This window comes from Ursus arctos, unplaced genomic scaffold (assembly GCF_023065955.2).
Source record: "Ursus arctos isolate Adak ecotype North America unplaced genomic scaffold, UrsArc2.0 scaffold_1, whole genome shotgun sequence".
Taxonomy (NCBI): domain Eukaryota; kingdom Metazoa; phylum Chordata; class Mammalia; order Carnivora; family Ursidae; genus Ursus; species Ursus arctos.
In genome coordinates this window covers 61,780,037-61,852,125 of record NW_026622763.1, presented here as the reverse complement: position 1 = coordinate 61,852,125, position 72,089 = coordinate 61,780,037, and the positions used below count along the sequence as shown (strand labels likewise).

At 35.6% G+C, this 72,089-nt stretch overlaps 2 pseudogenes; one reads left to right on the top strand and one right to left on the bottom strand.

The window, feature by feature from the left end:
* The first annotated feature begins 18,557 nt into the window (after positions 1-18,557).
* On the top strand, positions 18,558-48,095 carry LOC113248166 (GTP-binding nuclear protein Ran-like; annotated as a pseudogene).
* Positions 48,096-52,910: 4,815 nt separating this feature from the next.
* LOC113248902 (60S ribosomal protein L12-like) lies at positions 52,911-53,486 on the bottom strand (annotated as a pseudogene).
* Between the last annotated feature and the right edge of the window lie 18,603 nt (positions 53,487-72,089).

The following is a 72,089-nucleotide window of genomic DNA, read 5'->3' as shown; positions in this document are numbered from 1 at the left end:
ACAAAAATACCAGTAACTAAATAATCATAAACCAAAACTGGTGTGTGGGGGGAAGGCAGTAGCCATACTGGAAAATAAATGTTATATACAGAACAAAGCCCAGAAACAGAAATTAAAAGGCACTTGATTTAGTTTGCCTTTATCATATTCTTCCTATTACAATTACATAACTATTCCACCAGATGGCGCAATAAAAATAAACCCCTACTTCTCCATTACATTTTTTACTACCGTACCATTTACACTTTCAAATATACATTTGCAAAATGGAGCTCTGATTGGTCCATGACCAATTTCAATTTGCTTTTTTGTTTGTTTCTTTACTTGTTTTTTTTTTTTTAATTTGTTTAGGCGTTGTGAGTAATACTTTGATGCTCAGTGGTTTTCTCTCTAAAACATTCATGAAGTATCATTACATTACAGTAAAGGTTCACGGGTTACTTCAAACAAAAGCATGAGTTTAATTTTTGACAAGGGATTGTATTCTGCATTATAGGTAAATATATATTACTCTAAACATAAAATACACCTAGTAGAATGCAAAATCTCTTTGTGTCACTGTCATTAATTTATCTTTCCTTTGATATTAATATAGGAATATATACTTTAATAGCACATTAATGTACCTATCAGAAACAGTGTTTATCATATACCATTACATATAGTCCTCCTTTTATCTGTAATATATAAAAACCTATATATTAATTACAAAGTGACTATTTTATAAAAACTGCATTTGCTTTGTAGAAGTTTTTGAACTGGACCACATTATGTAGTAGGTCTCCTTTGTAACTTAAATACAATTGATACTTTTCAGTTAACTGAAATATAGCAGAGTCATATTTACTTGTTAAAATGAGATACATCTCTTTTTGGTTTGTGATTTAAAAATATTTGTAGTATATTATACTTTTTCATAAGGATTATATATTTTTTAAAACAAAAAAAAGGAAAATGGAGAAAAGAGTTATACAAAATTCCATCTGCCTACAAATACTCTTACTGTTAATTTCTAATTCATAGTGAAAGTATTGGTTTTCATTTCTGAATCCTCAACATGACTATAGCCATCATATTTTAAAGCAATGTCCTGCCATTGCCTCGTATTATTTAGAAATTCCTTTAACATGACCAATTTTTATGATTCTTTCAAATTTAAGGTACTAAGATCAGTAAGTTCTACATTGGTTTATATTGCATTTTGATTTCTTATAATAGCAGCAAAAGATAGTAAGAGTCTCTCAGAGGTTAAGGGAGGCCCAGAGCACTTGTAATTTTTAAGTTTCTATGATGTTATTTGTAGATAACATCCAAAGCATAAATTTAGATTCCTTCATAAATATCAGGCCAATCTGTAGCCCTCCACTCACAAATGGAGCAAATGTGTTGTAAGCCTTTGTCCTCAGTTTTCAACTTGCCTGCCTGTACTTGATATTCTGTGTGGTTTCACTGACTGCGGTTAGGGACACATTCAGTGGCCATGCAACAAATTGTATCCCAACTAACTTTATGGTCTTAATTCTACCTTCTCAGCCACTTTATTTTAAGCAACTGAGCAAAACAGGCCTGAACTGAGTAGAAATTGTAAGGTGAAACAATTGAAAAGGTTCACATAGACAAGCATGATACAATGTACAGCCATCCCTCATTTTATTGTGCTGTACTTTGTCAGGGCTTCACAGATGCTGTGTTTTTTTTTCCGGACTGAAGGTTTGTGGCAACCCTGTGGTGAGCAAGTCTATTGGTGCCATTTTTCCAAGAGCATCTGCATTTCCTCACTTTGTGTTATCTGTGTCACATCTTGGTAATACAAGATTTCAAAATTTTTCATTACTACTATATTATGGAAAATTATGAAATAATTTTCATTATTTCTATGTTATATCTGTGATCAGTGATCTCTGGTGTTACTATTGCCACTGCTTTGGGGCACCACAAACCGTGCCCAGATAACAGTGGACTTAATTGATAAATGTTGTATGTGTTGTGACTGCTTCTCTGACTGGCTATTCCCCCATCTCTCTCTCCCTCTCCCCAGGCTTCCTTATTCCCTGAGACACAACGATATTGAAATTAGGCCAATTAATAACCCTACAGTGTCCTGTAAGCGATCTAGGGGAAGCTAGAAATTATTAAGCTTAGTGAAGAAAGCATACCACAAGCTGAGATAGGCTGCAAACTAGGCCTCCCATGCCCAACAACCGACTTGTGGATGCAAAGGAAGAGTTCTTTAAAAAAAAAATTAAAAGTGCTCTCTGGTGAATACTTAAGTGATAAGAAAGCAAAACAGTCTTACCACTGATACAGAGAAAGCTGTAGTGGTCTGGATAGAAGATCAAACCAGCCACAACATTCCCTTGAGCCAAAACCAATCCAGAGCAAGACCCTAACTGTCTTCAATTCTAGGAAGGTTGGGCAAGAAGGCAGAAGAAAAGTTTGAAGCTAGCAGAGGTTGGTTCATGAGATTTAAGGAAAGAAGCTGTCTCTGTAACACAGAAGTGCAAGATGAGGCAGCAAGGGTCGATGCAGAAGCTGCAGCAAATTACCCAGAAGATCTAGCTAAGATCCTTAATGAAGATGGCTACACTAAATAACATATTTTCAATGTAGTGTTATATTGGAAGGAGTTGTCATCTAGGACTTTCATAGCTAGAGAGGAGAAGTCAGTGTCTAGCTTCAAAACTTCGAAGGACAGGCCGACTCTTTTGTTAGGGGTTAATGCAGCCGGTGATTTTAAATTAAAGCCAATGTTCATTTATCATTCTGAAAATCCTAGGGCTCTTAAGAATTATGCTAAATCTACTCTGCCCACGCTCTCTAAATGGAACAACAAAGGCTGCATGACAGCACATCTCTTTACAACACGACTACGTATTTTAAGCCCACTGTTGAGATCTGCTCAGAAAAAAGATTCCTTTCAAAATATTACTGCTTGTTGACAATGTACCTTGTCATCCAGGAGCTCTGATGGAGATGTACAATGAGATTAATGTTGTTTCCATGCCTGCTAACTCAGCATCCATTCTGCAGCCCATGGATCAAGGTGTCATTTTGACCTTCAAGTCTTATTATTTAAGAAATACATTTTGTGAGGCCATTTTGAGGGGCTATCGTGATGCCTCTGATGGATCTGGGCAAAGTAAATTAAAAACCTCCTGGAAAGAATTCACCATTCTAGATGCCATTAAGAACATTCATGATTTATGGGAAGAGGTCAAAATGTCTACATTAACAGGAGTTTGGAAGAAGCTGATCCCAACCCTCATGAATGACTTTGACAGGTTCAAGACTTTACTGGAGGAAGTAACTGCAGATGTGTTGGGAACAGCAAGAGAACTAGAATTAGAAGTGGAGCCTGAGGATATGACTGAATTGCTACAATCTCATGACAAATCTGGAAGAGATGAGGGCTTTCTTCTTTTTTATGAGCGAAGGGAGTGCCTTCTTGAGATGGAATCTACTCCTGGTGAAGATGATGTGAAGATTGTTGAAATGACAACAAAGGATTTAGATAGGATATTACATAAATTTATTTGATAAAGCAGCAGCAGGGGTTGAGAAGAGTAACTCCGATTTTGAAAGAAGTTCTTCTATGAGTAAAATGCTATCAAACAGCATTTCATGCTACAGAGAAATTGTTTGTGAAAGGAAGAGTCAACCTATGCAGCAAACTTCATTATTTTCTTATTTTAAGAAATCACCACAACTAACCCAACCTTCAGCAACCACCACCCTGATCAGTCAGCAACCACCAATATCGAAGCAAGACCCTCCACCAGCAAAAAAATAATTAGGACTCGCTGAAAGCTCAGATGATCATTACCACTTTTTTAGCAATAAAATATTTTTAATTAATGTATATACATTGTTGTTTAGACATAATGCCATTACATACTTACTAGACTACTGTATAGTGTAAAGATAACTTTTATTTGTATTGAGAAACCAAAAAATTCATTTGACTCACTTTATTATGGTGGTCTGGAACCAAATCCACAACACCTCCGAGGTATGCCTGTATATGTAATAAGAATATACTTATACTTCAATTATATATATTATATATATTATATATATAATATAATTAATAATTATATATAATATATATATTCTTCAATTATATATGTATATATTATATATGTATAATATACATACTTCAACAATAGACATTTTTAAAATAATAGTAATTATCCCATAAGAGAAAACAGATTCCATCAAAGGTAAAGAACATGATTCTTCTCTGCTACCAAACTTTATTTCACTTTGTATTATTTTCAAGACATCTAAAGCCATGCTTGTGTGTATGCATCCAAGATAAGTGTGTACTGTCATATATATGAATCAGCTCTATGTCACCAACAAATACAAAATGTATGTCTATCAACCACTGTCAATTTATCCATACAATAGGGTAAAACACAGGCCAAGAGTGTAAAATCAAAACTGCAAGATCGATAAACTATTTTGTTACTTTGTTAAATAGCTCTTGATATCCCACAAAGGGTAACACAAGTATCAAGAAAAGAGATATAAAATAAAGTGTGACTTTTAGCATACCTCATTGTCACTACTGGAAAACAAATAAAGGATGGATTAGAAGAATGGTACCACCCAGAAAATGTACTTTTTTTGTGTCTTTATTTTTTCCTAAGCTACGTAAGTGCTTGGAGTAGACAAAATTCTATATTCGCAGGATAATGAAACAAGATTATCTTGCCATAAACACACCTCCAAAATGCTATGTTTGATATTTATTTTTATTGAACTTACTTTTATCAGGTTTGTATAAGAATAGGTATTTATACATGATTGCTGCCAAAAATTGGTACAACATAGAATATAAGGAAAGAGAAAGTAAAAAAATATATATACCTAATGCATGTAACCCTGTCATCTGTTTTCTTCAAAACCTTTTTATACATTTACATAACTTCAGTTATTTTTAATACAAACTATAAGTTATACACACACACACATATATTATTTTGAGCTATTTTTCGTACCTTACAGGTAGTAACAACAGTAACTTCATATTCTTACATACCATAGAGATGAATAATACTAAAAGTTACATGTAAGTTGTGAATGTATATGTATACGTACCTTAATTTCATATATATTTCACATATATACCCACGCATCTATGAGATGTACATATATATGCAGACATGAAATGCACATGTGGTATAGATACAGATATTTCCAGGCTTTTAAAATGATGAATATTTAGGTTATATGCAGATTATTGTTATAATAAATAGTGAAATTAATATTCTTATAAAAATATTTTTGTAAATAACTGTTTTGTACTTACAAAAATACCTAAAAGATGCCATACTAAAAAATTGCTGAAACACACAGTACAATGCTAATTACTCATAGTATGTGTTTTTTACAGTGTTTTCATAACTTAAAGTTATCTTCTAAGAGACTACACTCTGAGGGTAATTCCTTCCCTGCACACGGCGTATGAGGCTTGGATTTTATAAGCCACACAACAGGTGGGAGGCCATTTTCCTGGGACAGTCTGTGTAATCCTTCTTCCTTAATAACAGGCTTATTATATCTAATTGAATGATACATGCACTTAACTGTGACATCTCTGTCATGGCCATGGTTACAAATTTGATTTGTCCATTTATATCTTGTTGGGAAAGAGAACAGGTTCTTATTGAATGTATGTAAATACCTACATTTCCATCAAAAGTAAAGTAACTCAACAAAAGCACTTTGTATATTTGCCTTAGCCTCAGTTCTCCCAAAAAAGTAAAGCTGAGACACAAACCTATGTCTATATCTACAATGTTAAGCTGTGTACAGATGGGCCTCAATGTTTAACTTAGTTTTGTTAAGAACATTGTATATTCAGAGATCAATTTTTTCTAAACACTTTCATCATTTGTAAATTGTCTTTGATTTATAGCTTATTCTGTATATGCATATTAGATATCCACATATAACTAGGTGAATAATTTAAACTGTTTAAGATATGTTAATATACAAGGCAATGCCTACACTACTACTGGGAATTAATCATATTAAATGTCTAACATTTTGCTTAATACGTAGACAAAATTGTGTCCATTATTTTGCTATGACTGAACCTAGTACACTTTCTTTTTTTTTTAATAATAATTTTTTCTTATGTTATGTTAGTCACCATACAGTACATCCCTAGTTTTTGGTGTAATGTTCCATAATTCATTACGTGCATATAACACCCAGTGCACCATGCAATACGTGCCCTCCTTAATACCCATCACCGGCCTATCCCAATCCCCCACTCCCCTCCCCTCTGAAGCCCTCAGTTTGTATCCCAGAGTCCATAGGCTCTCATGGTTCATTCCCTCTTCTGTTTACCCCCCCACCCATTCTTCCCTTCCTTCTCCTACCGATCTTCCTATTTCTTATGTTCCATAAATGAGTGAAACCATATGATAATTGTCTTTCTCTGCTTGACTTATTTCATTAGCCATCAGGGAAATTCAAAGCAAAACCACATTGAGATACCACCTTACGCCAGTTAGAATGGCAAAAATTGACAAGGCAGGAAACAACAAATGTTGGAGAGGATGGGGAGAAAGGGGATCCCTCTTGCACTGTTGGTGGGAATGCCAGTTGGTTCAGCCACTCTGGAAAACAGTGTGGAGGTCCCTTAGAAATTTAAAAATTGAGCTACCTAGGATCTAGCAATTGCACTCCTGGCTATTTACCCCAAAGATACAGACGTAGTGAAGAGAAGGGCCATATGCTCCCCAATGTTCATATCGGCATTGTCCACAATAGCTAAATTGTGGGAGGAGCCGAGATGCCCTTCAATAGATGACTGAATTAAGAAGATGTGGTCCATGTATACAATGGAATATTACTCAGCCATCAAAAAGAACGATTTCACAACATTTGCAAAAACATGGACGGGACTGGAGGAGATTATGCTAAGTGAACCTAGTACACTTTCAACCTTAGTATGCTACTACCCTCAGACCCCTGCTCTGTGCCCTAGACCTCAGGACACCCCCACACCCCCATTTTGAAGTGCCTGCCACCCTCTGCCTGGGCTCAACAGAGGTGGGCAGTGCTGCCAGACAAGACAACCCAAGGTCAGATCTGCTCCTGCACAGGATCCAGTCTGTTTACCCCTTCAGAGCACTCTCATACCCTCTACTCCATGCATGGATTCCAGATCCCTGGAACATGATTCTGTGGTGTTCTCTCCAAGCCCTGTGGCTTGGCCCTGGCAGTAGATTCCTTACCGTAGCCCAATGCAGCATTTCTTTCATAGAAGCACACAAGACTGGATCACCAGAATGGTGATGACATTGATGATCATGGTGTTTGGGATAATTCTCACTAACATGGGACAGGGCACAAGTTCATTATTCTGGGAGACACACATTCCACTGGCAGATCTTGATGTCCAGCCACATACATGGGTCTACTTGTCAGTTTTCCCACTCTGATAACCACCACTTGTCTACAGCAGCCAAGGGCAACAAGGGTGACAGATGTCTTTTACCCTGTGTGTCCACCCCTGCTCATTTCACTGGCACTCAGATTAGCCATTCCATCCCCTCCACGGCTCCTCTCCACATACTAAGTTGTCCTCCAGAGGTGGGTGCAGCCATTCCCAGCAAGGACTTGAGGACTCCTGAGATTGTTGTTCTGCAACACCACAGGTTCTTCCAATTGATGCCCTCTTTTGCCTTTATTCAAATGGTAATGCTGTGCTCTCCAGGGTTGGTCTTAGGCCAAACCTGAGGAGGAATAATCATTCTTTGCATGAATGGTACTATTCTTGTTCCATCCATGGTCCCTTGCCTAACTCTCTCAAGGGCAGAAGCACACAGAAGGTAGGGGTGTTTGTACAGTCAAGAATGAAAAAGACCACATTCTGGTAATGCAACAATCACAGCCTCAAGGGGTCAAGAAAAGCCATGATTGAATAATATGCCAATCTACATTCGTATTATAAAATACTGAATGATAAATTTAACATGACCAGGAAACAAAATCCATTCACATTTTGCTGCATTCTCTGGGGAAGTGTTGCATTTGTGGTTATTATTAATGAAGCACAATGACAATCAGAGAGAGTTATTGGAAGGCAGAGCTAATGGGAGGCACAATGGATGATGGATGATGCAGCATCGTGAGTAATGATGGAACCAGGTTTAAGTAAATGGCATTGAAGAACTGTGGAGGCAAGATCTATATTATTTCACTACACAGTTTCCCAAGAGTCACTGCCTTGTAAGGAACAACTGTATTGCTACTGTTTTCATTTGATGGGAGATAAGAAATTAGCTATGAATGCACAATTGATGAAGAACATGAAGAAATGATTTCTGGATCTGAAGACGAAGAGACGGTACCTGAACAATCTGAAAAATCTTCACACCCAAATATCAGGAAATACTTAAGTGCATTTTCTCTATTAGTCTTTGTTGATAAATTACAATGTATTATACCTCACAGGGGCCATGAATTTTGTAATTCATTTTTTAATTAAATTGTTTGTATAGTTAGGAGACACAAAACATTTATGCCCAGGGCCCACACCTCTTAGAGCTAACCCTTCCAGATGACCAAACTACACATCCCTATTATAGTTCTTAAAGTGAAAAAAGTAAATTTGTGTATGAACATCACTGTATTAGTTATCTGCTGCTGTGTAGCAAATTGCCCCAAAATTTAGCAGCTTCAAACAACGAACATTTATTAGGAGTGGGCCCCTCCATAGGGCTACTCGTGGAGTATGTCGGCTGGCTTCTCCAGGGTAAATGGCCCTAGAAAGGTGAGCATGTTCAAGACAGAGCCACAGCTTTTGTATATCCTAGTCCCAGAAGGGATATCGCATCATTTTTTCCACAGTCTATTCTTTAGAAGTGAGTCACTAAATCCAGCTTATACACAGGGGAAAGAGAATACAGATCTACTTCCTGAGGGGAAGAATATCATAGAATGTGTATACATGCTTTTCTCCAGCCCTACTGAGGTATAATTGACAAATTAAGAGTGTAAATATTTAAAGTATGTATGTGTTTATTTGATATACATCTTCAAATTAATTAACACTTCCATCACCTCACATAGTTACTTTTCGTGTGTGTGTGTGTGTGTGTGTGTGTGTGTGTGAATGTGGTATGTGTGGTGTATAGATATAGACATAGATATAGATATAGATATAGATATAGATATAGATATAGATATATGCACATGCAATGGGTACATATTTTTAAAAATGCTACAATGACTTAAGCATTTCTTACAAGTTACTAGATAATGATCAATTAACAATGCATAAAAATAAGAAAAAATAAGAAGCAAGGGTATATGGAGCTTGGTAACCTCGTGGATTTTTGTTTTTATATTCTCTGTAATTTTGGAAATTGTTCAGGCAGGCAAACTTTATATGTTGATAAACTCAATTAAATAAAAAATTCTATAATTGTGTACCAATTAAGGATCTAGGAAGTTGTGTTTTGATCTTCATGGAAAAGCATATTTATTATTGACCTGATTTTACTTGCAAGGTAATAATTTGTATCTTATCCATATATTATAGTGAAATAAATATTTTATAGGATTTTCTATTCTAAAAGATAATACAAGGTTAAACATATGTTTTTATACTTGTATTATTCTAAATATTTTTGTAAATGATTACAACTTAATAGAATCATGTAGCTAGTATAAGGAATTAGGGAGTTCAAATTAGGAATTTTATGAAAAATCAACCAAACTTGCACAAATTACATAACACTAACATATTTTTGCACTTTGATAAAATCAGAACGACATAAAAATTAGCTAACCAGATTAATTTAAGTATTCACTTTGATTAGAAATATTACAAATAAGGTTTAAACCTTAAGTTTTAACATTATCAAAATTCTCAACCTTTTTCTATTAATTTTAATTTGTTTCTTATGTTATACCGTGGCAAGCAGTCTTTATCAGACACTCGATCATTTCTCTGAGCTATATTTTGTTTCTGATTTTTAATTTAAAGAGCCAACACTTCTAAATTATTTGGAATTTTTTTTCTATTTCTGGGATTATTGATTTTTTCAGCTTTGATTTATGTGAGTGCTTTTTAGTCTCCATAAGTCAATCAAAACAGGAACTCCAAGAGGCTTTATTATCTAATTTATTAACTTTCCCAGAGTTAGGCAAAGGGATATCAATCCCTTTATAAAAGATTTCATACATACAATAGAAGTTTCTTATTAAACTCTCAAAGAATTAAGGGAATTTGGGGATCGCTGCTTTCTATAGGATGTAAGCCATTTATCACTGGGTTGAGCCCAACATGGAGGTCATAATACAGGTATGGAGGTCATAATACAGGTATAGAGGCTATACACAAGGAAACCCCAGTATAAATATTTATATTATTAGATACTGTTTCATTGTTGTCTCTAATTTTTGTTCAAATAGGCTATGGATCAAGATATGGGCTTAACTTTAATGTTTATTATCTATTTATTAAAAATTAATGCTAATTGGGGCACCTGGGTGGCTCAGTCAGTTAAGCATCTGCTTTGGGCTCTGGCCATGATCCCAGGAACATGGGATTGAGCCCCACATTGGTTTCCCTGCTCAGTGGGGAGTCTGCTTCTCCCTCTGTCCCTTCCCCATGCATGCTCTCTTTCAGTCTATCTCAAATCTTTTAAAAAAATTGTTAATTAATAAATTAATATTAATTAATACATGTTTATTTGACCACATTTTATCATTCTTAGCAAAGAAATTTTTTTGTTCAGATCTTTATTTATCACATTTATTTACTTTTATGGACTTCTCCAGATCCTTCAATAGAAAGAAGAGAAAAAAACATACTGGCGAAAACACTTTGGTGAAAATTTTTTAACAAACCAGCAGTGATCTTTCACAAATATAAAAAAATTGAAAAAAAGAGAGAAACCTATCATTATAAAAACCAATATAAAAATATTATTTTGTGAGAAAAAGAAGTGTTTTTTTGTTTGTTTGTTTTTATACCTACTGACATAAACTGTCAGACTCAGTTTTACAAACTCAACCAAGAGTAAATAGAGCACACACAACTTTTTCAGCAAAACTCACCTATTATTTGTTTCAGCTGTGTGACAGCAAGGTCAGCAAAACACAAAAGGTATCTAAGAGGCATTTGTTATGATTTCCTTGACCCAGTGGTTGCTCTCCACTCTAGTGGGCACAAGCTTTGTTTTTAGGGGTTTTTGTTTTCTTTAAATGATTTAAGCTCTTAATGACGCACAAAAGGTCGTCATACCAAAAAGTATGCTATCAAAAGTTAGAAGTCAAAATAACCTCTATATTAAAAAGTGGCACAAGCAACTTTTCAACCTCACAACTGACACTGGTCCTATTAAACTTATGTCTTGTAATGTCTTATAACCTAGTAGCAAAAACATGGGCATTCCAAAAGAGAGACAGAATTACCAAGACCAGAGACTAATGTAAATGACTATACCAAGAAAAACCTCCCCTTTCTGTCATTTATGAACTGACAAAGGCCAGTTAAACAGGTCCTATAAATCAAAACCAGGCTCCCAGGGTTTTATCACTGGCAGAAGTCACAATTTGGCAATCAGCTACAAAAGAGAATCAAGAAGGAGACATACTCCAGAAACAGAAACAGAATTAGAATCTGAATCAGTAACACAATCATCAGGAGAGAAACTTTCATCTTGGAATGATGAGATTTACTCCTCCTGTAGCTGGAAAAGGCTGGCCTGAGTGGGAGTGGCACATGAGCTAGACATCTTAGACAATATCTGCCTACTCAGCACTAGTGGTTAAACCCATCTGAACATTCTGGTGAGACCTCCAACTTTGAATGGAAAACTCATAGATAAAATAACTAAGAAAATAAAAATTATATATAACTGTAAGTGGTTTGGAGGAGTCCAGATTTCAGAAGAACTGACTCCTTAATGAAAAGGTACAACAGATATTTAAAAAAATAAAAACGTAAGTATTGTCATTTAGTTCACAGTGGGGGTAAAGCAAGTTCTTTTGTTGTTGTTTTTGTTTTTTTTTCCACAAAATGATCACATCTGTATCTTATCTGTAAGGACAGTCACGTATCTGTAGATGTCAGTGTTGCAAAAGTCAGAAATAACACTGTTTATGTTAGGAAGTTAGCAACTTACAGAAATGGGCTCATACCTGCATTTATTAGAAAACTAGTGCTAGATAGGATGTTACATATTTTTAGTTGATCTCAGAATGTGAAATTCCTTCCCCCCCCCCTTATTACTGTTGTGAAAATAAACAAAGCAACCTCAAATGAAAAAGCATTGGGAAGCCCTGAAGGGGGAGCATTCATAAACTACCACTCACATAAAAAAGCATACTTTGCATTCCTGAAAGAAAGAAGTTTACTTTACATACCCCAGCAGGAGAAAGAATTTCTCCTTGCCCAACAACAGCCCAGCCAATGAGAACTCAGCAAAAGAGCCCCTCCCAGTTACCTTCTTTCCCCTATAAAAGCAAGCCCCTCTCCCATGTTGTCAGGACATGCCTATGGTTTGCCACAGTTTGTTTATTCTGGGTTGCAATTTCTCTGCTATTCCTGAACTCATTTTGCTAATAAAATAATTGGCTCCTTTGTTTTTTAAGGTCAACATTATGAATATGATGTTCTTAGTTATTTATAGGTATCAAGGCAAGGTTCAGTTTTACTGCCTTGAATCAAACACATTTAGCAATAAGTCTTAGTGGCTACTGGAGAAAGAAAAGTTACAGATTAGTATTTCAAATATGTTGTGTTTTAACCAAAGTACATGATCTTAGATTTAAAGGCCATTAAGTACAACCTACCCACGCAGGATACATCTCCTGTTTTCTTTAAGCAAACTTAATCATCAGGATAGAAGCTATTAGACATATTGCCAACAAATGCTGTGATAAACTGTGGTATCACATCCATATTTTATTTTCCTTTTTCTGTGAAAAAAGTGGCAAAGAATATTAAAGCTTATGGTAAAAAAAAAAAAACTATTATTTGAGTTTTGTAAAGAGATATATTTTATAGAGTAAAAGTAGAATTATAGCTCAAAAATATGTTTTTATTTTTTTACTTTTTTCTTTTGAAAAGAAAACTTTGACTGTTTCCTTTTTTTCCCTGGGGCACCTGGGTGACTCAGGCGGTTAAGCATCCCACTCTTGATCTCAGCGCAGGTCTTGATCTCAGGGTCATGAGTTCAAGCCCAGCATTGGGCACCACACTGAGCACGGAGCCTACTTTAAGAAAAAGAAAATAAACTTTTTTTCCATAAAGATATCTTTAATGTCTATGCAGTCAATTTGTTAGACTTTCATTTTGTCTTTTGGGCAACTTTATGTTCTCAAAACTATTTTCTGAATCAACATTATATTGAAGCCATATAACTTCTGACATGGTAAAAGTTGTTGTTTTTTTTTTATAAATTATTTTTCAACCTGAAATGTTGCTGTTTGATATTGTCAACTTTGGTGTATTATTTAAGTCAAAAACATCTGTGATGCTGTATCAAAAATGAAGACAAGATACCCTCTTACTATTCTAGAATACTTCTGCATAATATAGTCAACAAGAAGTATTGAGTTCCTTCCAGGAAGTACTAGCAATATCTAGTGAACAGGAGACCAATGAATAATTCTTTAAGACAAACATTAATTAATCTTGTGCCTTTTGTGTCTCATCTATTATGAAAAGAAAATTCAAATATTGAACAAAATAAATCATTTTGATAATAATGGCTGCATGTCCTTTCTGTTATTTATTTCATGAAAATTCTATTTTTTTACTTTAAAATGTTTTAAATACTTTCCAATTATTTCCCCTGATGATAACTTTATAGTACTGTTGCTGTTTAATTAGAACTGTAAATTTCTCTTGAGTTTTTTAAAAAGTTAAAAATATGGAACAAGGTTAAGAAATATATATAAGTAATTACACTTTGTTTTTCACAAACCAAAAAAAAAAAAAAAACAAAACCAAAAAACAAAACACCAAACCTATCATTATTAACAAATGCTATTAATAGGGGAAATGCTTCATTTAGACTGTTTTGGCCAACTTTAAAAAACTAATTTTTTAAGATTTTATTTATCTGACAGAGAGAGAGGAAATACAAGCAAGGGGAGTGGCAGACAGTGGAAGAGGGAGAAGCAGACTCAGATGTGGGGCTCAATCCCAGGACCCTGAGATCATGACCAGAGCTGAAGGCAGATGCTTAACCAACTGAGCCACCCAGGAACCCCAAAAAAACTAATTTTTGAGCAGAAACCCTAAAATCACTCTTTGGCTATAAGAAAAAGTTTGTTGAATGAGCATTTGCAAACTTTTCATAACATACTATGCTATAAGCCAATCTATATGTCCATAAATTTAAAAAATGCTAAATGTCCCCAAAACAGGACAGCCTTTCCATCATATCTATATTGCCAGCTTTGCAACATGTGAAAAAAAAAATGTCACAAGACAGGACTCCTTTCCAACCAAGATGCAATATTAGCTCTATAATCACTTTCTGTCAGACACATATATCCAATGCTATCTTCTCTGAAAAAGACCAGTTTATCTGTGATTATCTGCACTAGGCTGAAACGTGTTTTCCCATTGCAGCCAGATCTTGTTGTCCAATACTTCTACTCATTCAATTCCATCAAATACCTCTATTCCACTCTCAGCACTATTAGCTATTCATTTCTACAGTAGGACTTATCACCAGTGACAGAAACCGTAAGAATGGAGAAACATTTATCCCATCAAATGTTATCAGAAATCTGTTCAGAATTATACTCTGTCTAACCACACCATGCATAGACTTAATAGTAAACCTAATACAAATATTATAAATTCATTAGATTTTTACATGGAAACAGAGGGTAGGAAAATCAGAGAACTACAATTTAAAAAAATGGTGTATAACAAACAAGGAACAAGTAATAGCCATTATAATATACTCATTAAATTTACCCATTATTATTGAAACAGAACCAAGAAAAAAAAAATAGCAATGCTGAGATGATTGAGCTAGTGTCTGAAGCTTGCTGGTTCTAGAAGCAGCAACATCCATATTACCTGCAGACTAGTTAGAGATGCTAACTGCCAGCCCTTGCACAGACATGCTAAATCCAAATCTGCATTTCACCGAATTCCCCATGTTCTTTGTACACATAGGACAGTGTGAGAGGTACTACGCTAGATCTGAATTTTCTATGTGTTCTTTCTTTGTAGAGTCAGCTTGTTTTGAATAGCTTTAAAACCTCATGAATTCTATGATAAATTCTACTCATATGTTCAACCTTATTTTTAAAAATGGAATAAAACCAATGGCTGCATAACATTCCACTTGTTTTTATTATGCAGTACTGTTGTATTTTGTTATCTGATGCATTTGAGACCGAGTTTATTAGCTTAGTAAAAAATGTAAAAATGATCCATATTCCTAATTTAAATATTTTATTTTAATATAAAATTATGAATGCATATGCATTTTAACAATCTTTTCACGTAGAATCAAGATCTTTTCTTTGAGTATGCGTCTTTTGACAAGAGTTTTTCATTCTTCTTCCTTAAATACTAAAGAATACAGTGGCTGTAACTTTTAGTTTTGTTTTTATTAAAAGTGGAGGGAGAACTTAAGTGAATTAATCATGCTGGTAAAAATTTTATAAATTTTTTTCAATTAAAATATCTTTTATAGTTATTTCACATATATTTGATTCCATTACAAACTTTCTCGATGGAAAACAATATTCAGAAAAGAGGATTTTTCACATTTGTACTTCAATCAAATTATATAAATACCAAAATAATTACAATAAACTGATTAGGGACAACACACCTGATACTTGGTAATTACACATGGTTAACTAGTAGTAAGAAATGTATGGGCATACTTGAGAGTAGACTGGGGGCCATAACATTTCAGGGTGGGTAGGAGATTATAGTCCCTGGGAAGCCTAGTCATATGGAAGTTAGCAGGAAGATAAGTTACTATGGGACTATTCTGAGATCAACTCCTATGGAAGAAAAAGAGAAGGAAGGAAGCAGGATTGGGTAGATGGAGAGGCTGTGCTATGCTGTGCTAGTCTCAGCCAACCCCTCAGGGAGCTATGGGGTGGGATAACCCTTCAGAATTGTCCTCAGTTGCGGGGAGGGGACTTAACCTTTATACCCCTGTATCATTATTGGATGAAAGCTGAGCAAGGAAGGTTGCTTTCTGGAGAGGGCATCTGGGTGTTCATGCAGTGTGAATGGTCAATAGCTAATCTGTTAATGAAATGTTATGATTAATCTTCCCCTATAAACAAAGAAAATAAGGAAACTCATATAATCCAGTAAATCTACTAGGCTGAGTTACTAGCTATTTTACTGTGATTATAATAAAAAAAATTTAAAGATAAACCCAAGCATAGTATATTTTGTCATTTAAAATCAATGGAAAGAGGGATGCCTGGGTGGCTCAGTCAGTTAAGTGTCTGCTCAGCTCATGATCCCAGGATCCTCAGTCCTGGGATTGAGTCCAGCATCTGGCTCCTTGTTCAGCAGGGAGCCTTCTTCTCCCTCAGCCTGCTCAGGCTTTCCCTCCCTCTCTCTCTCTGACAAATATATAAATAAAACTAAACTAAACTAAAATAAAATAAAATGAACTGAAAGAGCCATTTACAAAACACAGCTACTTACAGTAAGATTTGCTTTCCTAAACTGTTAAAGTCTATAGACTTTTTCAAAGAGCACTGTATTTCACGGAAGCAGAGTTTTGCCACCTAAATATAACTCAGATTTTTAACTTGCTCATTTTTCCTGATGGGCTGAGACTAAATTATTATTTTATTATATCTGAAATAGCATATTTAGTATAGAGATAAGCATATATTAGAAAACTGTCAGTTTAAATATTTTTAATAATTATGAATTTAAAATTTGAGCATTTCAAGTATAATTATCTAAATTTATGTTCTGAATATTAATACGCCCAAGATGCCTTGAACACCTCCTTGAAAACTGTATGATAAAATGAAAAAAAAATACTATGAAGAAAAACAAAATTTCATGTAAAAATTGTTCATTGTAATGAATAGCTCTATGCCAAGGTTTATGCTCTTTAAAATGTCAATGGAACGTTCACACTGTTTTACTATCAACATTGCATTTAACACTGCAAACACATTAGGAAAGAACACTTTTATATCTTTATAATGTAATGAGTCTCTATAGATTCCTCAGAGCTTATATAAGTAAGAGGTAAATGAACATCCCCCGGGTGTGTGTGTGTGTGTGTGTGTGTGTGTGTGTGTGTGTGTCCCAGAGGTAAACTCTAGAGAGAATTTTCCTAAAAATTATTGCATTTTTTCATGGTAAATAATTTAGAGGCTTTAACACCACCAGACACAATCACTCTCTCTCCCTTTTTCTCTTTAGCTATTTAAACAAACATTTAATCAATACCAAGTAATATAAGCACTTACCACTATGTGAGGTAAAAACAATTTAAGAAGGACCTTTTCCTAAAGCTCCTAAACATTTTTAATTTGTGTGAAAAAGTATAATCCAGATAGACTGTTCCCTCTGAAACTCAGGGAGAAGACCTTTAGCAACTGAGATTGAGGATGATTTGAAATTTAGCGGCCCTAAGAATGGTGCTGTCTTTCTCAAGTCAGAGTTTCTGAATTCAATTCATAAATTCTATTTACCATTCCAGGTGCAAAGAAGGGTTCTGGGAAAGCTGGGTATTTCAAGTATCTGGAGAATAATTCCTATTTATTAGGAAAACATCACTACTTCCGAATATCCCTTGGTCTCAAGTGAATATGGTATGGGTACACTGTTCACATTATAATCCTAAATTAGTTCAGATGTAGTACTCCATAATAGCAACTAAATACGTTTTTAATTAAAATTACACAAACCATAAAAATATAAACATAGCACACAAAGAAACTGATTCTATTAAATCGGTATGAAGTCTGGGCCCTAGGAAAGACAAGCGAAGAATGGGAACTAAAATAATTAAATTGATTCAAGCTCCTTAAATTGAAACAAAAAGTCTCTGACCTTTGTGAGTTCTGATGACATTTCATTAAAAAAAAAAATTATATCTAAGTAAATAGAGAACTTTAAATTGAATTAATGTATTTGAAATAATTTATAAAACTGAATTGTTGCTTGTCTTTACAGTTGTGACTACAGGGACCAAAATGAGTATTTGGCTACATTATTTACTGTTCCTGAAGTTAGAGATACAGTTGCGACTACCATTTGCTTCATCACTGTCTTTCTTTATGAGGACACATTTCTTACAAACACCAGTGGCAGAAAGAGTTTTGACCATTCCCAGACAACTGGCTTGTTTTTAATTTAATGACTGTAACTACAGCTTTGAAAATGATGGTTTTCTCTTTGCTGCTTACATGCTTAGAGCCCAGTTCGCTGCCTACACTTAGAAAAGGAAAGGATAACATGCCACATATTTTGTGAATTAATTTTGTATACATTTTCACACAAGTTGAACCCCTTATCCCTACCAGTCGTATCACTCCTTTCCCTGATATACGAGATGGGGCTTTTTCAAGTATCTTCAGCCACCTGTCTCAGTCCCATCAGTCCTAACACCAGCGACAAACTTGGCTTATTGACCAGCCGCAATGAGAAGACCACACACCAAGAGAAATCTGAGGTATTTCATTAAATAAAGGAAAACACAGACTATTGTAAGACTGAGGGGAAAAGTGGAGTTTTAGAGAAATTTAAATGAAGCAGAATTTTAATAGGCATAAAGGGTATGTATAAACATGTATGACCTGCAAAGTGGATTCCAAGTCCTGTTTTCCTGAAAACAATGAAACTACAATAAATGTAAAATGTTGTGTTCAGAAACCTCATATCTGAGGTTCTATGACTAGACTGGATATCAAGCTTCTTCTCTCTATGTCAAAGTGATTTAGGTACTCCAGACAAGAATGGTGTATTTAATTTTTGATGTGATTTCAAACAGCAAACTTGACTTTCTATGATTTTAGAGAACACAATCTCTCAATGAGTGAAAAAGCAGTTAAAAAAAAATGAAGGGAGTCATGACACTTTCTAGCTGCAGTGTGTCCTTGGGAGAAATACTGAATCCTGCTAAATCTGTTAACTTTATCTGTGTCTGTAATTCCAGCCCGATGAGTAGTTGGGCAGACTTTTACTTTCTGAGTCCACACTAAATTTTACTTCCTCATATGTTTATATGTAACAATATATAAGAATAGATAATTAATGAATTGCTGAATTTCATGAAAAATCAAAACACAAAGCAAAAGCAATTAAAATTCCAGAACAGAATTATCTGTTTTTGGTTTCAGCAATTTACCAGATACATTTAAAAAAAGTTATTTTTCCAACAAACTTCCAATTAACCCATACTTATTAATGTTATGGTTTTGGTCTCTCTCCTTCTTGTACTAGATCATCTATCAGTGATTTAATATGACAGAATTTGGGGACTTTTACCATCTGTGCCATGGAATTCATTTTTACGGGCAAGAAAAATAAGTGTCAGTTCACTGGAGGGGGGCCAATCCTGAAAACTCCAGCTTACTATACTTCAGTCTAGTGTTTTTCCACTACACAATTCAGAATATTATGTGCACACATACACTTACCTGTCGAGACAGGAGACAGAATGGGAGGGGGGGTGTCTAAATTGTACTGTAGTCAGAGAAGCAATGGACGATCTAACCTTGTTACTTAGGATAAATGTAATTAAAATCTGTCTTTATGACTCATACCCATTTTCTGTAAAACAGTGTGTATGCTCATGGATCCTTGCAGTTCTATAATAAGAACAACATCATGTGCCTCTGACCACTATGGGCAGGCCTAAAATCTAGATATGCATTTGGTTGTTACTGCACACTGGTTATCAACATGTCACCAGGCCATTCTTCAGGGGTTTTTCAGGTAATGAAAGGTAGTAAGAGCTCTACTGACTTCCAAGGGATTTTAGCATGGAAGCAATGAAGAACAGTAGCGTCCCCTTGAATGTCAATGTTTAAGGAATCAAGTAATGTTCTAGATCTTTCTCTTTTTTTTTTTCCTCTTGAGTTCTGCATATTTCTGGTCAGTAGTTGCCTTAGAACAATGAGCCTTCATAAAGGTCAGGACAGAAGCACTGTAGCATAGCTGTTACCCTCAGACCCTGGATTTAGACTAGTGGTTCAAAGTCTGGTTCCAAATAGCACATATGGGGCTTTGGGGAAGAGTCTTCATATTTCTAATTTAAAACATTAAACACTGCAATTCCCCTACTTATGAAATAGTAATGACGGCAGTATTATTGTAAGAAATTAGAGTGTATGTGCCAAAAATTTATATAGTGCCCACAATATAGTACACACTCAATAGTTCTGTGTTTTATTTTGAAAAAAAAAATGGATAGAAGTTTTCCTCCAAAAACTATGGAATGTCTTTCTGAATACAACAGTCATTTTGAAGACACTAAAATTTTTGTAATGTCATGAGAAATATAGAAATGTTAAACTCTCCAAAACACTTTAAGTGAAAAAGTACAGAACAGTTTATGTAATATGCTATATGTGTGAGTAAAAGGAAGAAAATAAAACATATTTATATTTGCATAAAACAACTTCAGAAGGACATCTATGCAATCAATAAAAATCATTAACCATGATAGGGGGTGATAGAAACTGTATATACGAGGAAAAGGTTAAGGTACTAGACTTCCCACTATGTAGCTTTGGAATTATGATTCTTGACCTATATAAATTCATTACCTATTCAAAAGTAAAAAGTAATTTATATATATAACTTGGATATATATATATCCCTCTTTCTTGAGAGAGAACTAACATTTATTGATCATCCACTTATCCGATAATCCATTTACTTGGTTTTTGTCAACAATTAATTTAAATGTTAATAAAAACTTTAAAAGATAACACCAATGGTTTACAAGTCAAATAACTGAGTATCAGCAATATTAAGTAATATATCTAGGTTTGTCCAATTAATAATAGTAATAGCTAATCCTTGTATGAATTTACCCTGGGTCAGGTACTATTCTAAACACTTAACATATATTAATTTAATCTTTAAACAATCCTATGAGGTAGCTACTATTGCTTTTCCTATTTTACACAGAGGAAACAGAGCACCGTAAAGTTAGGTGACGTGCCCCAGGTCCCAAACTGGAAAAGTGGCAAGCTAAGGTTTCAAACCTTGAAAATGTGGCTCTACAGTCCATACTCCTAACTACTTTGCTATTATCTAGGTTCTACTACTAAAGCCAAGTCTTTTCTTCCACAGTGTGCCTTATTTGTATGCTGAAATGTGAACACCGGAAAATTACCCTCACTGGTATCCAACAAGTTTTGTAAAAAACACTAAAATCATGATGAGTCACAAGGACATGGAAATACTGCCCCCAACCAGCTAAAACAATTAACAAAGTCATTTTTAAAACAATAGTTGTTCTTAGTTGTTCTTTCTGAACACACTGAGCTAGGAGTAGGTGAGGAACTGGACTAGGGATCGGAGGGCTGGGTCCTGAAAGCAGTTTTGTCATTATGTGGCAGGTTGATTTTCTTCTTTTTCTTGCTTCCTCAAAGATAGAGGAGCTCTTGCATCTGCTCCTATTTGACATTCCATAGTTTCAAAATTAAGCAAGAATAGCCACTTTCCCCAAAAGCTGACACCACAGAAGAACTTTTTCCAAAACATTTTTCTAAAATATCCCAACAGGGCCTTTTGCGAACTCCTACGAAGTCTATAGCACCTTTAGAAAAGCAAGTTCCTGAAGGCATGAGGTCACAGAACACCTGGTTCCTTAAACTGCAAAACAGCACATTTTTCTTCCCTTCTCGTGAGAGTGATTTCTAAGAGACTGGAAGAGTGTGAGAGGTCAAAGCTGACCAGCCAGCAAGCAGCAAAGGACTGAGCTATAACTCTGTGTCCAAGTGGGAGAGAGAGCTGTGAATTAGTTCCCCTGGGCTGCACATTTGTTCTCTACCAAATGACCTTACTGAAGAAAGCTGTAGGTCACTTAAGAGTGCACACTTCGAGTATTAAATACCATAAAAACTTCTGGTAGGTTTTTACAATATAAAACACTCTAATTTCAAATTCAGAACAGCAAAGGAAACTTACTTACCAACATTTTAGATGTTTGCAATTATTTATCTTTAAATGAATATTTACAAACCATGGAATTCAGGGTTTCATTTCATTATAGAGTACTTTAATTAAATACACAGATCTAAAGATTTAAGTGTTTGTTCCAGCCAGCTGCCAAGTCATAACAGACACATATAGAGGCAAGAGTTTAAAATGGGATTGCATGGTCACAGCCAAAGCTTAATGTCTGTTGCTGAGCAGGATGCAGGATGTTAATACTGCCATCTCAGCAGACTATAGCTTAACTGCCAAAGCCTAACAGAAAGACTGATTTTCTTTCAAGACAGCTAAATGTTTTAGGGGATTGCACTGGACTGAATTTGTAAAGTATCTACAGCATCTTTTCATCTGAATTATAAAATGCTCTATGAGAACTTCATTTTAAACACATTCCAGAAAAGAACCCAAAATATATGTACACAACACATTAAGATTCAGTCTAAAGCTCTTTTGTAAGGGATTTTTGGAAGCCTCTAAATCTGTACTCACTATTTAAAAATACAGAATTGTTATTTACCCTGAAAGTCATCCCTGAGTCAAGTAGATGGGTGACCTTGCTTTACACATTTTAGAGCATTCAATTATAGCAGTTGAAAGGACAAAGAGTTGTCTTGGCAGTATTCCAGAAATAATTTTAAGGAGTGAATCTGGATACTAAGTTAAACTTGGCCTTTTGCTCATCAATAGTTAAAATCTACACAAAAATACAAACAGGAACAATTATTTCAGTTCTTGGAGACAGCAGGATATTAGCTGCTAGACGTTTTATAAACAGGAAAGGGAAAAAGAGGGGTGAATATGAGGAAATATGCCCAATATTATCTGTTCAAATCCTGGTTTTAATATTTGTGTGACCTTCGAAAAAAATGGTTAGCTCTTATCTGAAATAGTTGTTAAATCAAACCTACGTCTCTAAACTATGATAGTTAAATTAAATGTGAAAGCAATATGCATGGTGTCTGGCACCCAGATGACAATCAACAGACAGTGGTTGAATCTTCTTGACACATTTATCTTGTACTCATCACATACTCTTATTACAGCATTAGTGGATAAAAAGTTTCCTTTTCACAAGTGATCATAAGTAACTTTTAAAGTTTTAAATAAAAGAACTGTTGACACACATCCACAAGAATAATGAAATTCCTATTAAAATAAGATGTCCAATACAAACCCCTTTGACATTGGGGAAGAGCAAGAATTTCACCATTTATATTTCCATAGAATAACTTATCTAAGCTCTTGCCCAACCTTTTTCTCACTCTTCCTTCTGACAATCTGTCTACATTTCTCAACTGTGGACTAACCACATTTCTTAGTCTTTAAGCATTTAGAAATCTGCTGTCTTTGCTTCCCATCCTGTCTGCTGGACTGCCATGATGCAATAATCCTAAACCCAAACTTTTACTTTAGGGGGTCTGTAATAAGATCTAAACTGACAACAAGGCTGTTGGCTACGTACTTAAAACTATGTATTCTCTCAACCCTAGAAGTCAGCTTTGTTAGCAATAAAGCTGACATACTGATGGCCAGTTGGCTGACTCTCATCTGGTTCTGAATTCAGTAGGGGAGATAGATGCTATTTATTGATTCCCTAAAATCTCAAAATTGAAAGGTAAATCTCAAGCCACAAGTGCAGTCGTAAAAGCCTATTGAAAAACACTTGTCCAGGCTGCCTAGGTGGCTCTGTCAGTTAAGCGTCTGCCTTTGGCTCAAGTCATGAATTCAGGGTCCTAGGATCGAGCCCAGGCTCCCTGTTCAGTGGAGTCTGCTTCTACTTCTCCCTTGCCCCACCCCTGCTCATGCACTCTTGCTCTCTCTCTCAAATACATAAAATCTTGAAAGAAAGAAAGAAAGAAAGAAAGAAAGAAAGAAAGAAAGAAAGAAAGAAAGAAAGAGAAAGAAAGAAAGGGAAAGAAAGGGAAAGAAAGAAAGAAAGAAAGAAAGAAAGAAAGAAAGAAAGAAAGAAAGAAAGAAAGAAAGAAAAATGAAAACATTTGGCCAATGTGTAGGCAGAAAAATTATGTCATCCACTAGTGTGTAAAAGAGTGAAGAAGAGGTCTCTAATGAAGAGAAATCCCACATAGCACTATCTCTCTCATTTTTCACATAAGATAGACATAATTGGCACATATTTATCTGCCTCTTTCATTATGCCATAATATCTTAAAGGGCCAGAGCAGATTATCAGCAGAGTCCATGGGTCAGAAATTTGGCAAGTGTTTAAGAACCACATACAGAAGGGTTTCAGCTCAAGGTGGAAAAGCTTATAAAACTCTAGGCTATAACAATTTGATGAATTATTACACAATGAACGGAGAGTTCTCTGCCATGGAAGAACAGAGACTGGGCAACCATTTCATAGGATTGAGATAAAGGAATAAACCAGGAGATGGGTGGCTGGCTTTTAATCTTCCTTCCAAGAATGGTCTCTTATAATTTTTTAATGATCAATTCTTTCTCTTTCTAGGTTAATGACAATCTTAACTTCATTTCTCTTTCAATTAATTTAGTCATTCAATTCTAATATTTTGGGAAAGGTAGAGATTTGTTTGTTAATTCTGACATAAAAATCAAATATCAGCAGGTATAGTGTACAAAGCAGAATTAAATTTCCTTAAGAAAGCTGAGGATGAGAATAATTATACTAACTACATTATCATTTTGCAGAGAAAAAGGAAAACCAGACCTCATCAAAGTGACAAGGCTCTCTAGAGCAGCACTCAAAATATTTGGTTAAATCCATTTTTTTTCTGTAATTCAGAGATTCTTTGCTTATTAATATATACATTTCAAAGCAAAAGCACAAATGCAGTTATCTTCAGGTTTCTGTCTCCCTGAAGATAACTGTTTAAAATTGGAAAAATCTGATCACTTCATCTGACAGTGGTAATTACCCTACAGAAGGAGGGAGACACTGGTACATAGCCTCTAGACCACCACTATATATATGTAGATTCTTTAAAAATACATGGAGTAAAATCATCATTGCATGTGGATGATGTCTTATCAGAATCTTCTCAGGTATTTGAATAAAAATTAACAAGGTAGTGAAGCCCCTTTAAGACACAAAATTTGAATTTACAAATGCATATTCTTCCTGCTTTTTCTCTTCCTTTCTTTCTAAAAAGGAGACTTTTCAGATTTTCCTCAATAAAGTATAAAGACGTGCACACAGAGAACTGAAAATTCCACTCCATGATTGTGTCAAAGAACTTTCTATAAAATTCTACATGAAATGAACTTAGGAGAGTTAAAATATTTCCTATTTCTCTTGTTATCCGAATACAGATTCAAACAATTACCAAGAATATTAAAATTCAATTTTATGGCTTGGTACTAAGATTGACAAAAATATAAAATCTTATAAAAATTTTAAAGTATTATTATTATTATTATGTTCATAATTATTGAAAAGTTTAGACTGAACAAGTTATGCTGGGTCACAGAGCTAAATAGTGGAGAGAAATAATAGACTATGTGTATTATGTGCCAAAAATATTAAAGCTAAAAGTTTAAAAATGTAATCATAACAGTGAAAATTAATTTAAAAGTTAAAACAAATGAGGGGCTCTCCTAGCAATATCTGTTTAATTTTTTCCAGCTTTAATGAGGAATAACTAACAAAATTCTATATATTTAAAACATAAAAGGTGATGATTTAATATACATATACACTGTAAAATGATTACCAAGATCAAGTTAATTAACATATCTATCACCTCACATAGTTATTGAGGGTGGTGGTTAAGAATGCTTAAAATATACTCTTAGCAAATATCAAGTATACAATATGATATTAACTACAATCCTCAAGCTATACATTAGATCGTCAGAACTCATTCATCTTGCCTATACCTCCCCATTAACTCCTACCACTCAGCCTCTGGCAACCACCATTCTACTCTCTGTTTCTGTAAGATCGGCTTTTTAAAAAATATTCCACATAAAAGGGATAACATATAGTATCTGTCTTTGGTTTGTTTCACTTTTGATAATAGGCACTCTAACAGATATGAGGTGGTTTCTCATCATGGTTTTGATTTACATTTCCCTGATGATTAGTGATGTTGAATACCTTTCCATGTACCTATTTATCATGTGTATTCAGACAGGAAAATATCTATTTAGATACTCAGGACTGCTGCCCCTTGTATGAGGGGCAGTTTTTTGTTTTGTTTTGTTTTGTTTTGTTTTTGCTCTTGGATTGTTTCAATTCCTTATATTTTTGATATTAACCCCTCATCAAATATATGGTTTGCAAATATTTTCTAGTATTCAAGTTCAAAAGAAAGATCTCAAATATGCAACTTATCTTATACCTCAAGAAAATATAAAAACAAGAATAAATCAAGCCCAAAGATTGGAGCAGAAATAATTGAAATGGAAACTAAAAGGGCAATAGAAAAACAAATAAAACTAACGTATTCATCCACTTATATAACAAGTATTTAGTGAGCATACGCTGTGCCTTGGAACCATCATAGACACTGGGAAAACAATGAAGGGTAAGATAGATATATTTCCACTACCCTTTAAAAAGTAGTTAGAGACAAGAGATTAATGAGCAAGTATAATCAATTATGATGTAAAGAAGAAGGAGATGACAAAGAAAGAAGACTCAATGCAGAGCACTACAGACACACCGAAACGAGCCTAGTAAGGACAGTGGTACTAACATCCTAGCTGAGACTACGGATATAATTTAGGCAAAGATGAGCAAGAAAGAAAGGAAGCATCTGTAAAGTCCCAAAAGCGAGAGAGAGTATAGCAATACCTATGGAACTTGAAAAGTTTTGAGAACAGAGTGAAGAGATGCTAGAAATGTGGAAGGATTAGATCATTAGTAGTCCTATACAATATCATACAGAACTTGGATTGTAAAGATTACATTATAATCCACTGAAGAGATTAAGCCAGGCAAATGTCATCATCACAGCTGTGCTAATAAAATCACTCTGGCTACAAAGTGGCGAAATGTTTGGAAAAGGAAACTACTAGATAAGATTTTCACTTTTGAAGCTACTTAGGCAAACATTGATACTGAGATTACACAATGGGGGGGACTATAGAGCTATTTATGAGATAGTACTGAGGGTTGACGGAGTTAATAATTACACTAAAGGTACCATTACTTAATATCAGTTCAACAATAACTATGTGTTATGCACTGTTTTGAGACAGATAAATTAGAACTGTAATTGGATGAGGAGAGGGAGAATCTTAACAAATTTGATTTAAAAATATTTAGAGATAAAACAGCCAGATATAAGTTATGGCCCTGATTTGATCAAACCAATACCAAAGGATATATTCACAACTGGGGAAATGTGAATATAGACTGGGTATTTTAAAAAAAACTTAACATGTTAACAGTGGAGATCATTATCTGAAAAGGGTAGGCTGTGAAAAAAGCAGATATAAATGTGACCTTTTTAATAAACAGTACACATATATTTATGTAGATATATAGATAAGATCTAGAAGAATATAACTACAAGTGTTAACAGTGGTCATCTATAAGTTGTGGCAACATATTTTCACTTCATTTTACTATTTGGTCCATTTTCTAAGTGGTGTTTCCATAATATACCAAAATTAGTTTTGTAATTTTAAAAATATTAAAAATAAATAATAGAAAGCCAGAACTATAACTTTAGAAGACAGCATGTGGGCTCAGGGCCAATTATATACTAATTCTACTCTATATCAATACTTCCATAGAGGTACCCAAGGGAGGTACATGCCCAGGTAAATAATCAGTACAGCAATGTATTCACTTTATTATAATTAGTGTTTCTGGCTTAATGTCCCCAAAGCAATACTCTACCATAGTGTTGCAGGTTGGGATCCCTAAGAAGCAGCCTCTGAGACAGAGATCACATTGAAGAGATTTGTTAGGGTATCCCCTCAGGAATAAGACTAGGGGAAGCAACAAAAAAAGGAAGGAAAGAGAAAGAGAAGGAAAGAAGGAGGATTGGGCAGATGAAGAACTTGACTGTGATTCATTCTCAGGTTAAGACAACTAACCATATGGAGAATTTTAAAGATGTGGCAACCTCTCAGAGCTGTCCTGAGTTGAGTGGAGAGAGCCAAGTCATTATAACCCTACACTGATTATCCACTGCAAATGGGCCATCCCGGGAAGCAGGCATGATATTGAGCAAAGCTGAATCAATGACCCAAGGGGGCTAATAGCTGAGGGTCTGCCGGCAATACTCCCAGGAAATGGAGTAATAACTCCTTGATTTCTAAAGGAAGACACAGGCAATCCATCACAGTGCTCATACAAGAGGACACTTGAAGCACTACCCTAACCTAAGTGGACTCCTGAGCACTAATTACAACCCTGAAATTAAGAATATACAAATGTGCAACGTGAAAGCAATATCCAGAGTGCCAAAGAACAGAATGCTGAGCAAGACAGAATGCATTTGCCCTAGTGCCCATTCCATGACACATAAGAGAACAGGAGTTCAGCTTGGCCCCCCCAAAAATAAGATACAGAATCAATTTACTACTCTTGCTGCTTAGATGGAAGACAGAGATGAAAGACTATGCCCAGTGCACATTAAACTCTATCCCTTTTGAAAGTTCTATTTCCTAAACAATCGAGCTCAATCTGTCTGTACTTGCCCTTGATCATAACTCATTCATGGAAGTAAAGAAAGCTCTTTTGGGAGCAGAAAGGGGAGGCACTGTGAAAAAAACATTACCTTTTCAAGTCAATGTTTAAATTCTACGGGGCTTTGTGATTAACTGGATGAAGGGGTAAGGAAAAGAGGAATCTCAAAGATAACATCAATATTTTTAACTGAAAAAAATGCAAATCAAAGAGGACATGAAAGATTTTTCAACCGGTGGTTTAGAATAATTAGCTATCCCAAACTTGTGGGAAAGATGGAGGAGCAGGAAGATCCTAAGCTCACCTTGTCCCACGGATACAATTAGATAACAGCCACAACAGTGTAAATAACCCAGAAAATGACCCAAAGACTGGCAGAACTGATTCTCCATAGCTAAATATAGAGAAGAGGCAACAACAACAAAGGGCAGAGATATGGTCCAGAGTTAAATGGACCCATGGGACGATCCACAGGAGGGAGAGAAGCTGTGGGTGTGGAGAGGGATGAGAAATAGACTCACACCAAGCAACCCAGGCATGTGGAACCCACAAGGAAAGATAAATCCCCATAACATTAGGCTTTGAAAACCAGAGTTCTTACAATCACCAGGGTTTAACACCTGGAACTTTAAAAATCAGTGGGCTTAGCTCTGGGACAGCCAGGAGGGTGTCTCCCTTAAAGAGATAGCACAATACCCAGCCCCAATGAAATAAGAGCATAGAAGTAGCAGTTTGAAAAATGCCTGATGTACACAGGAAGATTTATTTACAAATCTCACAGCCTGTGCTAGAGGGGCAGGGACAGACACAGAAAGTTTGACAAAATGAGGAAACAGAGGAATATGTCCCAAATGAAAGAACAGGACAAAATCATAGCAAGAGAGCTAAATGGAACAAAACTAAGTAATACAGCTGATTAAGAATGTAAAGAAATTCTTTAAATATAAAGATACTCTTTATCCATAAAGATACTCTCTGGACTTGAGAAAAGATTGGAAGACCTCAGTGAGACTCTCAACAAAGAGAAAGAAAACATAAAAAAGGACCAATCAGAGATGAAGACTCATTAACTGAAATTAAAAATACACTAGATGGAATAAATAGTACACTAGAGAAAGCAGAAGAACAGATCAGCAACCTGGAGAACAGAGTAATGGAAAGCAATCAAGCTAAACAGGTAAGAGTAAAAAACACAATACAAAATGAGAATAGACTTAGGGAACTTGATACCATCAAGCATAATAACATTTGCATTATAAGGATACCAAAAGGAGAAGAGAAAAGAAGGGGGCAGAAAATTTATTTGAAGAAATTCCTGAATATGGGGAAGGAAACAGATATCCAGATCCAAAAGGCACAGAGAGTCCCCAACAAAAGAAACCCAAGGAGATCCACACCAAGCCACATAGTAATTAAAACGGCAAAAATTAGTGACAAAGAGAATTTTAAAAGCAACAAGAAAAGAGAAAATAGCTACATATAAGGGAAACCCCATAAGGCCAGCAGCTAATTTTAAGCAGAAACTGGCCTTTTGCAGGCCAGAAGGGAATGGCATGATATATTCAAAGCACTAGGGGAAAAAAACCTCCAGCTAAGAATGCTTTAGCTAGCAGGCCACCATTCAGAATGGAAGGAGAGATAAAAAGTTTCCCAGACAAAAGGAAGTTCAAAGAATTCATGACCACTAAACCAGCCCTACAAGAAATGTTAAATGGGACTTTTTGAGCGGGGAAAAAAAAAAACCATAAGCAGGAATAAGTAGAAAGCACAAAAGCTGTAAAATTAGGTACATCAATAAAAATCAGTCAAGGGATTCACAACATAAAAGGATGTATACTATGACACCATATACCTAAAACGTGGCAGGGAGAGGAGTAAAGAATGGGCTCAAACTTAAGCACTATCAACTTCACATAGACTGCTATATGCATAATATATTATACATAAACCGAATAGTAACTACAAATCAAAAACCAGTAACAGATATGCAAAAAATAAAGAGAATGGAATCCAAGTATATCACTAAAGAAAGCCAGCAAACCATGACAGAAGAGAGCAAGAGAAGACAGGAACAGAGAAGTACAAAAACATCCATAAAACAAGTAAGAAAATGAAAATAAGGACATAGCTACCAATTATATAAGTGGAATAAGTGTTCCAATCAAAAGATGTAGGGTAACAGAATGGATAGAAAAGCAAGACCCACCTATATGCTTCCTACAAGAGACTCATTTATTTCAGACCTAAAAACACACGCAGATTGAAAATGAAGGAATGGAAAAGCATTTATCATGCAAATGCAAGAGAAAAGAAAGTTGTGGTAGCAATATTTACATCAGACAAAATAGACTTTAAAACAAAGACGGTAACAAGAGACAAGGAAGGACATTATATAATCAGCCAGGGAAAAATCCAACAAAAAGATATAACAATTATAAATATGTATGCTACCCAACATAAGAGTATCCAACTATATAAAGCAGCTAATAACAAACATAAAGAAAGTAATTGATAGTAATATAATCATAGTAGGAGACTTTAATACCCCAATTACATCAATGGATAGATCATCCAAACAGAAAATCAACAATGAAACACTGGCTTTGAATGATACATTGGACCAGATGGACCTAACAGGTATATTTAGAACATTCCATCCTAAAACAGCAGAGTACACATTCATTTTGAGTGCACATCAAATATTCTCCAGAATAGATACCATATTAGGCCACAAAATAAGTCTCAAAAAATTCAAAAAGATTGAAGTCATTCCATGCATGTTTTCTGACCACAACATTAAGAAACTAGAAACTAATCTCAAGAAAAAGTCTGGAAAGAACACAAATACATGGAGGTTAAATAACATGCTACTAAAGAATGAATGGGTCAACCAAAAAATCAAAGAGGAAATTTAAAAGAAAATACACAGAGACAAATGGTAATGAAAAAAACAATGGTCTAACATCTCTGGGAGGCAGCTAAAGCTGTTCTATGAGGGAAGTTTATAGCAATAAAGGCCTACCTCAAGAAGCAGGAAAAATCGCAAATAAACAATTAAGCCTTACATCTACATAAGCTAGAAAAAAAAACAGACAAAACCCAAAACCAGTAGACAGAAGGTAACAATAAGAGCAGAAATAAAGGAAATAGAATCGAAAAACACAATAGAACAGATCAATGAAACTAGCAGATGGTTCTTTGAAAAGATCAACAAAATTGGTAAACCTTTAGTCAGATTGTCAAAAGAAAAAAAAAAGGACTCAAATGAACAAAATCAGGAAAGGAAGAGAAGAAACAGCAAACGACACCACAGAAATACAAAAGGTTATAAGAGTATTATAAAAAAATATATGCCAACAGACTGGACAACTGAGAAGAAATGGATAAATTCCCTACAAACATCTAACCTCCCAAAACGGAATCAGCAAGAAATAGAAAATTTGAACAGACTGATTACCACCAATGAAATTGAATCAGATATCAAAAAACTCCCAAGTTGGGCTGGATCAGTCAGGTGGGCATATGCCTTCGGCTAGGGTCATGATCCCAGGGTCCTGGCATGGAGTCCTGCCTCGAGCTCTTTGCTCAGCAGGGAGCCTGCTTCTCCCTCTGCCTTTCACTCCTCCTGCTTGTGCTTGTTCTCTTTCACTCTCCCTCTCTGACAAATCAATAATCTTAAAAAAACAAAACAAAACAAAACAAAACAAAACCTCCCAACAAACAAAGGTCCAGGACCAGAGAGCTTCACAGGTGAAATCTATCAAATGTTTAAAGAGGAGTTAATACCTATTCTTCTCAAACTATTCTAAAAAAATAGAAGAGAAAGGAACACTTCCAAATTCCTTCTATGAGGCCAGGATTACACTGATATCAAAACCAGATAAAGACACTACCAAAAAAAGAGAACCACAACCCAATATCTCTGATGAACACTGATGCAAAAATCCTCAACATAACATTAGCAAACCAATCCAACTATACATAAAAAAAATCACTCAACATAAACAAGTGGGATTTATTCCTGGGATGCAAGGCTGTTTTGATATTTGCAAATCAATCAATATGATACAGACCATCAACAAAAGAAAGGATAAAAATCATACAATCATTTCAATAAATGGAGAAAAAGCATTTGTGAAGTACAACATCCATTCATGGTAAAAACCCTCAAAAACATTTGGGTTAGAGGGAACATACCTCAACATAATAAAGGTCATATATGACAAACAACGGATACATCATACTCAAGGGTGAAAAACTAAGAGCTTTTCCCCTACGATCAGGAATAAGACAAGGATGTTCACAATTTTATTCTACATAGTCCTATCCACAGGTATAATAAAAGGCATCTAAATTGTAAGGAAGAAGGAAAACTTTCACTATTTGCAGATGACATGATACTATACATAGAAATCACTAAAGACTCCACCAAAAAAACTCCAGAACTGATAAATGAATTCAGTAAGGTTGCAAGATACAAAAATCAATATACAGAAATCCTTTGCATTTCTATGCACTAATAATGAAGCAGAAAGAAAACTTAAGAAAACAATCCCATTCACTATTACACAAAAAATAATAAAATACCTAGGAATAAACGTAATCAGGGAGATACGTGAAAGACCTGTACTCTGAAAATGATAAAACGCGGATGAACGAGATTGAGAACACAAACAAATGGAAACGTATTTGATGCTGATGAATTGGAAGACCCAATATTGTTAAAATGTCCATACTACCCAAAGCAATCTATAGATTTAAAGCAATCTCTACCAAAATGCCAAAAGCATTTCTCACAGAACTGGAAGAAATACTCCTACAATTTGTATGGAACCACAAAAGACTCTGAATAGCCAAAGCAACCTTGAAAAAGAAAAGCAAAGCTGGAAGCTATAGTCATCAAAACAGTATGGCACTGGCAAAAAAAAAAATAGACACATAGATTAAGAGAACAGGGCAGAAAACCCAGAAATGAACCCACAAGTATATGGCCAATTAATCTTCAATGAAGCTGGAAAGAATATCCAATGGAAAAAGACAGTCTCTTCAACAAATGGTGTTGGGAGAACTGGACAGCAAAAACATCCAAAGGAATGAAACTGGACCACTTGCTTATACCGCACTCAAAAATAAACTTAAAATGGATTAAAGACCTAAATGTAAGACCTGAAAGCATGAAAATCCTACAAGAGATCACAGGTAGTAATTTCTCTGACATTGGCCTTAGCAACATTTTCTAGATGTATCTCCTGAGACAAGGGAAACAAAAGAAAAACTAAACTATTGGGACTACATCAAAATAAAAAGCTTCCACACAGCAAAGGAAACAATCAACAAAATTTTAGGACAAACTACCGAATAGGAGAAAATGTTTACAAATGACATAACAGATAAGGGGTTAGTATCCACAGTACATCAAGAACTTATACAACTCAACAGCAAAAAAAAAAAAACAAAAAAAACCCCACAAATAACCCAATTAAAAGTGGGCAGAAGACATGAACAGACATTTATCCAAAGAAGATATCCAGATGGCCAACAGACACATGAAAAGATGTTCAGCATCACTCATCATCAGAGAAATACAAATCAAAGCCTCAATGAGATATCACCTCACACCTGTCAGAATGGCTAAAATCAAAAACACAATGAGCAAGTGTGGGTGAGAATGTGGAGAAAAAGGAACCCTCATGTACCACTGGTGGGAATACAAATTGGTGTAGCCACTGTGGAAAATAATATGGAGGTTTCTCAAAAAATTAAAAATAGAATTACTATTTGACCCAGTCATTAAACTACTGGGTACTTACCCAAAGAAAATAAAAACACAAATTCAGAAAGATATATACACCCCTATTTTTACTGCAGCATTATTTATAATAGCCAAATTATAGAAGCAGCCCTATTGTCCACTGATAGATAAATGGATTAAGAAGAAGTGAAAAGAAGTGGTGTGTATGTATAAATATCACACACACACACACACACACACACACACACACACACACACACTGGAATATTACTCAGCCATAAAAAGAATGAAATCTTGCCATTTGCAACAACATGGATGGATATGGAGAGTCTAATGCTAAGTGAAGTACATCAGCCAGAGACAGATAAATACCGTATGATTTCACTCATACATGGAATTTAAAAAACCAGACAAAGAAAAAAATGAAAAAAAAAACAAATTAAAGGACTCCTAACTGTAGCAAAGAAATTGATGATTACCAGAGGGAGGTAGGTGGGGGAATGGGTGAAATAGGTGAAAAGGATTAAGAATAAACTTACCGTGATGTATACACATGCCACCAAATATGGTATAGAATTGCTGAATCACTACGTTGTACACTTGAAACTAAGGTAACATTGTATATTAACTACACTGGTAGTAAAATAAAAAGCTAATTAAAAAAAAGATTTAAAAAAGAATAATTAGCTATCCCTTTGGAAACAAAATTAAAGTAAATCCCTGTCTCATATCATACAAATTAATTTCATGTAAAGTTAAATACCTAAACACTAAAAAATCCCTGTCTCATATCATACAAATTAATTTCATGTAAAGTTAAATACCTAAACACTAAAAATTTAAAGATTTGAGAAATCTCTCTCTCTCTCTCTCTCTCTCTCTCTCTCTCTCTCTCTCACACACACACACACACACACACACACTGCCACAAACATACTCCAAATGCCTACAAATGACAGGGAAAAAAGTAAAGCTAAATAGATGCATAAATATCCTGAAAGTGAGAAAAATTATGTTCAGTTAAACAAAAAACATGTGCAGAGTTGCCTGATAAGAGACAGGATGTCCAGTTAAATATGAATTTCAGATAAAAAACAAATGCCTGTTTGGTATAAGCAAGTTCCTTGGAATATTTAGGACATACCTACACAAAAGAATTACCGTTAGTATTTAATATTTAGTATACTTAACAATTTAATCTTTATAGTATATTTGCTAAATCTGGCAATCAAAAAGAGGGATTAAAGAAAAAAGAAAATAAGATTGGATAAAACTTCCTAGGGGCACCAATGCAGTGGGACTCATATAAAAGGTATTATCTATACCACCATGTTGTGTTCTTGAGAGATATTTGCTAGGGAAAGGAAAGTAACCCAGAAGTAACTTCCAGGGACTGTGGAGGTACAACAACAAGAGTATACAGATGATTGTCTTTTATCTCATCCCTCACTCCTCAGGCTTTGTCAAGTAAGTTGACTGTATGCCTTAAGACAACAGCTGGGGAGGTAGGAGGTGGGTAACAGAGGCAAGGTTACACAAAACTGCTGCACACCTTTCATTCTCATTTAAGAAAGAGAGCACTGGGATGCATGGGTGGCTCAATTGGTTAAGCTGCTGCCTTCATGATCTCAGTGTCCTGGGATTGAGCCCCACATCATTGGGATCCCAGCTCAGCGGGGAGTCTGCCTGCCCCTCTCCCTCTGACTCTCTCCTTGTTCATGTGTGCTCTCTCTCTTATTAAACAAAATCTTAAAAAAGAAGAGAAGAGAAGAGAAGAGAAGAGAAGAGAAGAGAAAAGAAAAGAAAAGAAAAGAAAAGAAAAGAAAAGAAAAGAAAAGAAAAAAGGAATGGAGCACACCATGCTACTAAAAGTCCGCCTCATTTATCTCCACAAACAACAGTGACAAAGATACGGGGTGAAAATCTAATAAGAAATCTTAAATACAACTAGAGCCCCAAATCAAAAATCTGAAAATATTTACAGAAATTCAGGACCATTGGGGGAAAACAATTCAAGAAGCAGAACTGGTACTTGTGGGGCAAAGATTTAACATAGAAGTAGAAACAAAAAGCTACATTAGCATAATTATTTTTCTGAGATAGATGTGAAAAAAATGAATTTAAAAATGTCAATCAATTAGAAATCATAGTATTAAGAAAGTAATCACTGAAATTAAAGAAAAGACAACCATCTATTAATAGAATAAACAGCAGCAGGACCAAAGCCAAAGAGAGGAACAAAGCCAAAGTATTCTCTGAGAATGAAAAACAACAGAAGAGATGGAAAGAACAAAGGAGAGTTAAGAATTACGAAGAACATACCTGAAAGTCCCTAAAGATATCCAAGAGAAAGTCCAAAGGAGAAAATAGGGAGAATGAATAAAAGTCAATAATAAAAAAATAATCATAAAAAAATTTCCTGCATCTGATGACAGACAAAAGTGCCTGGACTGACAGTTCATTCTAAGAGCTAACACACAAATACATACAAATATATGCACACATACGCACATGCATGAAGAAAAATATGCTCCCTCCCAGAATTTTATACTTAGCCAAAATGACATTCAAGGGATAGAGCAAAATAAAACATCATTCACAGATCTCTTCTGAAAAACCACTATTGGACATAACCTATCAAGTGAAAAAATGAATTCAAGAGACAGCGTAAAATGCACATCAAATAATAAAATATAAGAACAAGTTTTGATTGTCAATTTTTAATATCAGTCTATAAATAAAGTTTCAGGTGATAAACATGGGATCAAAACATGCAAAGCTGTTTTCTCATATTTGCAGAAGAGGATGAATATAAACATTGGTTAATTCTAATTTGTTGAGGAAAAATGTTAATTAAGTATGTTAACCATTTTAGTACAAGCAACAAAAAACTAGATGGAAAATATTTAACTTCAGAACATCTAGAGAGAAAGAATGCATAACTTCTAACCCATGCGGAAAACAAAAAGTAAATCCAATAAAGGGCAAGAAAGGAAAACAGTAAATACGTACGGACATAATTCACTTATTTTGAAAGTGTAAACAGAAATCCAGCCATGTACTAGAAGTGTATTAAAAAATAAATGACACATTATAGCAGATGCTGTTGATATTCCCACTTCCTCTACTTTGGACCACCGCTAAGTTTTCTTGCTGATGTGGACAGTTCTCACATCGGATGGACTCTTTCCCTTATCTAGTGCCTGGATCTTTCTCCTCTGCCCCCACCGTTTTTCTCCAGCACCACTGGAGCTTACCCAGACTACCATCAGGGAAGTCCCAAAATGCAGAGGATTTCACATTTCCAGGGATGACCTTCAAAAATGTGGGACTGGATTTTACAGATTAATATGCCTGACTTTTTATTCCCCTGTGGGATGATTCTGAGGTTCCTCACAGGTTTACCAGTAGGACTGAGCTCCTGTTGCTCACAATGGTAAACTACTCCTTAATACATCCTTTAATGAATTCTTCTCTTTCCCTGTGTGAGTTAGCTCATACACTGCCTGGGCTCCCTGGGATCACTTCCCAAACAAACTTCTCAGCACTTCCCAAACAAACTCCCTGTCTTGGGGTCTGCTTTGAGAGGAACCCAAAATGAGACAGTTGTTAACAGAACTGGGGTGATGATAACCTCTCATGTAATCTAACATCCCAATTACCAAGACTTTCTCTGGTAGTGGGTTGGGGTGAGGTACAGGGGGATGGAGATGAACTGACTTAAAAGGAGGAGAAGTAATTACAAAGATTGTGGAGTTCAGGGAGTGGCTTCAGAAGCACTGTAGAAGAGAACAACAGACTCAAGTGAGCCAATTACAGATTCAGGGCACAGTGTTGAAAGCCAAAAAGCCCTAAGGGTAATATCTAAAGAACTCTTGCCTTCTATAATAACAGGGCAGTTTTGCTGAAAACAGATACAGCATTTCATTTCAAGGCGGTAGTGCTACAGAAGAGACAGACTGAAGAGGCTCTGAACACACAGCCCAGAAGCTCTCCTATACAGAATCCAGGGCCTGATAGGAATGGTGGTAGAATCTGAGATCTGGTGATATTTGGGTGCATGTGCCTAAGACAATTAAATCTTCAGATTCCCCTGAAAACTCCAGGCTAGCAGAACCAACCTGCTCCCTGTTCTTTAGTACTGTTTCTGCTGTTGCAAATAGATGACAAAATGACATGCCTTGGACAAATCTCTCATGAAATGATACTCATCCTCCTTAATACATTTCCCGGTCTAGATCAAGAGTTAGAGACAAGGCTTGGCTTGGCTCAGTTAGCATAGCTGAACAGAATGGAGTCCTGATATGTTTAAAAAAAAAAAAAAAAGGCTATAGGAACTGACTTGTAAATTTCAGCAGGGCCTGGGGGAACACATAAGGGAGCTTATCTTGAAGGTTAGAACAGAGGTAAAGAATAAATACTCAGTGGGAGTTTGTTGATATGTGAACTCTCTCCCAAGACCCAGAATATCATGTTCCACTAAGGTCACATGAAACCAATCTTAGTATGCTTTCAGGATGGCTCTTTCAAACTCAGACACAAAGATATTCCCCAGCAAATTAGGTGGTGATGCCCCAAATGCTTTGGTAGAGGATTGCTAAACGGATCAGAAGGCCCAAGAAGGTGGGCATGTGAAAAAGAATTTACTATGTGAGACCAGAGAATCCACTGTGAAGAAAGAAAGCAGGGAGCAAGAAGGCAAGAAAGAGAACAAGCAAATGTTCTCAAGGAAGGAGGAAAGCAATACAGAACAGTGCCCAGAAGAACATCATAGATGCTCAAAAAACATGTGGTGACAAACTGATTAAATGAATAACTTACAACCCAAAATATCAGTAGAAAAAATGTCATATGTTTTGAACAGCATAATTAACAAGCTTGATTTTTATTATATGAAATCATGTGCTTGTTTTTTTCTAACGTTTTCTCTTAAAACGGGTAGCATACTAACAGTATTAACCATTTATTGGACTACAGAAGAAATCTCAACAAATCCAAAGTTGCTAAATTATACTGGCCTCACTCCCTGATTACAATGCAATACATTTAGAAAATGAAGACTAAAAGAAAGCTCCACTGATGCCCAAATCTTGTGTCTAGAAATCAACAATATATTACTAAATCACACGGGCGATAATGAGGACATCAAAATAAAATTACAAAGAATGTAGAACTGAATAAACTATGTATGAAAAACTACCTAAAGTTTCAGAATAGAATCTTGTGGTATTGAATATATTTGTTAAAGAAGAAATAAGTGAGATTATGTTTTTAAATAAAAAAAAAGAAAAAAGTTAGAAATATAACAACCCAAAAGGAAATAGGAAAAAAAGAAGTAACATAAATAAGTCAGTAGAATGGAAGAAGAAACATAAATGTAAAAATCAAATAGCTATCTTTTTTGGAGGGGACGTAGAATACCTATATAATAGCTAAAACTTCAGCAGGTACTATCAAGAAGGAGAATGCACAATTATAAATATTAATAAAGGCATGTAAAATTAGATATGGTTAAAATAATATATGGGGACATTAAGAATACTGTTGTTAACTCTAGAAATTACTGATAGGACTCCTAATCAGGTTTCTCGCAAATTCCCTTCCCATAGGTGCCCTCACGCATTTGGGGCAAAGAGCATTTAGTTTCCTTACTCTATGTAGGCCTCCCTTTCAAGTATTAAGAACTATTGGGTAAAGCAGAGAAAAACAGATGCTCCTCCATTGACTTCCCATATCCAGAAGGTAATACACAATTCATTCAGATTTACTGACAACCATCTCCACGGAATCTTGTCCTTGCCCCACACAGCAATGGTCTCCCTTGAAAAATTTCTCCATAATGCAATATAACCAGCATTACCCCTTAACATAGCTCCCATGACAACTCAGTCTGGAACCAATGGCATATGAGCAAAGGTTATATTGTCACTCGCATTTTCTTATTCCACAGTGTTTGCTCACGATTAATAATAATAGCTACTTAGAAGTATTCTTTGGTCTGAGCAAGATAAATATTTTTGGTAAATGTGGTCGGAAACTAATACATCAGAAATCGATCAAGAAATTCTGCTAACTTGGCTTATTAACAACTTTAAAATTCTCCTAGAGTCTTTTATTCTTTCGTCAGAGTTTTTTCAAGGACTTCTTTTGGTGCATATATGGCATAATCTAGGTTATAACTATATTACTTTCTTTAAAAGTATGCAGGAAACTAGTCCCTGGCCCAGGGTAAAGAAGTTCATTTTTTTCTAAGAACACTGTTGCTAATTCTAAGAATATTACCTTAGCTTTGTCCTCTAGTATTTTACTTCTGTCTTGTTTATAAGTTCATGTAAATGGTTAATAACACCCTATATTGCTCTCTCCTGATGGAATTATTGTGCTTATTTAAGGTGTCTGCTCACAGTGAATTATTTTTACAGCATGTTTGGTATTGCTTCCTAGGATGAATTGAATTTTGAAATCTGCAGAATTTTCTCAAAGCCTCAAGTCAAATATTAGGATAAATTTTTAACTAAAATATTTTAGATGAACTAAGAAAGCAAAATACCAAAGTCTAAAGCAATATTTATTTATCACATAGTTAAACCCATAGTCTAACAATGATTCTCTGGGTTTTGCTGCCTTTTGAATGAATCTAAGTTTTCTACATGAACATGTATTGTGTTTTTCAGAATATTGAGAAAAATAATTTAAAATATTTCACGTTTTAAGTGTTTCTTCCTCCTATAATTTTAAGAACCTTATTCTGTAACCATAGGTATTCATGAGGACAGTTCAACTCAGAAAACATGAACAAATAATAATTACAATAAAATCATAAAATTTGCAGAGACAAAACGAACCACTGAAATAATTTTTTTTCTTCCACCTTTCAGAGGAGGAAACTGAGATTTAGAAAGTTTAGTGACTTATTTCATTATACAGCTCTAATTAGTGGGAAATTTGAGAATCTAGCCTCCTGAGTCTCATATAAGGTTCTGTCCATTATCCTCATGAATGGTTTATGTTTCCTAATTGTTTTTGCCCCATCATTCCCATCAGATAATGAGTTTTTAAAGACAGAACAAAGTCTCTTCTTAGTTTTATTATAATTCCCTATACAGCAGTAACCTGAACACTAAAAATTCAATGCATGTCAATTTACTAAATATCTGTGATCCTGAAGAAAACAAAATGTTTTTTAAAGAGGTAGAGCACATAAAGACAAGAGAAGTGGTAGTAGTATAGTTCAGAATTGACTGCAATCAATTCAATATAAAAAAATTTTACAGAACTATTTCTTAGATATTAAAAGCAATCACTTAAAAGTAAAACTTCTCCATAAATCATTAAGCATGGAGACAAAAAAAGATAGGGCAATTAACATAAGCCAAAAATGGTCTCCATAGTGGGAATCCTGATGAGCATTAGGGATTTCTTGTTTTCCAAATCCATTGCTTTTATATAAAAAAGATGTCCAGAGAGGTCAGTTTGCCCCATAATTTCCAGATAGAATTCATTTGCATCTACATTTCATACTTGTTTATATTAAATACCTGCCTAAGGTATACATAAATCTCCCAAGTTTACATTATTGATGAATAAAAAGTACAGGCAGAAGTAAGGTCCATCTGGTAGCATTTGTATTGAAGCAAGGCTTTAAAAAACATACTTGACAGTATGAAGATCTTTCTCTTAGCTATATCACACTACATAGAACAGAGATTTGACAAACCATTTTTTTGCATCAATCCTGCATCAAATCTCAAACATCAAATCTAAGATCTGGGAATTAATAAACTCTATCTAACTTGGCCAGTAGGAAGTAATAAACTACAGCTATATAACTGTGAAATATGCCTTACCTATGGCACGGAAATTTTAATTACAAATATGGAGAGTATTTTTACTTTTTCTTTTCTTTTGTTCACATTATTTTAACAAAAAAACAAAAAAAAATTCTCATATTCCTTGCAAGTTAGAGGCACCAGGGTTCTAATAGATGTCACTAAAGGTCTAAACAGAATCTTTGGCCAAGAGAGGCCTAGTATGGTAAGAAGCCTCCTGATTCTCACTGCCTATTCAAGTAGAGCCCTTCAAGTAAACCCCAAAGATGACTTCTGGAAAATCCAAATTTCTTTGTTTTGTTTGTTTGTTTGTTTGTTTTGTTTTAATATTTATTTATTCATTTTAGGGGGTGAGGGGCAGAGAGAGAGACAAAATTCTCAAGCAGACTCCCCACTGAGCACAGAGCCAGATGAAGGGTCTAATCTCAGGACCCTGAGATCGTGACTTGAGCCAAAATCAAGAGCTGGATGCTTAACCCTCGCAATCTAACTTTCTAATTAAAATCACTGAAGGGTTTTATGTTTCATTTTTGGCCCAGTGACTTCTCCCCGTCAAAATAGTAATCAATTATAAATAAACAGTTTGGCCAATTAGATAATGAGCTTTCTGAAGAAAACACACCTGCTGCTTCATGCCTTAAAAATAGATTTCAGGGGTGCCTGGGTGGCTCAGTTGGATAAATGGCTGGCTCTTGATTTCAGCTCAGGTCAAGATCTCAGGGTCCCAGAATCGAAACCTGCATTGGACTCTGCACTCAGCAGGGAGTCTGCTTGAGATTTCTCCCACTGCCCCTCCCCCGCCCTCCCTCTCTCTCCCCGCCAAAATAAAACAAATATATATTAAAAAAAAATAATAGGGGCACCTGGATGACCCAGTTGGTTAAAGCATCTGCCTTCAGCTCAGGTCATGATCCTGGAATCGGGCCCCTCATCGAGCTCTCTGCTTCTCCCTCTCCCTCTGTCTGCCACTCCCCCTGCTTGTACTCTCCCTTTCTCTCTCTCAAATAAATATAAAAATATAATATATTTCAGAGATGACAATTAGGTAGACACAGAAAAATAAACAAATATTTTAAAAACAAAATTTTACCTTCACATGAACTGCTTAACTTAACTAGGTTTTAATTGCACAAAATTAAAATGAAAATTTCATATTTAATGATCAATTGAATCATATTAAAGAATTATATAGAAGCACCATATTTAGCTAATGACATTTATTTATTATGTCTCATCCCTCTGGTGATGAAATAACAGAAACAGAGTTTGAGCACCATCTTAAAACACCACCATCAGAACTAATGAAGTCACTAAGTATTGTCCCTGATTATTTCAAGTGAAATCTAGACTGTGCCAAAACAGAAATAGGGACTTGATGCTTAGATCAAAAATGGGCTTCTGGGGGCACCTGAGTGGCACAGCGGTTAAGCGTCTGCCTTCGGCTCAGGGCGTGATCCCGGCGTTATGGGATCGAGCCCCACGTCAGGCTCCTCCACTATGAGCCTGCTTCTTCCTCTCCCACTCCCCCTGCTTGTGTTCCCTCTCTCGCTGGCTGTCTCTATCTCTGTCAAATAAATAAATAAAATCTTTAAAAAAATAAATAAAAACAAATCAGTTGTAAAAAAAAAAAAATGGGCTTCTGCTCCCAAAGGTAAGGCAGATCTTGGGAATGATTCTCAATTCTAACCCATTTTCCTGGGCCTAATAAAAGTTCTACTTCTCATGAATTTAACATTCCTCACCAAACATTATGGATTCTTCCTCCCTGATCAGTGTAAGTGAATCAGAAATAGATTCATTAACAAATATTATGGCTTGGACTGCATTTATCTCTCACTGAACGGGTAATGGAATTATTTCTTTTACTTCATTACTTTCAACTTAGAAAATCATAGGTTTGATTTGAAGTAAAAAGGTATATTCTAGTTCTATATCATTTTAGCTAAAAGATCCAAGGACCTAATAGTGACCTCACTAAATCTGGTTGTTGTGAATATTGTCCAAATGATCAATTTGAAGTAACAGGCATAATTAATTTTTCCGATTGCAGAATTAATACATGTTCATGATAGAAAACTAAAAAATGTATAGAATAGGAAAAAAAATGTAAATAAAAAATAACAGAAACAGTCCAAACCTCAAAATCCTGCAAATGATAGTGGCTGCAAACACTGTCAGCCCACTTCTTTTCAACTTCTTCTAAGCACTTACATTTTCAGTGAGACAAACTCACAGACCAGTTATCATATGTCATCACTTCTGCTGACATTTCTGCTTTTAACTTCTGTGAAGTTATAAGAAACACTATATTTCTTTTATGGTATACTTGGATTAATTTATACTACAGAAGAAACTTCATGTCTCCATTTTTATTGAAATCTTCCAAAGAGATTATTATTAGATTGTGTGTGAGAGTGTGTGTGTGAGTGTGTGTGTGTGTGTGTGTGTGTGTGTGTAATTTAAATCACAGTTACTAAAGCTTCCAATGCAGCTCTTAGGAGGACAGCTCTAAAGAATGAAGTTTCCTCTGGATTGTTTTATGCACCATCTCATTCATCTGCTTCCAAAAGAGGGTTAGTGATGGATAAGGGAGATAAAATGGCCAATGAGCCCATACTAGCACTCAAGTCCTTCTACTTCAGAGAGCTTTCTATACAATACTAGAACTTAAGCTCTTGAGAAAAGCATCCAGAAGTTTCCATCTTTATAACCAACTACATAACAGAAGTTTAGCAAGTTTTGTGTTTTATGAAATTAATCGTATACAAGATAGCATCCAGCTTACTCAGTGGCACAAATCAAACTGCATATACCACAACTAAGGAAGCAGAATGCTGTTTGACTTATTGCCTACAAAAATACAATTTCTTGTCCAAAAAAATCTCATAATAGGTTAATATACAGTGTTTAATAGCTTGATATCAATACAAACAGGATGCCCTATTTCAGCTTAACATAAAATCACTCTTACTGGACTTCACCACAGTGTCTTATCATCAATGAATCCAAAAGAATATTACCTTAAAAAGTGGTATTAAGTGCATTATTGTATTGGGGCTCCTGGGTGGCTCAGTCAGTTAAGTATCTTACTCTTGATTTTGGCTCAGGTCATGATCTCAGAGTTGTGGGATCAAGCCCCGTGTTGGGTTCCATGCTTAGTGATTCTTAAGATTAATCTTAAGATTCTCTCTCTTCCTCTCCCTCTGCCTCTCCTCCCCCCACTCACACTCCCTCTCTCCCTCAGAAAAAGCTAAAGCAAAAACAAAAACCAAAACACATTACTGTAGTTATGATAAGGCTTCAGTTGAGTATATTGTCTATCACATCACAAAGCATCTTTTTTTAATTTACGCATTGTCCAGAAGATTTCATAAAAGAAATGTATTTCAAGTTTCAGTTGCAGAAATACCTGTCTTCTCATTAACAGTAGGTTAAATTTGTCTTGCTAACAACATAATTTATACTTTTATCTTGCTTTAAGTAAAATAGGGCTAAATGTGTGGCCTACCTCTGATAACTATGTAAGACCTATGATATGCATTTCTACCTGTGTTCTTTCAATCACTGCTTTTGTTGTCTTCCTAACCTTATTTTTCCTTTACCTAATTTCCCAACTGTTTAAACCATTTTCATGGGACCCATATTTCAGGCAGCTTCAACTCCTTTGTTAAACAAATAAGTATAAATTAGTAATGTTTATATTATCAGACAATGTTTTTAAAGGAAACTTTGTTCCTATATTATCTATTTTTATCTAAATCCTTTAACAATATGCGTGTATGTGCATGTGTGAATTTTAATACTCATTCCGTTTGTACAGGAATAAAGACACACTTAAAACAATTTTAATAGCATTTTCCTTATCTGCAATTTCTACTGAATCAGGCAACAAGAAAAATGTTAAAAGTCCTTTTATTTTTCTTTTAACTCAAATACTCATAAGGATTTTTTTCAAGCATATGTAAGAAAAAAGATAAATAAAAAGATTTCTAAAGGGGATACAAATTAATAAACCATAAGAACTTCCACTAATCCAGTATAAAAATTAGTTCTTAAGAAATCTCTTGGTAATCCACTTTCAAACCTCTCCAGTTTGTTTAATAATGATTCAAGTTTGCATTGGTCCCAGAGTAAGTCTGCTCTCTGTACCATGATTTCAGTGTTTAACTTATAATTAAGTACTTAAAATGTTTGAGAATATACTTATCAAGGCATCAACACATTGCGTAAATTTTTTCTCTCTCAGATGAATATTATAAATGTGTCAGCATAAGCCATAGAGTTACACAATGCATTATGCATAGTGAGTTGGTCAGCATTATCTTCACTCTGTTCTGCTTAGGAGACAAAGTTGAGATTACGTAAATTAAACCACTTTGTCATGTTTTGATTCCCTTACTCAGTTCTATCTGCCTAGGAATGTAACTACCTCTGCAAAAGTAAAATCAAGGACAGATTTTGCTCTATGGATATATAAGCATTCATAAAAATATAAAGGCAATATTCCATTTATTTAGGAAAGCATGGTATTTAAAGTGAAACTAATATAAGCAATATGGCGGAGCTTATAGCATTTTAAAGACAGAAATATCTTCAGAAGTGCTTTAATTTGGCCCCCTTATTTTGTAATTGATGCTGTTAGCCAACAACCCAGGTGATTTTCTCCAAAGTCATAAAGCATAGAATTAGGCTAGAATGCAGGCCCTCTAATGGCCCAAATCTGTAGGTAAATTATCAGTCCCTCTTTGAGAAAAATGTTTTATAACTTTCAATCACAGAAAATATTTGCTATATAATCACATTTATATATTTCCTCAAAAAATTATTATAAATATTCAGCATCTTATAGTTACAAAGAAAGTAATTTTACAACTTGAGACAGTGGTTTGTATTTGAATCATTTTTCACACCTAATTAGTGGCCCTTGTGAACTTTCCATTGTTATAAGAAACTTCAAAAACTCAAATTACACTGGGAGGTCAGAGGACGGTGGCAATTAATTATAGAAAAAATATTCAAAGAAATAATCAATGTTGGCTCAGATGAGCAGGAAATGCTTCTGGAAGCAATATCACAATTGCTGCCCAAGGATAACCCCAAGTCCAGTTCAAACTTATACTGGCTGGTGATGGTGGTACTGGAAAAACTACATTTGTGAAACATCATCTGACTGGTGAATTTGAGAAGTATGTAGCTGTTGGGTGTTGAGGTCCATTCCCTCGTGTTCTATTCCAACAGAGGACCTACTAAGTTCAATGTATGGGATATGGCTGGTCAGGAGGAATTGGGTAGGCTGAGAGATGGTACCACATCCAAGCCCAGTGTGCCATTATAGGGTTTGATGTAACAGCAAGGGTAACTTACAAGAATGTGTACAACTGACCTAGAGATCTGAGTATGTGAAAACATCACCACTGTGCTGTGTGGCAACAAAGTAGACAGTAAGGACAGGAAAGTTAAGGCCAAATCTCTTGTCTTCCACCAAAAGAAGAACCTTCAGTACTAGGACATTTCTGCCAAAAGTAACTACAACTTTGAAAAGCCCTTCCTCTCTCTTGCTAGAAAACTATTTGGAGAACCTAACTTGGAGTTTGTTGCCATGACTGCTCTTGCCCTACCAGAGGTTGTCTGGACCCAGCTGTGGCAACACAGTATGAACACAATCTAGACGTTGCTCAGACAAATGCTCTCCCAGATGAGGATGATGACCTATAAGAAAGTGCAGCTGGAGCCCAGTGTCAGAAGTCTAGATTTATAGGCAACTGTCCTGTGATGTCGGTGGTACACCATGTTGGCCACTTTATTATACAGCTAAACAGAACATGTGCTTAATCTTTGGGATACTGAAGGAGATGAATGGGCTTTGGAGTGAATGTGGCAGTTTAAAAAGCACCTCCGTTTCTCGGACCTGCGTATTTAGCTATTCTGAAATGTAGTAGTCACCTTCCTTAATTTCAAATATAAGACTACTATAGTCACATCACAATATCCAGTGGTGAAATCTTGTTTGTTACTGTCATTCCCATTCCTTTTCATTTAGAATCAGGATAAAGTTGTATTTCAAAAAAAGAAAAAAATCAACTTTGTAGGAAATTCCTTTCTAGTTGTGTGCATCCTCATTTTTTATTATAAGCATCTGCTTTATAATGTTTTACTAGATACAAGTGGTAACTACATAAAATGTAGATACTAATATTAACTGATCAGGAAATCATTTGGTAACAAAAGGACAGAAAAAAACAACAAAATCAATTGACCAGAATTATGAATTTCTTGACTCATATAACTTGAAAGTCTAGGAGTATTTTCAGGCATGTCTGGATACAAAGGAAAAAATAATGATGCAAGGACTCTACGCTTTTGCCATTACATTTTCTGTATTGCTGTGCCTGGTTAAATTCTCAACTCCCCTCCACACAATGAAAAGATGGCTTCCTACACTTCTCAACTTACGTACCATCCTAACACCAATCCCAGTGGGGCAAGTGGAGGATGCTTTCTTTCCAATAGCTTCAACAAAAGCCCTAGAATATAGTCTCCAGGGCTGTGACTGAATCACCTTCTCACCTCTGAATGTATCATTGGGATACAATGTTTTGATTGCCCAAGCCTTGGTTACATGGCCACAGGATTTGAATCAATCTCACTCAAAACACACAGAATACAAATGGGGAATAATAGTTTTGCCAGAAGATATGAAAATAAGTGCTGGGCATGCCAAAAACTGACAGATGTCCTCCAGTGCACTGGTTAAGCAGAGAAAGAAGTTTCAGGTCTCTCTCCTTTATCTTCCAGTTTATCCCTAGAAATAACTGTTATGGATTATTTTCTAGTACATTAACAGGAGCACATTCAAATAGTAGGTAGAATCACAGAGTGGTACTAAATTTTACATGAACAAGGTCCTCTCTCCAACTCCCTCTCTGACTCTGTCTGTGGGACAGAACTAGTAATACGTGGCAGAAAGTTAAGGAAGACCCTGATTTCTCAGGATTTCTAATAATGTTTCTCTATTCCATTTCTCCTGTGCCACCTTAAATCATGGTAAGAGCCAAGCAAAGGTTTTGATGTTGTAGTGGAGGGGGAGTTTGGAAAAAGAGAGAGCAATCTTTATCATAGAGTTAGGAATGAAGCTTTTAAACCTAACTAGCTTAAGAAAAAAGTGTGCTCTGTGGGTTCCAGCCCCATCCTGGATTACTGCTATCCGCTCTCCACTCTCTCCCTACAACAGAATTATACCTTCATATCCTTTTCCCCCCACCTTTGCACTGCCTGGCTCTTGGGGTGGAGTATATTCCCCTGTCACTCCAGCTTCAGGCTTAGCTATATGATTTGCTTTGACCAGGACCGTGTAAGTACAACGTGTGACGCCTCTAATCAGAGGCTTTAAACCAGCTTGCGTGGTCTGGCTTGTGCTTTTGTGCTTCTGCCATCTGTCATCAGAAGATCTTGCCTGGGTCTCAAAATGAAAGATCAGTGGAGCAGATGTGAAGCTGACTTGCTGACTGAAGAACAGGCACCCCAGCCACCTCCCGGAGGTCAAAACCATGTCTCTCATTGTAAATCACTGGGACTGCTGGGCTGTTTGTTAGGAAGGTTTATCATGCAAAACTCACAAAAACAACATAGTACACAAGTTGTCTGCATTATGGTTTTTGACCAGATACAAATCTAAGAAAAATGTTATTTTAAAACATTAGAGCCATGACTCACACGGTACTCTTTTCAGAGTACTATCACAGTATTAAAGAAAAAAAAAAAAAAAACAGTTTAAATTTCAAAGCATCAGATTAACCATGGATCTTTATTTGCAAATCTCCAACAGTTTGCGGTTGATATATTAATCAATGCAAGGATTTTAATAATGTCCCCTCTCTCTTCTGTCTTCTTTCCATGCATCATACAGCAAGCTGGCCTTAACACTTCTCACACCAAATATTTTTCCCTGCAAACCCACATATTTCACCCTAATCTATTACTTTTAATCCTATGCTATACTCTTTTTTTTTTTTTCTTTTTTCTGACTTAACTGACAGAGCAACAAGGAGCTGTTTTGGCAAACAAGGATTTCCCTGGAGAACTAGGTGAGAGATATTAGGTCAGAACAGAGTTCTCTGATTGGCAGGGAGAGAACTGCCAGATTTTCCCAAACACTTTCCTTGGAACTACCTGGGAAGAAGTGTCTGGTCATAACCAGTATTTGGTCATATTTGCTCCCCTGATCTTGTTCATGTCAGTCATCAAATGTCATCTTAATTTAAAAATTTTCAAGTTATTACTTTTGCATGTTCCTATTTTTACTGAATTTTTAATTATAGAAAGAAATATAGTTTTAAGAAAGTGAACAGTGCAAAGTTGTAAAAAGAAAATGTTAATAATCTTAACTTTCCTCCTCTGATCTATTTCTGAAGTAATCAGTGTCCAATGGTGTCTGTTCTTTGAAATATTTATCTATATAAATATATCATGATTTTCTACTCTTTTCTATAAAGTGAACTCTATTACCCACTTTCGTCTAAGATGTGTTCTCTTTCCACATATAATACATGAATAACATCTCTTCATGGAAATATGTCTAATCTAATTTTCATTAAATCTAATTAAATCTAGTTTTCATTAAAACTAGCTGCATGATATGTCATGTTATATATTTATCAAAAATTCTTCAACCAATCTTAGTTAATGCTTAGTTCATTTCTAGTTTTTTTGTTTGTTTTAGCATTACATGGCAAAGCAAAGTCAATGAGTAAGGATGTGTAATGTTATAGGGAAGAGAGAACCAATTGTTCAGTCAAGTATATAATTGCCATATACGGTCTTTATAATATGTACATGTATGTGTTCTGATCGGATCCTTGATCTTTTTAAATTCTTTTCCTTTATTGTTTCTGAACTTCCAGACTGCCCCAACAAACCACTGGAACCAATGAATACCTGCTGTCCACGGGCCAGGAATATTGAGCAGAGTAGGCAACTACTACTTTGTTGAATAAACTCAGAGAATTTAGAGACTTGATTATCACCTCAGATCCCTCTTAACTTGCTTGCTTATACCTGATATTTCTCTATCTTAAAATAAATGCAGATATCACAGAAACTAACACATTAAGTCTCATTAGACTTTTACATATTATTTTAATACTTTTGCCAAATATTTCAAGAGAGCAAGTTTTTATGTGGAAAAAGGAAGTGAATTAAATAGCAATCTTAAAAAATATGTATCTAACTAGAAAAATGAGTTAAAAAGGAAGACTGAATACACTAAAGACAAATTTCATCTAAATTATAACTTTATGGAAGGAAAGACCTAAACAGATGACTTTGTGCTGAAGATATTTTGGAAATCAAATACAGTTCAACATGTTGTATCAGCCAACGGCCTAAGGTAATTGTACTATCCAAATCATGTTTTATCCTTCGGCCTGATATTAAATGGCAGAATTTCTAAAGCAAAATAGGGTATACTTCAAGATGCACTCAAATTTCATGGTTGACAGAGCCAAATTTTGTGGGTTTTTTTCCCAGATGTAGGACACGGGATCACCACTCTCCTTTCCAATGGCAAGAAAGTAGTGAAGTGTAGCAAAAACAAAGTCTGAGTTCCTGTTAGACCTTAGGTAAATTTTCAAACAACCATTCTCTATCTGGTTGTCATGAAAACAAATCCCAGTAACAAATGTAAAACTATTCCTTCCATCATAAAGTTCTTGACAAATATAAGAGCTTATCATTAACCATACTAAGAACATTCCTATTTTTTAAATAAAATAAAAAATGTTTAAATGTGAAGAGTTCCTGATTTTATGCAAAAGACTGGCTTGGAGAACTAACTCCTTATCTTCTCCTAAACAAAAATATTAGATTTCTGAATTTTTATATCCTCTATGACTAGGTTTTTCCCTAGGGCCTGGAAGTGCACTGCAGAAAGACCTAAGTGAAACTAGCAAAATAACACTCTCGTTCTACATTCAGTCAGAAAACATAATGATTGCTTTTAAAAAAAAATTTATTTATTTGAGAGAAAGAGCCCACGGGAGTGGGGGGGGAGGTGCAGAGGGAGAAGGAGAAGACCCCAAGCAGACTCCCTGCTGAGCGTAGAGCCTATTGGAGGGCTCAATCTCATACCTTAAGATCATGACTTGAGCCAAAATCAAGAGTCAGGAGCTTAACTGACTAAGTCATCCAGGTGCCCCTGTAATTGCCTTTATAACTGCACATTCATCCTTTTCAATCAAACTTTATTTTTTCAGAGACATTTCTTTAATCTTAAAAAATGATCTCTTAGAGGCATTGGGGACTACTGTGGCAACTGATACTGTGAACTACATATGTGAAGGAAAGTCTAACATGTAACAAGCTCCAGGATTTTAAATAATCTGATTGAGAGATTGATTACCCACCAAAAGTAAGAGTAAAATGAATAAAATGGAACATGATAAAAGAAAGAAAATTAAGATATTTTATTTATTTATCTATTGGATTGTCAAATGATCCTTTATTGAAATACTTTGTCTTGTAGTTCTTAACTAGCTAGGCTTTCCACTGCACTGCATTGATGCCATCCATGATGTCATGAAGGTGGCGGCCATCAACATTGCAGCCCACAGACTGGGTGTCTCCAGCATCTCTTTAATGGTGCCAGAGACTTCTCTGGCTCAAGAGTGGTGTCTCATCTGTCAGGAAATGTTGACAATCTCATCAAAAGTGGTATTTCCATTCTGCTTAATGTTTTCTGCTTCCTCCTGTCTCTTGGTGGTTCCTTGCAGGCTTTGATAATCAGGGCAGAGGCAGAAAGTACCACTTCAGTCTGGGGCTGTCTGTTCTGACTAGTCAGTTTTACTGTAATCCTCAGACCCTTTTTATCACTGGTTGCCTTGGTGATGTCATAACCAATCTTTTTTGGAGACAGAACCACCTGGCCGATCTTCGAAGCCAGGGTAGATGTGGCACCAACTTTGCCACCAGTGCACCTCAAGTATATGCTTTGATCTCCTTGGGGTTGAACTTGGAAAGCATGGTGGAGGCAGCTGATGTCAGATGAACCTTGATTTAGGACAACGTAAGACATATGCACCTTCACCTCCTCTGAGCCAAAACCCAAAAGCAAGAAGATATTTTCTAATGATTCCCATAGGATTATCAAAAACCAAGCAAAATTAACACAATCCATAATTATACAAGGTATTAATTAAAACAGGATACTGTAGGGTGACCCTATCAGGTGAAAACCAGTGGCGTGGGCAGTGAAAGAATTCACCTGAGGCAAAACAAAGGAGATAGAAGTTTACTGAATACACTGCAAGGGAGCAGCAGGCAGGACAGCAGAGGAGAGGCTGTCTGCCAGGAGACAGTGGTGGAGGGGACTATGGTTAAGGGGGAAGGTGAGGAAGTATGGAAACATATGGAATTTTCCTTTCTTGATAACTGTGTCTGGTGTAAGTGACCTACTAGTCAGCTAGGGCTTGTGGATATTTGAGGTGGGTCACCTAATGGGTCTGTTTGTATTCAGTCAGGTGGAGGGGGGGTCACTGTGAGGCCTTCTACTTCACTCAGGTTTCCTGTGTTCAAGTTGGTTGCCTAAAAGCAGCCTATCTGGATACATCTGGTATTAAAAGGGTCTGTAAAATGAAGGTTCAATGACTGATTAACTTGCAAAGACCAATTAGAAAGTCATCATTAAATAGAATAGGGTAAATATTAAAATAATTTTTTAAGAAAAATATAACTATATTAGTGAATGCTGGAATCAACAGCATTCAAGGACAACAACTTGACCCTTTTTTATCACAGCCCTTTAAACTAGCTCCACCAAATTATTTTTTTTTCTGGTAATAAAAATCCAGTCTGGTCTAATATCAAGGCTTTAATTTTTCATTTACTTCTAAGCTTTCTTGCTCTCTCTGCTTAGGCTTGTGTTAGGATGGGAAATCTTCAGTGTGAGAGGGGCCATGATTGGATTTCTACTGTTTCCCCACTCTGTTTTTCTCACCCTTCTCCGTAACTCATTTTGCTGACTTTTGGGTTAGAGTGAAGGAATGAAGAGAAATTTGAAAGTCACTTAGTGTTTCTGGTCCCTTTATTCTGTCATATATAAAACAAATCAAAAAATCATATTTCGTCACCTGAATAATTATAACTCTTCCCTCTTTTATTCAAACAAAAATAAAGAGTCTCAAGAAGGAGGTGAAAAGCCAAATGCAAATTTCACTTATCTTGACATTTTTTCTAGGGCTCTTGTCATAACAGCAGGCTTCAGAAACAGCTGAATATATAATACATGTGTGTGTCATATATTCTGGTCTTACACACAGTCTCCTCTCTGGCAAATTGGTTTTAATAAAGACACATAATTAGGACTTCACAGATTAGCTGCGACAAATGTGAAATAAAGCAGTAAATAGCTAGACTTCTTTTTTTCTGTCCCCATGCTTAGCACCAAAAAGTGCCAACTTTATGGATCGGGTACTGTTCTAGTTCACTATGGTGTGAACAAGACAGAATGAGACTCCTGACCTTACAAAGCTTATGTTCTGCAGAGTGGTAACAGACAATAAATAATAAATGTAATAGAAAAAAAAAAAACCATAAATCAGGCTAAAGAAGCTTGGGCATGTGCCCTGGGTGGGGGGAGGGGCTAGCTAACAGGTTGCTATTTTAAATCAGGGGATCACAGTAGGCCTCATTGTGAAAGTACCATCTGAGCAAAGACAGGAAGCAGGTGAGGGAGAGAGCCAGAAGGAAGAGGGCACATTCTATGCAAAATTCCTGACATAGGAGCTTATTCAGGAGGAGCAAGAGAGCCGGAATGCTGGATGCTCCGTGGTTGAGAGGGGAATAGTCAAAGCTGCGTTCACAAAGCTAAGGCGGAAGTGAGGTGGCACATCCGATGGGTCTCTGCAGTCATTGCAAAACTCTTTTACTCAAGTGGAATGCAGAAACACTTCTGAGTTTAAATGAGGTACACTGGGCAAACCGATTTACAATTTTAAAAACTCACTCTGGCTACTGTGTGTGTGGTTTTTTTTAAAGATTTTATTTATTTATCCGACAGAGACAGAGACAGCCAGCGAGAGAGGGAACACAAGCAGGGGGAGTGGGAGAGGAAGAAGCAGGCTCCCAGCAGAGAAGCCTGATATGGGGCTCGATCCCATAACGCCGGGATCACGCCCGGAGCCGAAGGCAGACGCTTAACCGCTGTGCCACCCAGGCGCCCCTCTGGCTACTGTGTTGAGACCGGGTGCAGGGACAGACCGTGAATCGGTGTTGACTAAATTCTACTGTGGTAGCTGGCAACACTAAAATTTCAGAGACTTAAAAAGCAAAAAAAAATAAGGGTTTTTTGTTTTTGTTTTGTTTTGTTTTTCTCACTCACATCACATAGCCACTGTGGGTCAGCTGTGGCTCTGTTCCATGTTGCCTTTTTTTCTGATAAGACAGTTGCTACCTGGGACAATGCTGGTCTCACACCAAAGGAAAAAAGAGACAGGCTGGACCAGGACCTGGCTCTGAAATTTTCTGCACCAAAGTGCCCTGAGTTACTTTGAAACACATTTCATTGACTACAGCAAGTCATGGAGTCAAGTCTGACATCGAGACCAGATCTATAATCTTCCCACAAGTAGGGGCAATCCTCAAGAAAGGCATGCAAATATTTGGAATAAAAATACAATTCTCCAAAATACAGGAGAGAAAGAGAAGGGAGATTATTTAGAAAGTTATTACAAAACTCTAGGTGAGAGATGATAATGCCTAGTTCCGTATCAATGACATCTCCATTGGTGCAATCTTTGAGACTGCCAAAGTTATCAAATGGAAAAGAGCCAAGGAGGTGGCCAAAAAGAGAGGCTCGTGTAAGAATAAAAATGGCACAGAGGCCTATAATAGGAAAAAGAGAAGATCAAGAAAGGGGTGGAGGGAATTCAGTGAGAGAAAAACTAGTAAAAACAAAACACAAATCAGAGAAATAGTATAAAATTACCTCTAAGCATTTAAAAAATATAATTTAGTTTCATGAATACTTACAACTAAAATTCCACAGAGGGGGAAAAGAGATCCCAAATAAACTTAAATTCTAAAGAAGAGCCTTTGATGACCTCTGTATTACTTTTTGTAGATTCATCTGACCTTGTAATTCAGATGGAACACTTTGTTAACAGCATGCCAATTTTCCCTCCTTTATTCAATTTGCTCTGTTATCTTAACTTGACAGCAGGATCTCTGTTAAATCAAGTATTTCATTATCCCTGATTCTACCAGATGTTGCTGAGTATATGTAGAAAGGTGGTAAAATTCAACTTATAATTTGTATTCCTACTCTTCCTACCTCTTCCCTTTGTAGACTCTTTGGACAACAATGAATCCCACAGCTTAATGTAATTACATCCCTCCTTTTATCTGCCACAAGTGGCTTATTCATTTATGTTTATTCCTTATACATACCAAGAAATACTGCTAAATGCTAGGAATGCTAAAATAAAAAGAACTACCCCCGTGAGATTCTTACAGTCCACAGGTAAAGATAAATAAGATTTATTAAGGTAAATGTTATGTTGGAGGAATAAGTAATATGCAAAGATAACAGAGAAGAAAGGATGGTTTAGGTGAGTCTGGGGTTTTTCATTCAAAAAAAGATGACAGTGAATGGAAGCTGAAGTAGAAGAAAAAGCATACTAAAAAACACGTGAAAAATATTTGAGTCATAGAAATAAATGGGTAAAAAATAACAATATAAAGGGGCAGTGGAAGCAGATGTGACTGAACAGATAAAAAGAAGCCCTTGTTCCACGCCTGGAAATCCAATATTAAGCAGTGACCAAGGAGCCACTGAAGGGATTCAAGCAGGAAAGCAGCATGATTCCATTTTTAGGGCAGTTGTTGGTTGCTTTAAATAAATGATCATTGCTTTTTTACTTATCACTGCCTGCGAAACCCATGAAAGCATCTCTGCAGTGAACAGTCAGTCATGGAAATCTGCATTGGCACTCAAATATCAAACCAGACCAAAAGGCCCATTGGCATAAGGGCTTTGCCAGTCTCAGAACTCAAGTTTCTCTCTGTAGGTTTCCAATATCTCAGGACTCCATTGTATGCCTTTCAGATTCTCTCTTCATGTCACAGCTTTCCAATTTACAGTTTACTGAGTTAGGCAGACCTTCCAAATTTTGGCACATTTATTATACAATATAAAAAACCACACATTTGTTAGTATCTCATCAGAAATCTCTAAAGTATATGAGCTTTCAAGCTAACAGTGGCAGATGCAATTTGTCCAAAATTTTCATTTTTTCTTGAAAGTTTAAATTTAATGATTGACAAATTTTTTTCAAGAAAGGTAATACAAAATATCCAAACTGAAATAACTATAGTTTGTCATTTTTTCAAATCAGATGGTGTTTCATGAAAAAAGTGGCTAGCTCAGCTCACAATTCATCATATGAGGGCTTTTCCTGGAAACAGTGATCATACTTTGGTATACAGAAGTGCTTCCCATGTCATCTTATACACTATTAAACCTTCTTCTATTGGGTTGTCTTTTTAAAATTATATGTGGGAGTAATCTATACTTTCTTCATTGGATACAAGACCTCCTTCACTGGATCTATGTGTTATAAATATCTTCCTTTACTCCCTGGCTTGCCTTTCCACTCTTTAAGTATCTTTCAATAAGTGTTAAGCTTTGAATTTTCATGTGGTTTATAATTTGCTTTTCTTCCTGGGTTACTGATTTTCTGTCCCATTTAAGAAATATATATATATTTTATCCCAAGATCATCAAGATACTTTCCTACCTTTACTCCTTAAGAAATGTTTTGTAGTTTTCAGTTTTGAGGTGTTTTCCATGTTTACTTAGTTTTATTCTTAGGTATTTTATATATTTTGATGCTATGGCAAAAGATACCTTATTTTCTTACTTCCTATAATTTGTTGGTCCTATTTAAGAATATAAATTTCATATATCTTTGTACCCAGCAACTGAATACATTAATAATTGCAATAGTTTTGCTGTAGTCTTGTGAAATTTTTACATATACAGTCATGTCACATACAGATAATGACAGAGTTTTTTTTCATTGTATTCAAATTATAAACTTTTTATTCCTTTGTCATGCCTTACTTTACTGACTGGAAACCCTAGGACAATACTGGATGGAATAAATGATAACAGGTATCGTTGTTTCAAGAAGATTTTTTCTTAAATATATTTTTATTCATAGTTTTAATTTTTGTTTTTTGTTTTATTAGAATCATAATCAAATACTATGACCTATAAGCTCTCTTATGTAAGAATGACCGGGTAAAGTAGAAGATGGACAACAGAGTGCAGAAAGGAAAAACAAGTCAACTAAAAAGAAGCCTGTTATTTACAAAGGGAGTCACTGGGACTGGCAACCCCATCGTATGAAATCTCAGGGTGCTGGCAGTTACAGGTGTGATAGAAATGCCATACTGGAATACATCCCCAACCCCTGAAAATACATCAAAACAAAGCTACGTGTATGACTTGAAAGAGATGTCCTAATAAACTGTAAAACTGGAAGGCCAAATAAATCTCTGCCTAGGAGCTCCATTTCCATCCTCAGACCTAACCCTTTTCTCACACTACCAACAGATGGTTCCTACCAACATCTCAGTACCTATTTTTAGCTGGAATGAATCAGCAGGAATTAAGAAAATAGCAAATGCTGCCAAGCGCATATATTCTTATATACTGATAAGTCTGTGGATGCAATTCCTCAAATTTGACTCAAAGAATATGAAATTTAAATCATAATATATCCTACCAGGTTGTCTTCCAAAAAAGGTTATAGCAATTCCCATTTGGATCTATAATAGAGACTGTTTTTTCTTATGGCTGTCAGCATTTATGTTTTCAAATATTTTAATAGTTCTCCATCTTTCAGATAAAATGTTATCTCATTCTTATTTTAATTTGCATTTCCCTGAGTACTATGAGGTTGATCATGTTTTTATCTATTTATTGCTCACATGCTTTTTCTCCTCTATGAATTATCTATTTACACCTCTTTTCTATGTTTATATTGAAACCTATTCCTCTTTAACAATGAATTTAGGGGGCGCCTGGGTGGCGCAGTTGTTGAACGTCTGCCTTCGGCTCAGGGCGTGATCCCAGCATTCCGGGATCGAGCCCCACATCAGGCTTCTCTGCTAGGAGCCTGCTTCTTCCTTTCCCACTCCCCCTGCTTGTGTTCCCTCTCTCGCTAGCTGTCTCTCTCTGTCAAATAAATAAAATCTTAAAAAAAAAAAAACAATGAATCTATAAAATTTCTTTGTTTACTAAAGATATTAACCTTCTGCTTTGTGGCTTTCCTTTGTTGACTTTGTCAAGCCTTTGCTATTTTTCTTCTAATAAGCAATCAAAGAAGTGTATCTTTTCTATTTCTTCTGAGTGTACAGACTTTCTTAAGATTTTCCCACTTCTAAAGGGCCAAAATACTGGCCTTTATTTTCTTTGACTATTTTATATTTTAGTTTTTACAGGAAAATCCTTAGTACATCTAATTCCATTTTTGCCCATGATGTGGATAGGGATGAATATTAATGTTTGAGAAGCCTAGGACTTAGAGGTTATGTAAACAGAGCATATTCAAAAAGAAAAAGGATTGGTAGTGGAGGGAAAAAACACACCGAAAGATTATTGTGTTTATCTCACTGTGCTCTGGGGCAGTTTGGTTGGTTGGTTGGTTGGTTGGTTGGTTTTTTTTTCCCCAGTTTTCTTTTTCTTAAATTTGGTCCACAGTCTTTCCCAGTCCAAAAGCTTGACGATGTGCGAGACCGTAGGACTGATGTACAGCAGATACGTGCATGTCCGACCCACACTTTATTTGGATACTAAATGCCCTATTCCACTGGGCAGATGCTGGGGAAATGTTTGAGAACCTGAGAAAGGTTGGCAGAGGTCAGGAGTATCATTGGTGAGAGCATCTTCTCTCTCCATCATTTCAAAAGTATAATCATAAGGCGGCCATAAAAATGAGAGCTCTCCTGAGCTCTCTAGTTTATTGAACACAAGGAAATGTTTGTCAGCTTAAAGAACAGGGGAAAAAAGTGTAATATATACACCTTTACTAGAAGTTGAAAAACCATTTTAAAAAAATCACTGCAGGGAAGCATAAAGTAAATAAAATGCTAATGTAAAATAGGCTCACTGAGGCATACCGCTATGCTTAGTCTATTCAATTAATGAGGGATTTATGGGGGTAAAGGAGCAAAAAGACAAAAAGATTAATTGTTTATGATACCCACTGGCAGTCAAATATAACATAGAAATATTCATTCAATTAATGGTTTTAATACTTTGGGGGGGAAAATTTTCTTTCTCAATATATATACTTACAGCAGAAAACCTCGGTATCTGGTTAGATAATCAATCATTAGATGCAAAGAATGAAAACAAACCAAAACTGTATTAGTTTTCCACTGCTGCATCACAAATTACCACAAAGTTGGCGGGTTAAAACAACACGCACTTCTTATCCCTCAGTTTCTGTGGGTCACAAGTCATGGGCTGCAACTAGACACTTGCCAGGGCTGGGTTCTCATCAGAACCTGGACAGAGGAAGCTGCTTCCAAACTTCCTCAGAGTATTGGCAGAATTCATTTCCTTGCAGTTGTACAGAAAGTTGCTTTTTCAAAAACAGCAAAAGTAGGAAACTCCAAAAATGCAAGCACTACAATTTCATGAAACCACCCACACATGATCAGTGCACGCTCCTGGTTAGAATCACAGGGTCCGCTCGTGTAGACGTGGAGCTGATGAACAAAAACCAGGAATACCAGGAGGTAGGAATTGTGGCGCCACTTTAAAGTCTGATCTCCGCAACAACAAAACCCACAGTATTTGAAACTCTTCAGTTTCAGATATGCGGGGCTTATCTAAGTCTCTATTTTTTTGAAATCAAAAATAAATTGATTTAGTGATTTTAAAATACTTAACTCCATCATGAAAAAGGCTGATGGTAAATGCCTAATTTACATAACAAAGTAGTCAAATACAAATAACTGTACAACATTATGAAGAAAAGTATGGAATTAGGAGCCAAAGTTGAATTTTGGCTCAGTCACTTATGAGATATATTTACTTAGGATATGTTCATGAACTTCTAGGGACTTTAATTTCTTATAAAATAGAGTGAAGTTACACTTACAAGTTTCTTCAGTCAATTAGATAAAATATTTGTTAAGTACATTGAACTGGTCTGGTGTATAAGAGTTGTTCAGCAAAACACAAGTCACAACTATAACCACAGTATTTTTTTAAGGATTTTATTTTTATTTATTTGAGAGAGAGAGAGAGTGAGTGAGAGGGGGAAGGAGCAAAGGGAGACAGAGAGAGAGAATCTGAAGCAGACTTCATGCTCAGTGCAGAACCAGAAGCAGGCTCAATCCCACAACCCCAAGATCATGACCTGAGAGGAAACCAAGAGTCAGATGCTTGACCAACTGAGCCACCCAGGCGTGCCTATAATCACAGTATTTAAAACCCATTGTATATGCATCATACCTCTGTGACATGAGATTTTTTTAAAGGGTTTAATAATAACCTCTATTTTTAAGGAAAATATAATTTATAAGGGGAACTGAGGCAGGCAAACTGACTGAGCATGCACCAAAATGAGCAGTCAAAATGTATTCATACACATATACATATTAAACAATATGTTCATGTTCATTTGAACACCTTATGTACATTGAACTTAAAGTTGTTGCTTTCCTTTTTGAACCTCATTTCCTCCAATAGACACCAAGCATCCTTGAATGAGTCTAAGGGTGGCCTCAACCTATGGTACTTGCAGTGATGTTAAATATGCAAATTCCCAGACAGTATTTCTGGAGAGGAAACAGAGTCTACATTTTAAATAAGGCCTCCTTATTTGGAAGACTGGATTTTTATATGGAATAAAAGCTTAAGAACCACTGGTTTACTGTTTAACAATAGGAATAAAAGTACATATTTGTCTTGAAGATCTAGGGAGTTAGATCATAAATATTCTGATGCTGACTCTGATGGCTCTTCTCATAACCAACTAACTATTCTGATCACCAATTCCAGCATGTGTGTCAGAGGAGAAAGGGTTTTCCCACACCATCAGTCAATTTTTGGACACCAGCAGGGTGCCCTACAATTCAACTCAATTCTGACACCATCTACCTGAGATAGCATCAGGTTCCATGGGTTAAGGGCTCAGTCCCACAAGAAGGACCCTCCAGATGCCACTTCAGATGCCAACTGCAAGTCCAGGTTGTCACCTGCACTTATGACCAATCAGCTATGGAGCAGAGGTTCCAATGGAGCAGAGGTTCCAAAGACCCCCAACTTAGATTCAATTGATTTGCTAAAGTGGATTAAAGAACTCAGAACAACATTTTACTTTCCAGATAATCTGTTTGTTGTACAAGGATATAACTTAGGAACAGCCAGATGGAAGAAATGCATAGAGCAAGTTATAGGGAAAGGGCATGCAGCTTCTATGCTCTCTCCAAGGGCACCACACTCCCAGAATCTCCACATATTCACCAACCTGGAAACTCTCCAAACCAGTCCTGTTGGGTTTCTTATGGAGGTTTCCTTGCATAGGCATGATTGATTAAATCGTGGCCATTGGGGACCGAACTCACGCCTGGGCCATCTCCAGCCCCTCACGCCTCCCAGCAGGTCTAGGGTTGGGACTTTCAGTTCCAACCCTCTTATCACACCTGGCAAGCAGTCCCCATGGTTAGATGGGATCCAAAAGTCACCTCCTTAACATATCAAAAAACACCTTTATTACTCACATTACTGGAAATCCCAGTGGTTTTAGGAGCTCTGTGCCATTTACTGGGACAAAGACCAAATACCTATTTCTTATTATAAATCACAATATCACAAATATGTAAGTCCCTTTTCATTGGCTCACTTCCCTCTTTCCGACTTCAGGGACATTAAAATAAAATATCAACTAATATGTAAACATGTATGAGTAAATACTAGGAAATATAATTTAAGTAGCATTAAGAGACCTAAAGATGCAAGAGAACTTAAGATGGTTTAGGACAGCTGGTTTCATTATACTTCAAAGGGGAAAAAGCGTGGACACGACTTAAAGAACAAAAGACTATGATAAAAGTTCAAATGAAAGAAAAGATGGGGTTATAGACTAAGGTTGAACAGCCTACAGTGAAGTTGTAATTAGAAAAATAATGAGTAATGACCCACAGGTGGCAGAATGAGTCCTACTGATAAACAACGCTTTTGATCAGGAAAGAGGTCTATTTTGCAAATAGCTTTATCCTTATGACTTGAAAGACCACTTAGGTCTCGCCAAGTATTCCTTTGCAACCTAATCCTAACAAAATTAATTGTTTAAGGGAACTATCTATATTATAAGCCCAGGGGTTAAAGGCAATTCTGAAAAGAATCAAAGCTTTTATTAGATGGAACCATTTCGGGAATCAACTTATGGTTCTGAAGAGAGGAACAAAGGTGCAGAGAAAGTTATTATAGAAATCTGGGACAACAATACATAAGACAGATAATAGGATAACCAGAAACAAAGATCTGTAATGTCATTGGTATATTTGTGGTAACAGATTGCACAATCCAGGATAAAACTTGTAGCTGCTGAGACAGGAGAAAATGACTAGATCGAGGTGATAGAGTGAAGGCAATAGCTACATCAATTCAGTTATTTGTAAAGGTCAGAAACACCCTACGTTTTAGATCGTGAGGTCTAAAAATGAAAATAAAGAGAATTATATAATACGACATTTGGAAATGTTAAGGTTCACAGGGGAATCAGCAAAGACTTAACTTGTTAAGGGAGAGAAAGCTTTAATAATTTATTCAACTTTTAAAATATCCTTTCTTTTTTATATTATATATGCAACAAATACAAGTTAGGAGGGAAAACTGGAAGTTATAATCAAGCTAGCAGAGGACTGATCTGGCTGAAGGGAAGTAGAAGTTTGAAAAGCTATTCTCACCTTAATCTATTTATATTTTCAAACTTCCTCTAATGTTCCCATTTTTAAAATAAAATGTAATTCTGGCCAAAGTAGAGACTAGAATTGAGGCTGTAGAGACTGTCTTAGTCTTCTAATTTCACTTCTCTGCCAAAGTCATATTTTTTGAAAAATCAAGAAGGAAACGGGTATTTCTACTAGGCTGTGTATCTGGGAATACTCCAGGTAACAAAGTACAACCTGATGCCTTCACCATGGTCCTTTCTCGGTGCACATCATTTTTTATTACACTAAATCAACCATTTATAGTCTTGAGTAAATGAAATAATAACAACAGACCATAATCCACTGCTAAGATTACTATGACCTAGAATTAGCTGACCCACTAGCATTACACAGAAATTATCAAGGTGGTAATTACTAAAAGCAGTTTGATGCCTGATTAGTTACTTGATAATACTTCATTATGAAACAAAGAAAAATAAATCTGAATAAAATTCACACCACTTTTTGGCAACTGCTAATTAATTTATTGTGTTTCCTATATGTTTTTGGATCCTGTTTTTTGACTACTCCTTATAAACTTCAGAAGTAATATGTTATTTTTCGCTCAACCTTCTTCATGATAAGAAATGACCTTGTGTGGCAATTATTTCTTGTTATACTTGATTTTAAGGGTATGTAATTACAGGCTGCATGCTGATTCCCATAAAATTGCATGGGGTAAAGTGTCAGAACAACCACATAATTTCAAATGTTGCCTTCCTTAAAAGTTATTTTATTTTTTGTTCTCTTTATTGCCTTTATTATGATGATATACACGTGGTAAAAACTTGTAAATATCTTAAAAAGTTTAGTAAATACATAGTACTGTATTCTAATCCCACAATATCCATAGACATATTCAATCAAATGCTGAGTAAAGTTCAAATTAGAACTGTTGCTCAGCAAATACATGACTATCCAAGTCGTTTTAGTCCCAATCACGTACGTTTTTCATAAAACCTTTAAATATTTTAGTATACCAAAACTAACCTGAATTATTATATTGATCCTAAAAGTGTTTAAACCTTCAAAAATTTCTCCATTAATGAGAAGGGTATCACAAATACACCACTTATATAAAAAATTATCATTAAATAGAAATGATTTTTTTTCCAGGTCCCTATGTTTGCCTGAGAACTTGAGAGAAGAGAGTATGGCTACCATCTTCTAGAGTTGGTAGGCTGCTGAGTAGCAGAGGCTAAGAAACTGAAAATATAAATTATTTTAATCAAGCAAGTAAAGTTAATCTAAAATAAACTTCCCAGAGAAGGTCACAATAGGCTCACTTGTGTAGACACTCCTGACAACATCCTGCTGAGAGCAGAATCAGCCTCCAAAGAGTGTCAGCCTAAATAAGATCATTCTGGGAAAATCACTGGGTTTTTCAGAGATGGAGAAGAGTCAGATAAACACCACAGTAGGGATCTGTGCAAGCAGCAAAGATTTTAAAGGGAGACATTGCTGAGAAACATGCTCTAATACTCTCTACTTGATTAAACCGTTCAGCACTTCCCTTATGCCTTGAGGCTTAAATATAATTGTATGCCATCATTGAAGCATCACAGTGGTATTTGATATTTGGAATCTTGTTCAAAAAGAATGCAACTGATAAGAATCATTTCAAGGCTTTTGCATTCTCTTAGAAAATGCTTTCTAATCAGAGTCATTTTATAGCTGGATTTCATAAATGTAAATGAAACCATTCTCCTCATGGGGGACTAGAGAAAATTATAAATGTAGATGTATCCACCTATATGTAACAGCTGTCCACTTTGGCTTTGCTTTTGTTATTCTCTATTTTATTCTACATTACTGCCAGACAATCTTTGTCCTTTCTGAGTTCCCACTATTCCTTTCAACTTCACTGACAGTTATTTTTTCCCCTGAGAGCAATTAATGTTTACCATACCTGGCTACACCTTGTGTCTTCCACTGATAAACAGTGACTTAAACACCAATGTCAAGCAATGTCATTCAACACATCTGCTTCGTTAATGCAAATTGTGATGGCAATCTGAACCCTCCCCCATGATTTCTTATTACACAACTACAGCAGAAGCAAATCAAGAGGAACGTATCATGAGCATATAAATGATGTGCCCCTACCACAACAGTGTCGAACACAGAACATTTTTTTAGAAGTGTCCCCACTATTTAACTACTTACCTGCATTGATGACTATAGTTAATAATACTATATTGCGTATTTGAAAGTTGCTAAAAGTGTTTCCAAGTAAAAACGATTTGGAGTTTCGCTTTAAAAATGAAATACTATATTTTTAATACTCTATAGGTAATATGATTAATAAAATAATTTAATTTTATGTGTAAAATAACTTTGAATCTCAAATATTTGCTGTATTTGATTTTGGTAAAGTCCTGGTCTGCTTTTGGTGGTTGGAATTTGAAAAAGCAGCACCTAAAATTCAACCGAGCATCAATAAATGTGAATCTGAGGGCTTTTTTTTTCTTACACATGGATAAATCACTTTATAGTCCAAGAGTAGAGAACGAGATGAAATTGAAAACACAGAACAATTTTTCATAGCTTTCTCCAGCTTTCACCATTAGTCTTCACCTCTTTCAAATTTAATTCCCTGTACGAGGAAATATAGTCAATAGAGTTTTGTGGCACAATGTACCTGAAATCATTCATCCCTCTGTACCTGCATGATTCTCCATGGTATAGGTTGTTTTGTTTAGGTATTTACATTCAAAACTCAAAAAGTGGAGATGTCCAGGGTATGTATGTATATATATATATCAAGAAGAGTCATTTTAAAATTTAGGCCCAAAGTTCAAACTGAAGATTAGAATAATCTCCCAATGAAAAATAGGCTCTGCTCTTTTATTGTCACTATTCTTATAACAGATCTGTTACTATGTAATTGCTCATTTTTTTCTAATCTTCTTAAAAGTTCTCAAGCATTTTATCTGACTACTAGCCAATAATGTCAGTTATGAAATAATGAATCTAGTCAGAACATAGGCTTTAAACCCAATGAGGGCATGATATTAATGTTTACTGGAATGGACTTGGGGGGGTACAAAGTTCTGCTTAATCATAGGAAAAACAATTTTGGATAGTTCCATTTTTCTAATTTTTTTCAGCACAGTAGATGCTACTATCATTGAGCATTGATAATATATTAATGTTTAAAGGCATGGCCCCCATTGTCCCCATTAGGTGAAAGCCAGGCTGCCAGATCATTTTTAGTCCTCACAAGAGGAATACATCATGTCCTCAAACACCATCTCAGTAAGACTTCTGGCAATAAGGTGACTACAAGAATAGCAGCTTTCCAACTCATTTCTTTATATGACTTCTGAGGGAGGATTCTTATCTTGATAATCATCCATGTATCTCTTAATATAGGTTAAAAAGGAAAGGGAATATTTTAGTAAAGATCAACTGAAATGTGACATGGAATATTTCTTCATTTCAGATTTTTCACAGTGAGCCCAAACTGATAGCAGTATTATTCTGACGTTTGTAGTTGCTAGGAAATGCCATGTATTTCACAGATAGATATACAGATGTATTTATTACAAGAAATTGCCCATGGGGCTGTCCAGCTCAAATGCCCTGGCTTTTATGCAAGCTTATATTCCTTTTACGGAGAAGCATTACTATTCATGTATTCACTTTAGAAACAGTGAAAACAAATCGAGTGAAATCAAAGTCTTGTTCTGTACCTTTTTAAAGAGTTGTGAATCATGTGCCACCCAACATTCTGAAATTCCTCCGTGCTTAACTCATGGGTAGGGAACCCAGCTACCTTCTGGATATCAGATAAAAATTGATATATGTTGCAATTTCTTCCATGAGCTTGAAACAGTTTTTTTGGATGCTACTTTATCAATTTATAAAGAGAACAGATCTAACACTAAAAGTAGGTTTTCATCTAGTGTCAGTTTTAAAGTCTACGAGACAACCATGGCTTAAAGATAGTTTAGAGATGGTTTTATCTAAAATGGGAAGTAGATGATCCTTCCTGTTCCCTACAGTCTTCTAGTCTCAAGTCTGTGTGTGGGTGGGTGGGGGTGGGTGGGTGTGTGTGTGTGTGTGTCTGTGTGTGTGTGTCTGTGTGTGTGTGTCTCCCTCAAGGCAGCTTCTCAGAGAGTAATAATAAACATATTTTTAAAGCTTCTTCCTTCTATCTCAACCCATAAAGTCAATGGGGCTCTAGAAACAAGTGTAACATCTATACTATGTATTGGGAGGCAGAAAAACTGATTAATTTCCGTGGAGTCAAAATAGTCATCCTAAGAATTGATCATAGTAAGTACAAGGGAAAGGCTAATTATAACACAGTCTAATAGTCTAGTCCTGTGTATTTTAGTTAAATAGGTAATAAATAGATGAGATAGATACAGACAAATAGACCAAACATTATTTTATATTTGTACAATATAATAACTAGATAGTAAGTCTATATAGGAATCATCAATTATAATCATCAATAAGCCTATATTAAAATCAATAAAGAATTTGACTTAGAACATTCACTAGGTATGGACACTAATAAAACTTAAGTAGTTACATCAACTAAAGGCAAAAGATCTTTGAGATCAGAGAAGTTGATAAAAAAAAAAAAAACCTGTGTGATCTATTGGGGCAATGTTTGAAATGAGATTAATATTTCCAGTTAAAACTCTGCATCTAATTACAATAAATTTTAGCATACACAAATTTGTAAAACAATCAATGTAGTAAAATAAATAGTAAAGACTGATGATTGCAGATCTCTTAGAAATATGAGGATGTGACAAGGTTAAACCCATAGCAGTATCTGCTTTTAGGAACAAAACGTATATTCTCTTAGGTTGGACGTTATGTAAGGAGCGTTCATTCCTTTTTTCAGTTTATGCAAAATATGCAAATAACTTAATGAATTATCCTCTTTTGTTAATTCACTTTCAAAATGGTTAAAGGTCATCTTGTATGCTATTCTTTCTGGAAAAGTGAAACTGACTATACATTTTCTAGACTATACATTCTGCCTTACAGAATGCATGATCGTCTATGTAGTTATCTTTATTCTTTTAAACCATTTGGTATATCAAAATCCAAGGGAGGAGAAGATAAGAAAGAAGCAATCTGTACCAAATAACTATGTCCATTTTGTAAAAGTTTTATAAAATTGATGTCCCCATTGTCCTTAAAGTGCGTGTGACAGTTGAGAGGGTAGAGAAAAGACTCTCCATGGCATGATTATTGTGGTACCATGGTTATCTTTCCTCTGTTAGTACTGGAGTAACCAGTCTGATAAAGACAACAGCTATGATGGACCTTAGGAACAGAGGGACATACAACACCAGTAGTCATTTCCTTGCTTTTTATCTAAAATTTACACTTCCCTTAGGACTAAATGGGGTGAACAAATAGACTATAATCATAAACCAATTTGGCTATGAGGTCTGCCTATTCTGAATCTAATCAAATAGGATCTTGAGTTGAGGCAGAAGTACATGGCCCTTGCCACACTGACCAATAAACTCTATCAAATCAAAGAAATAAAAAAGAATCCAGTTCTTTTCAATGGACATAAAAACAAGAATATAACTGAAATTCCATTCTTAGAACATTTCTTAAAACTTTTGAAAAGATGTCTTAAAGAGGATTCTCATATATTATTATTGTATGACTTTCAGTGATACAAAGACTTGCAATGCCTAACTTCTTCTATAAAACCGAACACTTTGGGAAACTGAGATGTTCATTTTTTAAGCTGCTAATGTCTTATTTAATAACTTTCTGCCTGAGAGCAAACTGTTATAATGTAGCTTTCCAAGATTTATACAATTATGAGTCAAATGTCTAAGCTAGCATAATTCAGGAGACATTAATTGAATTATATGGCCATGTTCTGTAAAGTTTTCTAGAAACTAGATCCTAGAACTTTCTTCTAATAATCTTGGCAGGGGGCCCTCCATTTTAAGAATTGGATTTAGGAAGACATACATGCACCAGCTTCAATCAATGTCAACTCTCCATATGTTTGCAATTAACTTGCGGTAGACAGTCATTTTGAAAGACTCACTTATCAACAAAAATGACAATGTCTTCGATCCCCAGGTGAGAAGCATGTTGAAAGACAGACTGCAATGTTTGTCCAGTTATATTTGCCAATTTTCTGTAGCTGCCTTAAATATGAGGTGGATAGATCTTCCTTGGAAAATAGGTTCCCAAAGAATAATTTTACCTGGTACTCAAGTTGTGAGGCTACTGAATAAATGCAAATTGCTGGTGATTGTAAAGATGGTAAAGTGTGTTGACATTTGGAAAAACTTAGCTTCCAATCTGAAATGATGCATAAGCAACTGCCCTGACCCAGAACAGGAATGGAGCTTATGTTTGGGCAGAGCCCATCAGAACGATGTGAATTCATGTGGACACGACAGAGTGAGGTATCTGAGCCATCTTCCTGGAATGACCTAATTATGTAAAATGTGCAAGCGATGAGGTTATTTATCCGGCATGCTGCTCCGGTATGTTTGCACCCAAGAAAAGAAATAATGTATTTTAGGACTATTTCGCTTTAATATGCTGCCTTTAGGAAATTGGCCAGGTATTTCTTTTAATGACTGGTTCTATTCATTTAGACATTAATTCACTCAAAAAATACTTATTGAGTAGATTCCATGGTACACACACTTTTCCAGGTACGTGATATACAAGAGTTTGGTTCCAAAGATCATAAACATATTGGCCCAGATTCTACCAAGTTTCCGACAGAGTGGATGTTCAAAATTATTCATTGAATAAATAATATGAATCCAAATCTGACAAAATTTGATAAAAATATCTCCTGAAGATAATAGAAGGCAAACTAAGTCCTTTACCTTCTGAGCTACTCCTCAATTTAGAAAATATGGCAAAATCCTTTTACAAAAAAAAGTATGATTTTTATCTATTATCATCACCCTTACTTTATTTTGCTCCATTTTTTTGGAAATCCACACATACATATATTTGCTAGCTTTTACTCTACCATCTCTTCCAGGAAATTATATTAATGAAGCAATCTTGAGAAGTCACCTTCTCCACTTCCTGTAAACCTCCTACTTATTGAACACATTTTAATTCAGTGAACTTGTAAAGACCTGCAAGACGTATCATTATCCACCATTTCACCTCTGACTCACTTCTACCCACACCCAAAAGCTTAATTTTCTTTTCTTTTTAATAAACCTCTGTGCCTAAAAATGATAGCTAAGTAGCAGATAAGAACTCATATTTGGAGAAGTTTGAATTTTGCCTATGCTACCATAAAACAGAAATGCAATGCTATGCAATTATGAATTCTCTTGAATTACGAGAAAACAGTAAGCGAGAGGTGCAGGCCCAATTTTATGTCCTGATAATATACGAAGCTGTAGATCAGGAGCTCTCTATACCCTGTTCCCCAAACACGCAGCATCAGCAGCCCCTGACAACTTGTTAGAACTTATTTTGGGGAAACCAGCGATCTAAATTTTAACAAATTCTCCTAGTGATTCTGATTCACTGAAAATTTTGATAATCACTGTTCCACACTTTGGCATATTATCTCCCTCCATAGCAACATCTGATCTTTTAGTTTAAGGAATTACCACATATAAATGCTAAAAAAAAAAAAAAAAGCTACTACCCTTAATTAATAATCTGTTTTTAAAGGCATCTTTCAATCACTCAGCAGAAGTCTGCACGCAAGGTCATTAG